Source organism: Chanodichthys erythropterus, chromosome 22, assembly GCF_024489055.1.
Source record: "Chanodichthys erythropterus isolate Z2021 chromosome 22, ASM2448905v1, whole genome shotgun sequence".
Lineage (NCBI taxonomy): Eukaryota > Metazoa > Chordata > Actinopteri > Cypriniformes > Xenocyprididae > Chanodichthys > Chanodichthys erythropterus.
In genome coordinates, this window is record NC_090242.1 from 13,469,728 (window position 1) to 13,541,816 (window position 72,089).

Below are 72,089 nucleotides of genomic sequence, written 5' to 3' on the forward strand. Positions count from 1 at the left end.
GAATGTAACCAGGCCTTGTATGTAGAAAGGCCTTAACCATCCCTGGTGCAAACTCTAAACATGATGGTGAAACCGAAAGAGCTTGAAGGTCACCTATCCTTTTCAAGGATGAGATGGCCAGTAAAAACACAGTCTTCAATGTGAGCATTTTATCTGACACATCTTCCAAAGGTTCAAAGGGCGCCTCAGCCAACCCTTGTAACACGATGGCTAAGTCCCAGGTTAGAGATTTTGGGCATACTGAAGGCCTCAGCCTCAGTGCGCCACGAAGGAAGCGAACAACTAAGGGGTCTCGACCTACCGAGACACCACCCATAGGAACATGATAGGCTGAAATCGCAGCCACATACACTTTTAATGTGGATTGAGTTAAGCCTTCTGAAAGCTTTTCTTGGAGGAATTGAAGCACATAGCTGACAGATGATTGGACCCTCAGGGGCCAGGCCCACAGTTTCCACATTTCTGGACGGGATGTAAAAACATGCCGCCCGCTTGGGACAGGAGATCCTGTCTGACTGGAAGCTCCAGAGGAGAGCCGTGAAGAAGCGATACTAGGACCGCAAACCATATTCTTGTTGGCCAGAAAGGAGCCACCAATATCAGGTCTACCCCTTCCTGACGGACTTTGTCCAGAACTCCCGGGAGCAGTCAATTGCGCCCTCATCGTGATGGAATCCCAAATTACCCCAAGATAGTTGGCAACCTGACTCGGAACCAGCACACTTTTCTTGGCGTTGAGCCTCAGCCCAAGCTTCTTCATGTGCGACAACACAACATCTCGATGTTGAGCTGCCAGACGTTCTGTTTGAGCTAAAATCAACCAATCGTCGATATAGTTCAGCACGCGGATGCCCTGGAGTCTCAGCGGAGTCAAGGCTGCATCCACGCACTTCGTGAACGTGCGGGGTGATAGTGATAGGCCGAAGGGAAGAACATTGTATTGGTATGCTTCGCCCCCGAAAGCAAACCTGAAGAACTTCCTGTGAGAAGGATGGATGGAAATGTGAAAATATGCGTCCTTTAGATCTATCGCCACAAACCATTCCTCGGATCTGATCTGTGGAATAATCTGTTTGAGTGTAAGCATCTTGAACTTCAACTTCTTTACAGATCGATTTAGTATACGAAGATCTATGATCGGACGCAACCCCCCATCCTTCTTTGGAACAATGAAGTAGCGGCTGTAAAAGCCCGACATTTTGCTGGGAGAGGGAACCCGTTCTATAGCCCCTTTTTGCAAAAGCGTCGTAACCTCCTGTTCCATTACCAGAGACTGCTCTGGAGCTACCACTGTGTGAATCACTCCACTGAACCTGGGCGGACGAGAACCGAACTGAATTCTGTAACCCTGTTCTACCATGAGCAGCACCCATTTCGAAATATTCGGAAGAAGTTTCCATTCCCCCAAAAATTCTACTAAGGGAACCAGCCTCTCGAGACTGGTCTCTGGTGTTTTTTGAGCACTTGGCTCGTTTATCTGGCACGGCGCACCGGATCGACGGGGACTGCTGCGCCCTGTCGCACACTGGGTGGCAGGGTTGGCAGAACAGCCCCCTGAGGGCACCGATGGGGAACGATAGATGTTAATCGTCGAACCCCTTCGGAGGGGACTGCCCTCAGAAACCCTGACCCATGACCGTCAGGATTTCTTTTGGGAAGCCCTACCCCCGGAAGGCTTCTGCTGTGCAGCGGGCACCGGTCCCCAAGCTTTCCGCGGGGGAGCACGGGCGGCCACACTAGCTTTCTGCTGGGACCTGTATCCTGAGGAGCCGGCTATCGGCTGAGGCTGCTCCCGCCCAGCAGCCTCAGGGGGATGAGATTTCCGGGGAAGGAATCTTTGGAACGCCGCCTTCTGTTTTTTCGCCTCCTCGAACCTGTCGACGACAGTAGCAACTGCGTCACCGAACAGGCCCTCGGAGGTAAGCGGCGCATCCATAAGGATATGTTTATCTTTATCCTTAATATCTGCAAGATTGAGCCACAGATGTCTCTCCGTGGCCACCATGGCTGCCATAGAACGGCCTACTGACTTGGCCATCTCCTTGGTGGCACGGAGAGCTAAATCTGCGGCTTTTCTCAACTCCTGAATTGTTTCAAAAGTAGCTTCCCCAGTCTCCTCAATCTCCCCCAGCAGATCAGCTTGGTATGCCTGCAGTATAGACATTGTGTGCAGACATGCCGCAGCCTGACCCGCTGCCGAATAAGCCTTGCCCACCAAACTTGATGTTTGTTTTAGTGGTTTGGTGGGCAACGTCGGGGATTTCAGGGACGATGCAGACTCGGGCGAGAGATAGCTCGCAAGCGTCTCCTCAACCCGAGGCATCGCCCCATAACCGTGTTGCTTCAGCCCCGTGATATTACTATACATTGTCATTTGTGGGCTGAAGATACGGTACTGCACGGGTCTATTCCACGACCTCGACACCTCGGTGTGGAGGTCGGGAAAGAACGGCAGTCCCCGATGCTGGGGTAGTGACCTATCTGGGAGGAAGCGTTCATCTAACTTGCTTTTTATTTTTGGAACGCTCTCCTCCGCGGGCCAGCTTATTTTCAGTTTTTCTACTGCCCGGGTCACTACCTCCATAAGCTCCTCATGGGCTGGAGATGAGGATGACGGTCCCTCATCACCACCCAGAAACGCTGGCCTTTCTCCGTCATTTTATATATATATATATGTCTATTATGTGTCTTATTTCACTTGTTTGGAAACTCTTGTCCTCAGACAAAGAGATCACTTTCTGGCGAGATGGTAGACAGACAACAGTAAATAAGACAGACAAGATACAAATAGCGCTTACTGAAGACAACAGAAGCTAGCGTTCTATGTTTCTGGGCATGCTTTATAGGTTCCGGTCCGCGACGTCGCCCGCCTCTGATGTCACGTTCTCTCATTGGTTGGATACAATAGTGCTTCACGAACACAAAAATGCAGAGGATTCCCATCACGTCACTGACGTAGCGTCGATAGTTCCCACGAAAGGGAACTAGCAACTAGACAAAGACTGCAGCATTATTAAAATAATGCAGTAAATGAATATGGTAAAAGTTTGCTGCTTATACTCGATACAGTATACAGATGTGCATTCCGTTTCTGACATAATCCACACACTTGAGTCTGTCAAGAACAGGACAAATGGAAGAGTAAAAGAATGTTCACTTTGACACGTCCAGTTTAAACTGACTATGTACAGAGATCCCAGCATCGGAAACCAGTGGATGGTTTATGTTAATGGCATCATGGATCGCATTGGAGCATAATATGTTTCTTCGGAGCATTTTATTTTGTAAACGAAGCACACTGTAAAGGAGAGATTGAAAAAGAAACTATTGTTGAAAGATGAAGCAAGGCATGGCAAGGCAAGGCAGTAATTAATTCAAAGTGCTTTACATAAAGAAGAAGAATAAAAATAAAACATAAGGAATAACAGTAAAAACAGAGAATTTTGCTATCTGGATTGCAGAGCTAGGAAGTCTTAGGGAGTTTGTTTTTGTTGTTGTTGTTGTCCGTCAGAGTGCATCTAAACCTCACACGACAGGACCGCTGTCTAGCAACCTGACAAACTGAGAAAACTGACTGACAAACAAAGTTTCAATCTCCCCTTTTGCCAAGACACCTTAAACTTCGCCACAGATCCCTAATCCCCCTTCCAGAGATATCTTATCTATGCAACGCAGTTCAAATTTCCTCTTTGGAAATTTCCCCTTTGGAAAGTGTCCTGACTGTAATCCAGAGATATCTTAACCATGCACCACAGCTCAAATTTCCTTCCTAATTCTCCCAGCTCTTTCAACCAGACATCAATATTTAAAATGCATTAAAAATCAGAAATAGAAATAAAAGATAATACGTATAATAAATAAAATGCAAACAGTTCAGACATCACATAGTGCTCAATCTGCAAATGCATATAAAAAGATGTGTTTTGAGTCTGGATTTGAATGTGGCTACTGTTGGAGCACACCTGATCTCTTCTGGATGCTGGCTCCAGCAGCGGCTGGCATAACAGCTAAAAGCAGACTCTCCTTGCTTTGAGTTAACCCTGGGTATTTCTAAGTGATCCTGATGATCTGACTGATCTGTTAGGTTTATATTCTATGAGCATATCTGCAATGGCAGCCATCTGTATTAGGTCTGAGAGCAGCTGTAGCACAAACCGTATAAATTATTTCATAATGCTTTGTCTGTAAACCCATATTTTTTGGATGTACAATAACAAGTGAGCATGATACTGTTTCTAATGCAATGACATAAGCCAATCATAATAGTGACCATTTACTGACAACCCTTAAAAGGGTTGACATGAAAATAATCTTTTTTTTTTTTCTTTTTTTTTTTGTATAAAAAAATCAAATATTATAAGTGAACCTCAAGAAAGATATGAAATAATAATAACAATAATTTAAAAAAAAAAAAATCAATGTCATGACCGGAGATAAATATCTGACCGGAGATGGCATGATCGACCAATCAGGATCTGGTAATCCAGAGATAAATACATAGTCAGCACATCTAAATGTCTAATATTTTACAAAATTTCCTGTTTAAAACTGAGCACAACATTATTAAATTACATTAAAATACTATCAGTTTAGTACTTTCATAGACTTGCATGCAAAATATATTTCAAAATATATTTTTTCTTACTTTTGTGTTTGCCTTGTATTATTATCAGTTAAATTGCTACTTCTGTTCTGTTAAACTTGTCCTCAAAACTTTTGGATATTATCGAATAGACACATTACTGCTCGTAATAAAGAACATCAGCCACACAGTTATAAAAATAGCTCCTTGTTGCTTACTGAGAGTAAAAACAAGAAATTGAATTAAATATAGGAATTATATCATCTGAAGAGTGAATGTCCAGTCTCTCTGGATGTGTGTAAATCTCTGTGCTGTTTTGTAGTCTGAATTCACAGCTGTTACAATGTACATTATTTCATCTGTTACATGTCACATAAAACACCAGATATGAAAGATGAATATTTTAAATACCTTACTTGGGATATCTTATTTACATTATTTTGAAAAAATGTGATATGTGAATTGCGTCCTCTTTGAGGTATGATGTACAAGCAAACATTTAGAGAAATACTGCCTTTAATTTAAAACAATATATTAAACAGCTGACCATTAACTTCTCATACTATCTGGATTATTGTTTTAAATTTAGCAGATGCTTTTGTCCAAACACAGTTCGAGGGACACATTTGCAAGTATGTGTGTTCTGTGTGAATCAGACTTATGAGAAAAATCAGTCAAAGGTCAATCAAACCTTTCAAATAAAAAAACAACACTAGAACTATGAATATTCAGTGTCATAAAAACGTCTCGGGTTACGGATGTAACCCTGGTTCCCTGAGTAAGGGAACGAGACACTGCGTGAAACGCATTGGGAACCTTCTGCGTGATATCGTCATTGAAGCACTCCTGTATCCAACCAATCGTGTAACGAGACGTCAGAGGCGGGTGACGTCACGGACCAGGAAACTATAAAGCATGCCCGGATGCAGAGAACGCTAGCTTCTGTGGAAAATCTGAAGCAAGCACTCGCAAGCATGCAGGGGTACGGCGAGAGACGCAGCGTCTCGTTCCCTTACTCAGGGAACCAGGGTTACATCCGTAACCCGAGACGTTCCCTTTCGTGGGAACTATCGACGCTGCGAGAAACGCATTGGGAACGCAATCCCAACTGTGCCGTACTTCAAATGCTTGTTATGTTAGCTCGACAGTACGGAGGACCCCGGAGTGGAGCCTACATCAAGGTTATAATATTTGATAAATGTGTGCTGGTTTGACCATCCAGCTGCATCACAAACGTCACTCATAGAGACGCCAGACATCAAAGCTCTTGATGCTGCCATACCCCTTGTGGAATGAGCGCGGACGTTAAAAGGAGAGGACTGTCCAACCGCTTTATATGCAAGTGAGATGGCCTCAACCACCCACTTGCTCATCCTCTGCTTGGACGCCGGTCCACCTTTATTAGGAGAACCGTAACAGACGAACAATTGCTCTGTTTTACGCCACAGGGCGGCTCTGTGGACATAAGCGTCCAAAGCCCTCACTGGGCAAAGCAGATTTAGTTTTTCCTGATCCGAGGATATAAAAGGAGGAGGATGAAAAGCTTGAAGCACAATGGGACCCGGGACATTGGTGGGGACCTTAGGCACATAGCCAGGTCTAGCATGAAGAAATGCTCTCACCATTCCAGGAGCGAACTCCAGATATGAGGGGGCCACTGAAAGGGCCTGAAGATCTCCAATTCTTTTTAGAGAAGTAATAGCAAGTAAAAATATCGTCTTTAAAGTCAGAAACTTTGCAGACACCTCCTCCAGTGGTTCAAAGGGAGCCTCAGCTAACCCACGTAGAACCACTGATAAGTCCCAGACCGGGGTCCTTGTGCGCACTGGAGGCCTCAGCCTCAGTGTACCACGGAGGAAGCGTGACACGAGGGGGTCTCGACCGACCGAGGAATCCCCCCCAACATGATAGGCTGATATAGCCGCAACATAAACCTTCAAGGTTGAATAGGATAAGCCCTCCGAGAATTTTTCTTGGAGAAAAGATAGCACAAAGCTGATAGGAGCACGGGCAGGGTCCGTTTCATGTTGTCTACACCAGGTAGAGAATAGATTCCACTTATAAGAGTAAAGCTTCCTCGTGGAGGGAGCCCTGGAGCTAAGTATGGTCTCAACAACCTCAGATGAGAGACCAGCCTCTATGAACCTGTCCCCCTCAGAGGCCAGGCCCATAGTTTCCATAGTTCTGGGCGGGGATGTATTATCGCACCGCCCGCCTGAGATAGAAGATCCCGTCTCAAGGGGAGCTCCATCGGAGCGCCGTCTATCATGGACACCAAGTCCGAGAACCATATGCCTCGGCCACGTCTGTACCATGGCATCCAGACCCAGGGGTGCTGGATGCGTGAGGGAGTACCAGAGCGGACACTGGGTTGACTCTCCCGAAGCAAACAGGTCTACTTGTGCTTGACCATAGTTTTTCCAAATGAGACCCACCACTTCTGGATGGAGTCTCCACTCCCCGGGCCTCGGCCCCTGCCTCGACAGGGCGTCTGCCCCCACATTCTGACTCCCGGGGATATAGGCTGCCTTCAACGAAAGCAGCATCCCCTGAGACCACAGGAGGATCCGACGGGCCAAGTAATTTAGTTGGCGAGACCGTAGACCCCCCTGATGGTTTATATAAGAGACCACTGACATATTGTCTGTGCGGACCAGCACATGATGGTCTCTCAGGTCTGGGAGAAAGTGTTTTAGTGCTAGAAGCACCGCCATCATCTCCAGCCGATTTATATGCCAGGAGAGTTGATGGTCCTCCCAAAGACCCTGAGCTGAGCGACCCCAGCCCGTGAGGGAAGCGTCTGTCGTAAGCATTGCGCGACGACCAGAGGCTCCCAACACGGGACCCTGGGACAGGAACCAGGGGTCTTTCCACACGGCTAGAGCACGAAGGCATCGCCGTGTGACTTTGATCATTCGAAAAGGGTTCCCCCTCGGGGAAAACCCCCTGGTCCTGAGCCACCACTGTAGGGGTCTCATATGCAGGAGGCCAAAAGGAATTATGTTGGACGCAGCTGCCATTAGACCCAACAGTTTCTGAAACTGTTTCACAGTGAGAGACTGGCCTAACTTCACCCCTTTTACGGCTGACAGAACAGAGCTCACACGGGCAGGAGTCAGACGTGCCCGCATTGTTGTGGATTCCCACATAACACCTAGATAATTGGTGGTCTGAGCCGGTATCAGCACACTCTTCTTGGCATTGAGCCTCAGCCCAAGCCTTTTCATGTGAGACAGAACAACATCTCGATGTTGAACTGCTTGTTGCTCTGAGCGAGCTAGAATCAACCAATCGTCGATGTAATTCAGTATGCGAATGCCCTGGAGTCTCAAAGGAGCCAGGGCTGCATCCACGCACTTCGTGAATGTGCGGGGTGATAATGATAGGCCAAACGGAAGAACCTTGTACTGGTAAGCTTCGCCCCCGAAAGCAAACCTGAGGAACTTCCAATGAGAAGGATGGATGGACACATGAAAGTATGCATCTTTCAAGTCTATCGTCACAAACCAGTCCTCGGACCTGATTTGGGGAATGATCTGTTTGAGTGTAAGCATCTTGAATTTCAGTTTTTGTACAGACTGATTTAACACCCGTAAATCTATGATAGGACGAAGTCCCCCATCCTTCTTTGGAACTATGAAGTAGCGGCTGTAAAAGCCTGACAGCTTGCTGGGAGGAGGAACCCTTTCTATAGCTCCTTTTTGCAAAAGTGTCATAACTTCCTGTTCCATAACCAGAGACTGCTCGGGGGTCACCACTGTGGGAAGGACCCCATTGAATCTGGGCGGGCGAGACCCGAACTGAATTCTGTACCCCTTTTCTATCATGAGCAGCACCCAATTTGATATATTCGGTAGAGTTTTCCATTCTTCCAGAAAATCTACTAAGGGAACCAGTCTCTCGAGACTGGCCTCTGGTGTTTTTTGAGCACTTGGCTCGGCGCTCTGAAACGGCGTGCCGGCAGAAGTCGGCCGAATCAAGTGCAGGCCAACCCTCCTCGGAGGATTGGTGGGGACCCGACGCACACTGGATGGTGAAGATAGCGTGGTCCCCGGAGGGCGCTGGATGGAAGCGGGTGCCAGGTGTTTCAACACCACGCTTCCTCCAGAAGGGGGCCGCCCTCCTGGGTCCTGACCCACAGATATCAGGACCGCTTTTTAGAAGCCTTCCGCGCCACAATGACAGCCCGCAGGTCGGTCTTGGGCTGAGAAGGCTTCTGTGCAGCCCGCCCCTGTCCCCAGAATCTACGTGGGGGAGCACGGGTGGCCACACTGATCTTTTGCTGCGCTCTGTGGTGCGCTGAGGAGCTCGTTGCGGGCTGAGACTGCTCCCGGGATTTTAGACCGGCGGGGGAGGAACCTCTGAAACGCCGCAGATTGTTTCTTGGTCTCCTGGAACCTCTCGACGACAGTTGTGACTGCGTCACCGAAGAGGCCCGCAGGAGACAGCGGCGCGTCCATAAGGGCAGACTTATCTCTGTCCCTTATGTCGGAGAGGTTCAGCCACAAGTGCCTCTCCGTGGCCACCAGGGCTGCCATAGAACGGCCCACTTCCTTAGCCGTCTCCTTGGTGGCACGGAGAGCCAGGTCTGTCGCCATGCGCAGTTCCTGGATGCACTCAAATGTGGCCTCCCCGCTGGTATCTATTTCCCCCAGCACTTCAGCTTGATAAGCTTGCAGCAGCGCCATGGTGTGAAGACACGCTGCTGCCTGCCCTGCTGCCGCATAAGCTTTGCCCACCAAGTTAGATGTAGTCTTAAGGGGCTTGGTGGGCAACGTCGGTGCTTTTAGGGACGACGCCGACTCGGGTGAGAGATAGCCCGCGAGCGTCTCTTCAACCCGGGGCATCGCCGCATAGCCACACTGTTTCAGCCCCACGATATTACTATAGACCGAGGTCTGGGGGCTGAACACTCTATGCTGAACCGGTCTGTTCCAAGATCTAGACACCTCAGTGTGTAGATCTGGAAAGAACGGCAAGCACCGACGTGGAGGTAATGACCGCGCGGGGAGAAAGCGCTCATCGAGTTTGCTTTTGGGTTTTACATCTCCCCGCTCTGCTTCTGGCCAGCTAATATTTAATTTGGCAACAGCTCTGGCCACTACCTCCATGAGCTCCTCATCTGCAGAGGAAGAGGATGGCGGTTCCTCATCCGCTGCTTCGACACTCATCACGTCAACATCCTCAGATGAAGACAGATGAAGTGCCGATGTCTCTCCCCAAAGGGGAAGAAACCGCTGGGCGTGCTTCCACCACGGCAGGAGAGACAGTGGGTCTGGCAGCTAAAGGGAGAGATAGGGCGAAGCCCGTCTCAACCCCCGCTGCCAGATCCATTTGTGAACCCCACGAATGGAGCCTTCGCTCTGCCTCGGCAGCAGCGGGACCCGATCCGCGGGGAACACCAACCGAGGCACCCTCCGCTTTATCAAAGAGTGCCCGGCGAGATCGCAGCACTCTGAGGGTGAGCCTCTCACAATGCACGCAGACAGCTCCCTCGAGAGCTGCCTGCGCGTGCTCAACCCCCAGGCAAATAACACACATATCGTGTGTATCCCCGTCAGGGATAAAGCGAGTACAGGGATGCACACACTTCCTGAATCGCTTGCTGCTTTCATCTGCCATTTCTTATATATTTGTGTCTTATGGGTGTGTATGTATGTATGTTTATACTGCAACTCTTGTCCTCAGACAAAGAGAGAGAGAGAGAGAATGACAAACAATAAGACGCACAACAGCGATCTTAAACACACACACTTGTTGCTGCAACTCTTGTCCTCAGACGAAGAGTGAGACCAGAGAAATATATATATATATATATGGACAGACAACAATAAATAAGACACACGGGATAACATAGAGTGCTTGCTGAAGATAACAGAAGCTAGCGTTCTCTGCATCCGGGCATGCTTTATAGTTTCCTGGTCCGTGACGTCACCCGCCTCTGACGTCTCGTTACACGATTGGTTGGATACAGGAGTGCTTCAATGACGATATCACGCAGAAGGTTCCCAATGCGTTTCACGCAGCGTCGATAGTTCCCACGAAAGGGAACAATCTTTATACATCTGAAACTGGTTAGCAGGTGGCAATCATCAATCAATCAAAGTACTTTAAACATCTGTGTTATGATAAGTTGTGAAGTGTTATGCAAATATATTTGTGTCAACCCTCAATGTGGAAAAGGGGACATTGTCATTGTTGGAGTGTTTTATTGGATAATCAAACAAACATCAGTTTACAACAACCATATAAACACCCAGACAGAAAGAAACAAAAACAAATTCAGTAATTGTTCTATATGGAAAAAGATTAATATGAAAGCTTGTGATACGTGATAAAATGTGATATAAGCTTGTGTATTTACAATAATTTGAAAGATATGAAATGTGAATTGCACTAAATTTGTGGCGGCATGATGTGCACAAGTAAAATCAGAAAGAAAGGTTTTTAAGATGTAAGACTTGATTTTCCTGCTAGACAAAAACTGAGATCAAGCGCCCTGCAATAAAGCAATAAAACTCACAGAACAGAATTCGACGGAAAATATATACGTCGCAAATATATTGACGCACTGACTTAAAAGATGTAGATTCTATCCTGTGTGGATGGACTTCAAAAAATTTTCATTTTTTGCCTTTTTGCCATTTATTATGATATTAAATATGTTGACAGGAATCAAAACTGGTGAGAGAAAGCAGATGGAATCCAGAAAATTTCACAAATTTGGACTTGAACCTAGGACTTTTTGTACGCAACTGGGACACGTCAGCACACTGTCCACAACGCCATTGGTAAGTGCAAGACCGAGCCAGTTTGATAAATATTAGATCCCCATATGATGAGATATGTTTCTGTATTGGCTTAAAAGATGCTGATTCTATTCTGTGGGTGGATGTTTTTTTTTTTTTTTTTTCTTTCTGTTTTTGCCTTTTATTGAGATAGGACAGTATGTAGACAGGAAGCAAAGTGTAAGAGGGAGAAGGTGGTGGGACCAGGAAAAGTCCATGAGCCGGGACTTGAACTTGCCCAAAGCATAAAATTGTTTATTTCACAGCTAGCGTTGGATTATCCCTTACATATCCGGGTAAAGCATTACAGCGCGTGCATAGTAATTTGACCAAACAGACCAGATGGGAATAAAAATTTAGACCCGTTTTATCACACATAACCATTTTATTACATTTTTGTATGTTTGTTTGTTTGTTTGTATGCTGTTTTTGAGGTTTGGTTGTGAAAATGTCAGCTATAAAATAATCTAAGCTAGTGTGCTCCAAAACAATGAGAAAATTTGCATTTAGAAGATGATATCACTCTGCACTTCAGCTTCTCATCAGATTTCCTGTCCAATCAAATGCTCTCTAGAATCTGAGGGTGTCCCGCCATCTACACTATAAATAGACGCTGAAGCTGTAATTGAAATCTGTCTCTTGTTCACACAGTTACTATTTTATATATGGTGAATGGCACATGTGCACTATATAGGGGATATGAAATGATTCAGACAGTGTAAAAAAGCTTTCCATTGGCGTGAACATAGCCTGCTCCGGTCCAGAGACATGATAGCACAGAGCGGATCTTATGCACGAGTCAGTGTGTCACCACAAAGCGTATCAGACCCATTTGAATTCTGCACAGAATGCTGTATTTTAAAGCGACATGGAGTAGGTTAGGAGGAGAAAGGCTTTAGACGGACTGACAAGTAGAGATAACACCGATGTGGACACTTTTCAAACTACACATTCTCAGCATGATTATGTTCACTGTTTTACTTTAGTTACAGTTTCATGTTAACTCTAAAGGAGGAATCTATTAGATCGTGCCTGTCATAAGCTGTGAAATGCTGCTTTTTCGAGCTCAACGGCTCTGATATAAACAAAACGCTATTGGCTGTTATAAAAAAGGGGGAGGAGCTGCTCGATATGTCACACCCTGTCCTCCTGTTTCAGCAGAACATACATCAACGCACTGAATAATGCTGCGTGTTTCAAGGTACTTCAGTTAGCCTTTAAAATGTGACAACAAAACGATACAAAAAAAAAGTAATTCATAACTGTCCCATCAAATATTAAAAGTTATCAAAAAGTAAAAGTTAGTAAAATATCACAAGGTTTTATGGAGAACAGATGCAAAAAAGTTTTCCATTCCGATGCAGATAAAGAACAGGCTGTACAAAACCAGCCAGCACAAAACAAATCACTGAAGGAGACCAAACTTCCTGAATATTGAGTTTTGTCAGACTGATAAATAATGCTGAAATAGTCATCGGCACATATATGATAACAATGTTCGCTGTTGTTATTAAAATGAGATAAAACGCTCTTCTCTTCATGTGGTTTTCCACTTCCCTCTCTCTTCCTCTCTCTCCTGGTCCTGACTGCTTCAGAGCTCTGAGAACAGCTACAAGACAAAACAACTGGATGGAGAGGAAAAGGAGGAACTGCATCGAGATTAACCATGTTTGTGCATCGATTGAAACAAAAAACAACATGGACCACAAACAGGAACCAAAAGTGATTATCCAGACCACGGTACAGCAGATCACTCTATATCTGAGAGGTTTGTACTTCAGAAAGGTTACAGGATGAACCACTGCCATGTAACGCTCAACACACATCAGACACTGAAACAGAGGACGACCAGTGACAGAGAGTCCCATTAAAAAGAAAAGCAGTGTAAAGACACTTGAAAACCAATTTGAAAGTACAGAGAGCAAACAGTTCAAAGAGTTTCCAATCTCGCAAATGGAGAGATTGAGGTTGAAGAACTCTGATGCAACTCCGCTTCCTGTTCCTGTAAGGATGAGCCATATAACATAGGAGTGTGTAGGAACACCAACCAGGAAATTGATGATGTACGCACAGATTTCCAGACTTTCCAGTAGCCCAATGGATTGAGTTGTGGAGTTTACAGATGCTTCGGGTGCGGTGAAGTTCACCGAGTTATTCATCTCTGTGTTTGTCTTTTAAGTTTAGCGACTCATAAAAACTTATTTTGTGATCTACGCAAAGAGAGTAGTAATCTGTAAACATTTAGTATATTCATATTATACAGTTCAGTCTGTAAATGTTCCCAATTTAAATCTGAATACAACAACATCATTAAATGACAAAGAATAAATTGTTTAACAAAGTAATATATACAGGCTACATTCATGTGCAAAATCTCATTTTCTATAATATTTAAGTGAATTTAATTTAAACTGTTATTTCTCTGAAACAAATCTCAGTCCTATTTTACCCAATAGATAAAGCATTAACACCATCCCAAATCTTTGGACATTATTGGATAAAGCGTTGACACTGTTGCGGGCGTAAATAAGAAGAATCAAAGAGAGAAGTTTGTCACCTGAAGAATGAATGTCCAGTCTCTCTGGATGTGAATAAATCTCTGTGCTGTGTTTTTAGTTCACACCTGCAACAAGAATATGTGCATGACTTCATCTGCTACACATTACATAAAACATCAGATGTGCAAATATTTAAAGTAAAAAATAAATAAATAAATAAATAAACAAAATCAAAGCTATATGTTACACAATTGTCAAGTGACCCTGAATTTGAAAACATAATTTTCATATTATACAAAATGTGAAATTGATTTATTGGAAAAACAAACTAATAGCAACCACTCATATTATTAATAGGACAATGAAGGTTTTTCACTCATGCTGTGACTTCTGCTACATTTTTACTTTTTTGAAATTTAGGCATTTTCATTTTAAGGCAACCCCTTAAACCATTCAAACCATTCAAAACCCTTGGACATTATTGGATAGACGCATTACTGCCCGTAATAAAGAACATCAGTCATGCGGTTAAAAAAAATAGCTCCATGTTGCTTTTTGAGAGTAAAAACAAGAAATTGAATCAAAAAGAGAAGTTTTGTCACCTGAAGAGTGAATGTCCAGTCTCTCTGGTTGTGTGTAAATCTCTGTGCTGTGTTTTGTAGACTGACTTCACAGCTGTTACAAGAATATATGTGCATGACTTCATCTGTTACATGTCACATAAAACACCCAATGGGAAAGATGCAGATTTTAAATTTACTTTGAAAACTAGGGAATCCTTATTTACTTTAATTTGAAAAAATGCGATGTGTGAATTACGCCCTCTTTGAGGTATGAAGTAGGCTGTGTTCCCTGGGAATCAAAGATTCACATGTTTTTGTTTTGTTTTGTTTTGTTTTGTTTTGTTTGTTTTATCTTCCCAAAAATTATTTGGACATCTGACACTGATCAACAGGTGCCACTGATTCAACACCTGATATGCAAAAAATTAGGGAGGAAATAAAAACGCCCCGGGTTACTTTACTGTAACCCTGTTCCCTGAAAAGGCGGGAACGAGAAGCTGCGCTTTATTCAGCGCTGTGGGAACGTCTTTAGTCGTGACCAGCTGTGAATATATGTGTAAAACAACGTCAATGAAATTGACCTATATTTATAGCCTTGCGAGACGTCATCGGAATGCGCCATGAGCGAGGCTATAATTAGATGTGCCACCCGTACATCAGCAGATATTTTGTCTGAAGAGCAGTCCAGGGACATCTCAGTGCGGCAATGAAGCGCAGCTTCTCGTTCCCGCCTTTTCAGGGAACAGGGTTACAGTAAAGTAACCCGGGGCGTTCCCTTTCAAAGGCTACACTCTAAGCTGCGCTTTATTCAGCGCTGTGGGAACGAGAATACCCACGCCGCCGCACTGTGTGTCCGGACCCCCTGGCTGTGAAGTGTGTCACAAAGCACAGAGAATCTCAGACACTAGCTTGTGATGTCGACTCAAGGACATGAGAGCCCGGAGTAACATGAACATCCAAACTATAAAACCTTATGAATGTGTGCGGAGAGGACCAACCTGCCGCATCACAAACATTTTGTAAGGGGGCGCCCCCCGCCAGAGCTCTAGAAGAGGCAACCCCCCTGGTGGAATGAGCCCTGATGCCCGTTGGCGAAGTGTGACCACGCGCCTCATAGGCAAGGGCAATAGCATCTCTCACCCAATGTGACATGGTCTGTTTCGTGGCAGCCGCACCCCTGTTATGGCCGCCATGACAAACAAACAGTTGCTCTGACTTACGCCACTGGCTGGTGCGGTGGACATAAGTCTGAAGAGCACGGACTGGACACAGTCTGTGAAGTCTCTCCTGCTCCGGCGTAGTGAACGGCGGAGGGCAGAAGGCTTCAAGAGTGACCGGAAGCAAGTTCGAGAAAGGAACCTTAGGCAGATAGTCAGGATGAGGATGCAAAATCGCTTTCACCATTCCTGGGGCAAAGTCTAAGCAGGATGGCACAATGGACAGAGCCTGCAAATCCCCAATTCTTTTCAGAGAAGTTATAGCCATAAGAAAAACCATTTTCAGAGTTAACAGCTTGTCAGAAACTGACTCTAACGGTTCAAAGGGGGTCTCGACCAGGGCCTCAAGGACTATAGCTAGGTCCCATGAGGGGATCCTGGTTCTAGAAGGGGGCTTAAGCCGCCTAGCTCCTCGAACGAAGCGAGAGAGCAGGACATGCTTGCCCAAAGGCACCCCGTCGATCAGAGCGTGGCAAGCCGAGAGAGCGGCCACATAAACCCTGAGAGTGGCGGGGCATGTACCTGTCGATAACTTTTCCTGCAGGAAGTCCAGAACTGTAGCAACTTGGCAGTTTACTGGATCTGCATTGTGTGCAATACACCATCTTTCAAAGACACCCCATTTGTTGGCATAACTTGCTCTAGTAGAGGGAGCTCTAGCATTCAAAATAGTCTCGATAACTTGAGGTGAAAGCCCTGTGTCCCTCAGTTGGTTCCCCTCAGGGGCCAAACATGAAGATTCCACATCTCCGGCCGGGGATGAAATATTGTCCCCTGCGCCTGAGACAGAAGGTCCCTCCTGCTCGGTATCGCCCAAGGCGAGCCGTCGAGAAGAGACATTATCTCCGAGAACCATATTCTGTTCGGCCAATGCGGTGCTATCAATAAGAGGCAAATCCCTTGTTGGCGAACTCTGGCTAGAACTCCCGGGAGCAGAGCAACTGGAGGAAAGGCATACAGGCGCATCGAAGGCCATGTATGCGCCATCGCATCCAGACCTAGGGGGGCTGGGTGACTCAGAGAGAAGTAAAGGGGACATTGCGCTGTCTGATGGGAGGCGAAGAGGTCCACCTCTGCCTCGTAGAACCTCAGCCATATCTGTTTCACTACGTCGGGGTGAAGTTTCCATTCCCCACTCGGTAGTTTCTGTCTGGACAGTAAATCTGCTCCCACATTCTGGTCCCCAGGAATATACACTGCCCTCAGTGACAGGAATTTGTCCTGGGCCCAGAGAAAGATCTGTCGCGCTATCCTGTTGAGATGGCGCGAACGCAGACCTCCCTGGCGATTTACATAAGAGACTGCTGTTGTGTTGTCCATCCGCACTAGGACATGACAGCCTCTCAGCTGCTGGAGGAAGTATTTCAGGGCCAGAAATACAGCCATCAATTCTAGGCAGTTGATGTGCCAGACGAGCTGATGGCCCTCCCATTCCCCTTGGGCTGGACGACCACTTAAGACCGCTCCCCAGCCCGTCAGGGAGGCGTCCGTCGTTAGCAACCTGCGACGACACGGCGCCCCTAGAGTGGGACCCAAGGTGAGGAACCGGGGTCTGAGCCACACAGACAGGGTACGAAGCCCGCGGCGCGTAACCCTTATTTGCCTCAGGGGTTTGGCCCTTGGATGAAACCCCCTGGCTTTGAGCCACAACTGAAACGGTCTCATATGCAGCAGGCCCATAGGAATTACCGAGGACGCTGATGCCATGAGACCTAACATTCTCTGAAATTGTAGAATAGTACAATCCTGGCCTAGCCTGACATTTTTCAGGGTGTGAAGAATGGTCTCGACTCGAGCGGGAGACAATTGTGCCCGCATCGTGGTCGAATCCCAGATGACCCCTAAATATGTTGTTCTCTGGGTTGGACAGAGAACGCTTTTCTTCTCGTTGAGTCTCAACCCCAGAGAAACTAGATGAGCTAAAACGACATCTCTGTGTTTTAATGCCATCTCTCGTGACTGCGCCAATATTAGCCAGTCGTCTATATAATTCAAAATGCGAATGCCCTGGAGTCGCAACGGAGCCAGTGCTGCATCCATGCATTTTGTGTATGTGCGGGGTGATAGGGCTAGGCCGAATGGAAGAACCCGATACTGGTAAGCTTCGCCCCCGAAAGCGAACCTCAGGAATCTCCTGTGTTGTGGCAATATTTCGATATGAAAATATGCGTCCTTGAGATCGATCGTGACGAACCAATCGCACTGTTGGATTTGCGACACGATCATCTTTACTGTTAACATTTTGAACTTGAGAGCTTTGACTGAACGGTTCAGGCCTCGAAGATCTAAAATTGGACGCAGCCCCCCGTCCTTTTTGGGAACTAGGAAGTATCGGCTGTAATAACCCGACTCTCTCTGTGAAGGGGAAACACGTTCTATGGCCCCTTTCTCCAGAAGAGTTTGCAGCTCTTGTGACAGTAACGTCGCTTGCCCCGGCTTCACGGTAGTGGAGACCACGCCGTTGAAACGCGGAGGACGACGGAAAAATTGGATTCTGTATCCGAATTCTACTGTCTTTAGAACCCACGCGGAAACCCCTGGCAGTAGTTTCCACGCTGCCAGGCTTTCTGAAATGGGCACTAATTTTGAGACTTCCTTTTGAGGGGATACTAGGTGTTCCGTGTCCTGATATGTTACAGGAGCTAACGGAACACCTAACATTTCGCTGGAAACCGCTGCCCCCCGAAGCACCAGAGGTGGCGGGGAAGGAGGGTTTTTGTGGAGATGTCGAGAAGGGGCGAGTTCTAGATATAATACGCGCCCCGTCCCGAGGGGGGCCATCCCCACAGGGCTGGGCGCAAGACCATCAGGATTTCTTCTTCTTTTGGAGAATAGTCCTGAGGTCTTGCCTGGGAGGTTGTGCAGGGCGGCGAGACGGTCCCCAGTCCTTACGAGGGGGAGCTCGGCTCGCCACACTCTGCTTCTGAACCTCTCTTTTAGAAGGACCGGGTTGGGGCTGGGTGGCTGACGGCCCCTCCCCCTGAGTGCGGCGAGGAAGGAACTTCACAAAAGCTTCTTCTGATTTTTTCACCTCCTGAAACCTGCTCACGACTGTGTTGACCGAGTCTCCGAACAGGCCAGAAGGTGATACTGGGGCATCAAGAAGGAATACTCGATCTTTATCTTTGATGCCCGTGAGGTTTAGCCACAGGTGCCTCTCCGTGCTAACCATAGCAGCCATAGAACGGCCGATGGCACGAGCCGTTTGCTTGGTGGCACGGAGAGACAGATCTGTGGCTCGACGAAGCTCAGTGAACGCTTCCTCTGTGATGGTAGTGCCGGCACTCAGATCCTTCAACAGGTCAGCTTGGTACGCCTGTAACACTGCCATAGTGTGCAGCGCAGCACCAGCCTGACCTGCAGCTTGGAAAGCTTTTCCCACAAGCGCTGAGGTGGTTCTACAGGGCTTTGTGGGGAGGGTAGGCTTTTTTAACGATGATGCTGACACAGGCGAGAGATAGCTCGCCAGCGTCTCTTCAACCTGTGGCATCATCGTATACCCCCGTGCTTCAGCACCCACGATAGTCGAATAAATCGACGTCGAGGGCACAAAAACACGGGAAGTATATGGCTTTTTCCATGACTTAGATAACTCGTCATGGAGGTCCTCAAAGAAGGGGAGAGACTGGCGTTGTGGCCCCTCCCCCTTGCCACCGGACAAAAACCTATCCTCAAGCTTAGATGGTTTGGGGGTCTCTTTTTCCTGTGGCCAGTCTAGCTGTAATCTAGCCACAGCTCGAGTTACTACCTCGAGTAATTCCTCAACGGCTTTATCATCACGTGAGGAACGCTCAGAGGCAGCAAACTCGAGAAGAGAATCATCGTCTCCCGCGTGAGCTGAAGAAGCACCGGAGTGCGCTTCAGGATCACGCGAGGAGACGCGCGGATCAGGTGACAAATCGGGCGAAAGGGCAGGACCCGTCTCCCGTTCGTCAGCGAGATCCATTTGCGAGCCCCACGATTGTAATGCGGGTGCTGATCCCTGGAAGAAAGAGAGACGAGCACGCAGCATCTTAACTGTGAACATTTCACAATGCTGGCACTCGCCGCCTTCCAACGCAAGGACAGCGTGCTCTTCCCCCAAACAAACAAAACAGTACGGATGTGTGTCCGTTTCGGCGATCGGACGCGAACACGGAGGAACACACCGTCTGCCTTGTTCACTCATACTTCTCTCAATATATTATGATATAATAAAATATATATATATAATATAAGGAATGTTCACTTTCACTTGGACTGCAGAGTGAAAGGAGGAACAGATGAGAGAAAGTTTTTCTGCGCTCTGCCTATCAAATCTAACTCCTGACAAGAGGGAAAGAGAGAAATGATAGATGCTTATGACAAAGTTCACACACAACTTCACAGAGTGGCCTCTGAAGACAAAAGACCTGCTGATGTACGGGTGGCACATCTAATTATAGCCTCGCTCATGGCGCATTCCGATGACGTCTCGCAAGGCTATAAATATAGGTCAATTTCATTGACGTTGTTTTACACATATATTCACAGCTGGTCACGACTAAAGACGTTCCCACAGCGCTGAATAAAGCGCAGCTTAGAGTGTAGCCTTTGAAAGGGAACTTGTGTTATGGTATGATGTCAAGTTTAATGCAATCATTTTCTGTGGCAACCCTAAATATATGGAAAAGATGACACTAAATTATTGTTACAGTGTTTACTTAATGTTTAAAGTATGAGGTAAATGATGATAATTCATTTTGCTGCTTTATAAGCTTATGTAAATGTGTGGTGTCGAAAGAACGCTAAAGGAAGATCTACAGATCAGATCGATTTTAAATTGTAATAAAACAAAACGAAACAAAAAGTCATTCAAAACGATCTGTCCTTTAATAATAGTTATCAAAAAGTAAACGTTAGTAAAATATCACAAGGTTTTATGGTGAGTAGAAGCACAAAAGTTTTCCATTCCGATGCAGATAAAGAACAGGTTGCACAAAACCAGCCAGCACAAAACAAATCACTGAAGGAGACCAAACTTCCTGAATAATGAGTTTTGCCAGATTGCTAAATAATGCTGAAATAGTCATCGGCACATATATGATAACCATGCTCACAGTAGTTATTAGAATGAGATAAAAAGCTCTTCTCTTCATGTGGTTTTCCTCCTCTCGCTCTCTTCCTCTCTCTCCTGGTCCTGACTGCTTCAGAGCTCTGAGAACAGCCACACAGCAGAACAACTGAATGGAGAGGAAGAGGAAGAACTGCAGCAAGAAGAACCATGCGTGTACAGTTATGGTAGATAACAAAAATATGATCAGGCAGCCCAAACAGGATCCAAGAGTGATTATCCAGGCCACAGTGCAGCAGATCACTCTATATCTGAGAGGTTTGTACTTCAGAAAGGTTACAGGATGAACCACTGCCATGTAACGCTCAACACACATCAGACACTGAAACAGAGGACGACCAGTGACAGAGAGTCCTATTAAAAGCAATTTTAGGATCAAGTGACTTGAAAACCAAATTGAAAGTACAAATAAAAAGCAGTTCAAAGAGTTTGCAATCTCACAAAAAGAGAGATTGAGGATGAAGAGCTCTGATGCAACTCCACTTCCTGTTCCTGTGATGATGAGCCATATAACATAGGAGTGTGTAGGAAGACCAAACAGGAAATTTATGCTGTACACACAGATTTCCAGACTTTCCAGTAGCCCAAAGGATTGAGTTGTGGAGTTTATAGATGATTCGGGTGCGGTGAAGTTCGCTGAGCTAATCATCTCTGGGTTTGTGTTTTAAGTTTAGCAGCTCATAAAAAATAATTTGGTGATCTACACAAAGAGAGCTGTAATTGAACCAGATCTGTAAAAAAAAACAAAAAACAAAAAAAACATTTCAGTATATCCAAAGTACAGTATACAGTTCAGTCCATAAATGCTCCCATTTTAAATCTGAATAGAGCAACATCATTAACTTATGAAGAATAGATGGTTTAGCAAAGTGATATTTGTAGGCTACATTCATCTGTAAAATCTAATTTTCTATAATATTTCTCTAGAATTAATTTAATTTAAACTTTTAGTTCTCTTCAATGAAACAAATATCAGTCCCATTTCACTCAGTAGCATTGCATTATTAGATAAACACAGTGACACTCTTGCTTATTAAGGGTATAAACAACAAGAATCAAAGAGAGGAGTGTATCACCTGAAGAGTGAATGTCCAGTCTCTCTGGTTGTGTAAAAATCTCTGTGCTGTGTTTTACAGACTGACTTCACTGCTGTTACAAGAATATATGTGCATGACTTCATCTGATACACGTCAAATAAAACATCAGATATGCAAATATTTGAAGCTGAAAAAAGGTAAATATATATTTATATATAATTTTCATGTAAAACACAATGGTGAGTCAGTGTTCCCAAACAATCTTTATATATCTGCACATGTATTCACTGAGCACCAAATATTTAAAAAATAATGAGATGGAAAATTGAGGCTTGGTAATTAATTATTAACATTATTAATAGGACAATGAAGGTTTTCATTGGTGACTGTCTAAACTGCCTTAAATAAGTTCAACAGTAAGTACATTTGTGGACACCCTAATCCCTAGATTTGAAGAGTAAAATAATAGCATTAGCTAGTTTTATGGAGAAAAGAGGCAGGAGAGTTTTCCAGTCCGGTGCAGATAAAGAAAACCAGCCAGCACATAAAAATCACAGAAGAAAACCAAACTTCCTGAATAATTAGTTTTGTCAGAATGGTATATAACGCTGTGAGAGTAAGTGGCACATATATGATAACCATGGTTGCAGTAGTTATTAGAATGAGATAAAACGCTCTTCTCTTCATGTTGTTTTCTTCATTTCTCTTTCTCCCTCTCTCTCCTGGTCCTGACTGCTTCAGAGCTCTGAGAACAGCCACAAGACAAAACAATTGGATGGAGAGAAAGAGGAAAAACTGCAGTGAGAGAAACCACAGATATACAATGTAATGTGAAACTATAAACATCTAACTCAAGCCGGATCCAAGAGTGATTTGCAGGCCACAGTGCAGCAGATCACTCTATATTTGAGAGGTTTGAACTTCAGAAAGGTTACAGGATGAACCACTGCCAGGTAACACTCAACACACATCAGACACTGAAACACAGGACGGCAAGTGATAGTTAGTCCTGTTAAACAATTTTTAAATGTTGAGAGGCCTGAATACCAAAATAACTGTAGATTGATCAAACTATTCAGACAGTTACCAATCTCAGAAACAGAGAGATTGAGGAAGAAGAACTCTAATGCAAATCCACTTGCTGTTCTTGTCATGATGAACCATGTAACAAATGGAGTTTGTAGATGTTTCAGGTGTGGTGAAGTTTGCTGTAGAGTTATTCATCTCCTCTGTGTTTTTCTTCTCCACAGCACAAAAAATATAGTCATTTAACACTTATCTATAGAAAGAGAGAAGTATATATATATTTACATTGCATTCAGTATAACTGATTTCAGCAAGCAAATCTTCCTTATGTGATTCCATTTCAAAATGTCAGTGGTTCACTGCTGATAAAGTGAGCCCATAAACCAGTGTCTTATAGGATTTAACTGATCTCAGGTTTGTTCCATTAATGACAAACGTGTGTATAATGAAGATAGAGATTAATCGTCTCCAATTAGCAAACACAAAACAAGCACTACACAGTAATAAAAGAATGTTGCCTTAAAATCCATATGCTTTATATTTAGTGGTATTTTACTATTAATGCATTACACTTTTATGAAAAAATTTGCAATTGGTTGTAATGATTGGGTTGTGTTCAATGTCTTTTATCATTTTATATGTGTTTGTGCTACACATACAAATTGCACTTTGGAATTATTATGCTGGTTTTTTCACAACAATATCTCATAGGATTAAACAATCTGAATTACTATGATTTTTTTTTTTTTTTTTTTACTTAGTAGCATAATAACACCTTCAAAAACATCTTCCTTGACTTCATAGCTGTTACAAGGATATCAATGCATTACTGTTACATGCATTATAAAATACATATTTAAAGTAAAAAAAAAAAAAAAAAAAGTATATTGAAAATGTTAATCTGAAAGCTTGTGATTGAGCAGTCAGAATGAAGTATCCAAGTGTGCCGCATAATACTTTTATATGTTTGCTTCTATACAAGAAAGGAGCAAATAGCATCACCCGAATATTATTTTAGCAGACTGAATACTCAATATTTGTATGTCTAATCTGAACAGCACAGTAATTAATGCAACTCATTAATCTCTTGATGTGCAATTTTTTAGACTGAGTATTTCAGAGAGCAATAAATAATGGGGGGTATGCAAAAGCTGACCCTGGGTGACAGATTAAATGTTTTATTGGATAAACACACTGATATCAAACTTAGCCATATTTAATTAACACAAGGCAATTAAAGATTTTTATACACATGAACTGACTGACAAACAAAGAAATGATTTGAAATATAACTTAATGTAAAGACTAGAGCAAACACCAAGAGGAAAGAGACACTTCAGCTGACAGCACAACAAATGCCTCATCCACTAATAAATATGCTTAAAAAACTAAATGTGTAGACATTTCTTGTCAGTTTATGAGGAAGAGTGGCAGGCGAGTTTTCCAGTGCGGTGCAGATAAAGAACAGGCTGAACAAAACCAGCTAGAGTAAAACAAACCAAACCAGGAGCCCAAAGTGTTAATTCATTCTCGTTTTTCAGAATTATAGATACTCCTGAGATAATAATTGGCACATATGCGATAACCATGTTCACAGTAGTTATTAGAATGACATAAAATGCCCTTCTCTTCATGTGGTTTTCCTCCCCTCTCTCTCTCCCTTTCTCTCCTGGTCCTGACTGCTTCAGAGCTCTGAGAACAGCCACAAGACAAAACAACTGGATGAAGAAGAAGAGTAGAAACTGCAGCAAGAACAACCATGTATGTGTATTAATATTATATGTCATTAATTTGATCACGCAGACCAAACAGGAGCCAAGAATCATTATCCAGGCCACAGTGCAGCAGATCACTCTATATCTGAGAGGTTTGAACTTCAGAAAGGTTACAGGATGAACCACTGCCAGGTAACGCTCAACACACATCAGACACTGAAACACAGGACGACCGGTGATGGCTATTCCTTGCAAAAGCAGTGCTAATGGCGCAAAAACTGGAATCCAATGAAACAGTATGAAAAACAAATTATCCAGACAGATACCAATCTCACATACAGATAGATTGAGGATGAAGAACTCTGATGCAACTCCACTTCCTGTTCCTGCTCCTGTGCTGATGAGCCATATAATATAGGAGTGTGTAGGAAGGCCAAACAGCAAATTGATGCTGAACACACAGATTTCCAGATTCCCCATTTTCAATGTGGAAGGGACTGTTGAGTTGGTGGAAGCTCCTGGTGTGGTGGAGTTCATTTCTTCCTCGTTTGTCTGAGCACAGCTCACAAAACATGAATAGTATTCTGTAGGAAGAGAACATTATAAAAGTATGTGGTCACTCAGACTGCAGTTCAACATAAGCAAAATAAATAAATAAAATTGACAGAAGGCACATTTGCAGTCCACCCCAGCAATTCAACAAGTAAAACAGTTTACAGGTAAAAGAACCATTTTTTTTGCTTTGAAGAACATTTTTTTTTTTTTTTAAATCTAAAGAATATTTTTCCAATATAAAGAACATTGTGCAAATAAGTTTCTTTATGAAACCGCAGATGCCAATAAAGAACCTTTATAGCCTAATGATGTTAGGTGAATTACTTATTCACTTTGATGAAACAAATAGAGATCTATTCTGTTTTGCTCAAATTATAAGCCCATAAGGCCTTTAATATGACTGATGACCACAGCAACATTGTCAAAAATCATTCAGCAGTAAAAAGAAAAATAATTAAATTTAAAATAGGAGTTTATCACCTGAAGAGTGAATGTCCAGTCTCTCTGGCGGTGTATAAATCTCTGCTGTGTTTTACACACTGACTTCACAGCTGTCATAAGAATATATGAGCATGACTTCATGGGCTACACATCACATAAAACATCAGATATGCAAATATTAAAAAGAAAAAGAAGGTTTAAAGAAGATCAAAAAGATATATACTCTTATCTGATACTTTAATTTTATCCCCCAAAAAAGTTAATTTTGATAAACATCTTGTTCATTGAACTGTTGCATTAAAGCAATATCACACAGCAAAATCAGCAAAGCTGTGTGTAGGTGTTTTATTAGGTGTGTGTGTGTATGTGTGTGTGTGTGTGTGTGTGTGTGTGTGTGTGTGTGTGTGTGTGTGTGTGTGTGTGTGAGAGAGAGAGTATATACTGTGTGTATATATATCAGGCATAACATTATGACCGCCTTCCTAATATAAGGAAGGCGTTGGTCTCGCTTTTACTGCCAAAACAGCTCTGACCCATCGAGACATGGACTCCACTAGACCCCTGAAGGTGTGCTGTGGTATCTGCACCAAGATGTTAGCAGCAGATCCTTTAAGTCCTGTAACTTGCAAGGTGGGGCCTCCATAGATCAGACTTGTTTGTTCAGCACTTCCCACAGGTGCTTGATTGGATTGAGATCTCAGGAATTCTGAGGCCGAGTGAACAGTGGACAGGGGTCAGCATGGGCACACTGACTGGTCTGCTGCTATGTATGTCGTGGCAGATTCGATGTCTCTTTGTTTCTTCAGTTCTGGTCTCGAAGAAAAACTCACAGAGTCAAAGTTCCAGGTCTCAGAAGTATTTAAAGCTGCTGTCCGCAACTTTTTTGGTGTTAAAAATGTACAAAAATTATATAATGAGAATATACAACATGAATCCATTTTCCAAACCGTGTTTTTGTCTTATCCTGAATCATTATGGTACATTTATAATGAGTGTTTATATTCGGACAATTTCAGACCAGACTGGTAGGACTCGCCGCAGAGTATCACAGTAACTGCGTGAATCGCCATAGACATACACGGAGAAAAGTAACTCCGGCTAGAATGTTCCTCCGCACGACGCGTGCAGTTCTGTTTATTAACTGCTAGAGGGCCAAAAATCGCGGACAGCAGCTTTAATTTTATTGTCAAGCAACAAAGTGAGATGCCAGCTCCGCATCTCAGGCTCTCTTAGCCGGGGCACAGTTTTTATACATATCTCTCAAAAACACACCAAAATAATATCATTGGCTGGTAATATTCGCATTGTCCCATATTCTCACTCACAGGGGCTCTCCTCCTACACCTCCTTCCCATGTACTCCCCGACCTTTTCACCATAGACATTTCTTAGTAAGGGTGGCCGACTGCCAACTACTGTACATCTTTTACCTTAATCTCTCATGGCCTTCTGCCAATTGATGGTCAACCTTTTTCCCATTGGCCAAATTAAACGTATCAAACCAGTCAATACTCCCCAGAGGCAAGAAGCCTTCACGTGACACCCTTTAATGATGGTCTTGTTCATTTCACAGCCACCTGTTGTCTGGTGGAAAATTACCAACAAAATATGCTCAGTGGCCATGTAAACTTGTTTGACCCTTACAGTTACATAGGCCAAAAGGCCTCACAACACTTCTAGCTTTTATAGTAAGCAAACAAATTCTACAATTGTTTTCTATAGAGTGGATAAAATATTCCATCACTATGTAGCCCCATAAGCAACAAACTGCGATCCACTGTGTATTCTGACACCTTTTATCAGAACCAGCATTAACTTCTTGAGCAGTTTGAGTTACAGTAGCTCGTCTGTTGGATCAGACCACACAGGCCAGCCTTCGCTCCACGCGTGCATCAATGAGCCTTGGCCGCCCATGACTATGACACAAAAAGCCAAGAGTCGAACTGCCCAACTAAATGAAACACTGACCACCAAAATGGTGACCAAATATTTTCAATAAAACCAACATCTAAACCTCTGTTAATTCTCAAAAAGAACTTCTGCTGAGATCTTGAGAGTTTTATTGTCTTCTTTTATTTTCAGTTGATTTCAGGCTGTGTGTCTTTAAGTCAGTTGTAGTTGCGTGTCATTTTTTTGAGAGTGCCAGCATGACGTTGAATCAACAACACATTGTAACACTGATTCGGTGCCATTACCATTGATTTTTTTGTTGAAATTTCAGCATTTTTTCAACATTGATTGCTAGTGCAAAAGTGATATTGATTCAATGAGGTTAACGTTGACACATTAACATTGATTTAACATTATTTCAATCATTGCTTGCTATCGGAGGTAGTACTTGGTGAAGTCACCTGTAACATATTTACCTAATAGCAATAAGTAGATTTAGTCACTGGACTGGAGTAAGTAAAATATTAAAATTGCAGATTTTATGATGAGCAGAGGCAGGAGAGTTTTCCAGTTCTGTGCAGATAAAGAACAGGCTGAACAAAACCAGCCAGAATAAAACAAGTCAAACTAGTGAACTTTTGGAGAATTGTCTGCTGTCAGAATGACAGAGATTCCTGTGATTGCAAGTGGGAAATATAAGAAAATCATGGTCACAGTAGTTAGTAGAATGAGATAAAACGATCTTCTCTTCATGTGGTTTTCCTCCTCTCTCTCTCTCTTTCTTTCTCCTGGTCCTGACTGCTTCAGAGCTCTGAGAACAGCCACAAGACAATATAACTGGATGGAGATGATCAGTGTAAGCTGCATGGTTAAGAACCATGCATGTGCACAAATTTTGTCTGAGGCTAAATTATACATGCAGACCAAACATGAGCCAAGACTAATAAACCAAATAGCAGTGCAACAGATCACTCTATATCTGAGAGGTTTGTACATCAGAAAGGTTACAGGATGAACCACTGCCAGGTAACGCTCAACACAGATCAGACACTGAAACAGAGGACGCCCTGTGAATGAAAGTCCCATTAAAAAAGCATCAGTTATCTTAAGGCTTGAGATCGACCTTGACAGTATAAAAACCAAACCATTCAGACAGATACCAAGTTCACAAACAGAGAGATTGAGGATGAAGAACTCTGATGCAACTCCATATCCTGTTCCTGTGATGATGAGCCATATAACATAGGAGTTTGCAGGAAGACTGTGTTTGTCTTCACAGTTTAGCAGCTCACAAAATGTGGTAACATAATTTTAAACTGTTACTTCTATTAAAAGAAAAAAGAGCTCAAAGTTGTTTTACTCAATAGCTTAAAGGGTTAAATTTGCCCCTTGTAATTTTAGTCAACAAAGTGACATTGTTGCAGTATTGTTGAGGTTAAAAACAAGAAAATTAAATTAAAAGAGTAGTTTGTCACCTGAATAGTGAAAGCCCAGTCTCTCTGGATGTATATATGCCTCTCTGTGCTTGTAGACTGACTTCACGAAATATGTACATGAATATATGCGCATGACATATGCTGCATGTCAGAAAAAAAAAAAAGAAAGAAAAACATGCAAATATTTAAAGTAAAAAAGGGGGATTGTACTGTACTGAAAGTCACCAATGTGGCAAATGAAATACATGACAATTTTGTGAAAGAAGTGAAAACTAAAGATGCCACTAGACTTGTAAGTAGAATGAAGTTAAAGTGTGTTTACTCCAACTGTGGACAAAATTACAATAAAATAAATGCTGTTTATACAGCAATAAACAATCTGTTTTGGTCTTTGGTTGGCTTAAAAGTGTTTACACATGATTACAATAGTTTCCTTTAATGTCTGCAACATCATGATTTTACATTAACTTTCATTTTATGGAAATTGAAGATGTTCTGAATTTGTAACTTATGCTTATGGTGTGAATTAATGTCTGTCTGTAACCAAGAAGAGCAGCATGAAGTAGTTTGTAACACTAAAACATCAGTTTAAATTTTGTACAATGCATGCATTTATTTTTGTTCAAAATATATTTAATAGCACCCCCAATCAATTCCTACAACACCACTGCTGTTTCAAAAGTTTAAGAAAATCAATTAATTAAAAAAAAGCTAACTTTAAGAATTGGCATGTTGAAAATACTGGATAAATACATAGCATATATTCCACAACAACAACAACAAAATTTACTATAAAAAAACAACTTGATAAGAGACTAAAGTGTATTTACAGAGCACTCACAATGTATCACACACTAGCATGTTACATTTAAAATACAGTTTAGCCTTTAAAAAGGCATTTTCCAGCCCGGTGGACTGATTTGAGGAATTTGTAGATGCTTCAGGTGTGGTGGAGTTCACTGTACAGTTATTCATGTCTTGTGTGTTTGTCTTCTCAAATTAACAGCTTACAAAACATATATAATATAGCTGTGATTTATGAGAGGAGACAAGAATAAATTAAGTCTGAATCCAGTCTGTAAGTCTACAAAATTAACAATTTAATCCCAAACAATCAATGCACATCATTATTATATTTGTAAAATATTGTACTACAAAGGCAGCATTTAATTGCAACCATTTATCTTGAATGTATACTATTTTTTTAAGTTTCCATTTAATCAAAAAACAAATCAGCAGTGGCAATGTGTCACAGACACGTCAGGTTCCACCTCACTCCCTTACCCACGCACTCAATCACCAGCATACTAATCACCGCCACCTGTGACTCATCAGCACCGCAATCAACACCACTATAAAGCCACCACACTCACACACACTCACTGTCCGGTCTCGTTTGCACTACGACATGCTTACCTTAAGGACTCCCAACGCCATATCTACCTGCTCCAGTCGTCTCCTCCAGTTCCCTCGTCTCCTGTTCTCCATGTGTACTTACCTGCTTGTGTGTGTGAGTGTCTCCGCCAGCTCCTTCCATCATCTGCATCTGCAAGACAAAATCAGGACAGTATTATATTCTCTTCATCTCTCATCATCCCATTATCTGTTTACCATCACCCTGTGCTCTGCTTTAACGTGAATAAACTTACCTGGATTGTTTATATCTCTGCCTCCGTGTCTCTGTTGTAACAGAAGACCGGACCATAACAACTTCACAGCATGAGCACCAACGACCCTTTTCAAGAGCTCGTGGACGCACTGCGCCGAGCACTCACACCACAGCCATCCTCACCATTACCATCCACCGCTGCAGCTTCCGCACCCTCCGTCACCGCTCCTTCTCCAGCATTCACCGCCAGTCCCATGGCCAAACGGGCGCCCTACTCAGGATCGGCGGAGGAATGCAGCGGATTCCTTCTACAATGCGAACTGGTCCTGGAGATGCAGCCGCACCTCTACACTACTGACACGGCAAAAATAGCATTCATCATTTCGCAACTGCAAGGTAAGGCCCTGCAATGGACAGACTCCCTGTGGACTCAGAAAGGCCCTGTTGTCCAATCATATTCGGCGTTCGTCTTTCACTTCCGTGAGGTCTTCGGGAAACCTCTGAAGGATTCTTCCGGTGAGAAACTCTATAATCTAAAGTAAAGGAATCTCTCTGTAAATGATTATGCCTTGCAGTTCCGAACGCTAGCCGCCACCAGCGGATGGAATGAACAAGCCCTCATCACCTCTTTCCGTCAAGGGTTGGAACCCAACGTGCGGCTGCATCTTGCTGCATACGAGGACTCAATGGGACTTGAACGCTTCATCCAACTCGCCATCCGCGTGGGTTCTCGTATGAAGTCGTGTCTCCTCGAGCACCAGGGCCAGCCGTCTGCCACCAACCTCCTCCGCCGGTCTGAACCCGTCAGCTCCCCAGAACCAGCCACCGAGCCTATGCAAATCGACCATTCACGTCTCACCTCCAATGAAGGACAAAGAAGGCTGACCCTGAACTTATGCTTATATTGTGGATCTCCGGGGCATGTCATCTCCACATGCCCAACCCGTCCTCCTCGGCCCGTGGTGAGTGCTATTTTCCCCTCCATTCAGAAAATGAAACCACTCACGAATATTGTAATCCTTACTGCTGCAAATACCTCTGTTCCAGTGGTGGCGCTCCTCGACTCAGGGTCAGGTTCTAGGGTGCCCGTGGCTTGAACAACATAATCCCACCATCTCTTGGCGCACGGGCGAAGTCCTGAAGTGGGGCGACCACTGCTTTCCAGATTGCCTCCCAGCGCTTCCTGTTCCAAAGTCTCCACTCTCCAAGTCTCTCTCCATGAACGCCACCTCTATCGAAAGCCCTGTTGAGAAATGCTCCGTGGATGTTCCCCCGGACTACGCCCCCTTCAGTGACGTTTTCTGCCTGCAATGCGCCTCCAAGCTTCCTCCACACCGGCCATGGGACTGTGCCATCGATCTGCTACCGGGTGAACCAGTGCCCAGGGGACGCATTTACCCCCTGTCAATACCGGAGGAGAAGGCCATGGAGGAATACATCAAAGAGGCCCTCAACCAAGGTTACATCTGCCCGTCTACTTCCCCTGCTGCTTCAAGCTTCTTTTTTGTGGCGAAGAAGGACGGAGGATTGAGGCCCTGCATTGATTACCGTGCCCTCAACAAGATCACTGTTAAATTCCGCTACCCGCTTCCCCTCGTCCCAGCGGCCCTGGAACATCTCCGTGGTGCCACTGTGTTCACTAAGCTGGACCTCCGCAGCGCGTACAACTTCATCCGGATACGCGAGGGGGACGAGTGGAAGACCGCCTTTGTCACGCCCACCGGACACTACGAGTATCTCATCATGCTGTATGGCCTGGTCAACGCCCCCTCCATATTCCAGGACTTCATACACGAGGTGCTCCGGGAGTTTCTCCACAAGTTCGTTCTGGTGTATATTAATGACATCCTCATCTACTCCCGGAGCTTGGCTGAACATCGCCACCACGTTGCGGAGGTCCTCCAACGCTTACGGCAATTCCACCTATTCCTCAAAGCTGAAAAGTGCTCCTTTCACCAGCCCTCTGTCCAATTCCTGGGGTACATAATAGATCACAGTGGCATCCGGATGGACGAGGGGAAGGTCTCCGCCATTCAGTCCTGGCCCACTCCATCTTCAATCAAAGAACTCCAACGCTTCCTAGGTTTCTCCAACTTCTACCGCCGTTTTATCAAGAACTACAGCACCATCGTCAGTCCCCTAACCAACTTACTCCGTAACCAGCCCAAGCCTCTGTCCTGGTCCCAACAAGCCACCAACGCCTTCGAGACCCTTAAAAGAGCCTTCACCACCGCTCCCCTCCTTGTCCACCCTAATCCAGATCTCCCATTCGTCGTGGAAGTGGACGCCTCCACCACCGGAGTGGGAGTGGTCCTAACACAGCAGCAGGGGACACCAAGTAGACTCCATCCATGCGCCTTCTTCTCCCGCAAGCTCAACCCGGCGGAGGTCAATTACGACATTGGTGACCGCGAACTCCTGGCTGTCAAGCTTGCCCTTGAGGAGTGGAGGCATTGGTTGGAGGGGGCTGCTCACCCATTCCAAGTTCTCACTGATCGTAAAAACCTTGAATATCTGAAGGCTGCCAAAAGACTCAACCCTCGCCAAGCTCGCTGGGCCATGTTCTCCTCAAGATTCAATTTCTCTATCTCCTACCGCCCTGGTTCAAAAAATACCAAAGCTGACGCCCTGTCTCGCCTCCATTCCCCTGAGGAAAAGCCTGAAGTTCCTGAGACAATCCTGCCGGAGTCCATCTTAGTGAACCCCATCCAGTGGTCCGAAGAAACCATTCCCTCCTCCAATGCCTCCACACGCACTCCGCCGGGTTGCCCCCAAGGCTTGCAATACGTCACACGGTCACGTCGCACTCCACTTCTGCACAATACCCACTCTTCACTTGGCACTGGTCACCCGGGGGTCAATGAGACCCTCTCGTTGCTCAAACAACGCTTCTGGTGGCCCAACATGGCCAACGATGTCAGAAGGTACGTGCAGGGAGTGCGCCATCTCCAAGAGCCCACGCCATCTTCCCACCGGCAAGCTCCTACCACTGCCCGTTCCTGAGAGACCCTGGTCACACCTGGGAGTGGACTTCGTCACATCTCCCTGAGTCTGACAGTAACACATGCATCCTGGTGGTGGTAGACCGCTTCTCAAAGTCCTGCCGCCTGATACCCCTGGAGGGTCTACCTACCGCTATGGCAACTGCTGAGTTAATGTTTAACCATGTTTTTCGTCATTATGGAATACCTGAAGATATAGTCTCCGACAGAGGACCCCAATTCGTCTCCCACGTCTGGAAAGCCTTCTTCTCCCTCCTGGGTGTGACCGCCAGCCTGTCATTTGGATACCATCCTCAGTCGAACGGGCAGACGGAACGCAAGATAGGCCGCTTTCTGCGTACCTTCTGTCATGGCCACCAGAACTCCTGGAACCAGTACCTGGGTGGGGCTGAGTACGCACAGAGCTCCCTCCGCCAAGCCACAACTGGACTGACACCCTTCCAGTGCGTACTCGGCTACCAACCCCCACTGTTCCCCTGGGATGGGGAACCTTCCAACGTCCCCGCAGTCGACTACTGGTTCCGGGAGAGCGAGAGGGTTTGGGACTCAGCTCATCACCAACTGCAGAGAGCCCTGCACAGACGCAAGACGACAGCCGACCTTCGGCGCTCCGAAGCTCCAGTATACCAACCGGGGAAGAAGGTCTTGCTGTCCACCAGGGACATCAGGATGCGTCTGCCCTGCAAGAAGCTGAGTCCCCGCTTCATTGGTCCATTCACCATCATCCGGCAGATCAAATCCGTCACCTACCGTCTCCAACTCCCAGCACAGTACAGTAGGATCCACCCGACATTGCATGTATAACTGCTTAAACCTCACCGCCCTTCTGTTGTTCCCTACACAGAACCTGACGTGGCAGCCGCCGAGCCCCCCCTTCCACTCATCCTGGAGGACGGCACAGCTTACGTGGTTCACAAAATCCTGGATTCCCGGCGCCGTGGTGGTCAGCTTGAATACCTCGTCGACTGGGAAGGATATGGCCCCGAAGAACGCTCATGGGTTCCCAAGAATGATATCCTTGATCCTATCCTGTTACAGACCTTCCACGCCAATCACCCAGACAGACCTGCCCCACGCCCTAGAGGAAGACCACCACGACGTCGGGGTCCGCGGCCCTCAGTAGCGGGCCGTGGGAGGGGGGGTACTGTCACAGACACGTCAGGTTCCACCTCACTCCCTTACCCACGCACTCAATCACCAGCATACTAATCACCGCCACCTGTGACTCATCAGCACCACAATCAACACCACTATAAAGCCACCACACTCACACACACTCACTGTCCGGTCTCGTTTGCACTACGACATATGTATGCTTACCTTAAGGACTCCCAACGCCATATCTACCTGCTCCAGTCGTCTCCTCCAGTTCCCTCGTCTCCTGTTCTCCGTGTGTACGTACCTGCTTGTGTGTGTGTGAGTGTCTCCGCCAGCTCCTTCCATCATCTGCATCTGCAAGACAAAATCAGGACAGTATTATATTCTCTTCATCTCTCACCATCCCATTATCTGCTTACCATCACCCTGTGCTCTGCTTTAACGTGAATAAACTTACCTGGATTGTTTATATCTCTGCCTCCGTGTCTCTGTTGTAACACAATGTTGCTTCTTATTAAAATAAGAAATTGAATAAAAAATATAGTGTATCACCTGAAGAGTGAATATCCAGTCTCCCTGGATGTGTATAAATCTATGTGCTGTGTTTTGTAGACTGACTTCACAGCTCTTACAAGAATATATGTGCATGACTTCATCTGCTACAAATCACATAAAACATCTGATATGCAAAAGGTATAATTTATAATCAAAAAGGCAGATAGTCTCAGTAAATATTTCAACTGGGAATGCAGTTTACTTCTATATAGAAAACTTTATTTGAATGCTTGTGATACTCTATTTGAATTCATTTGAATAATATGAAATGTGAATTAATTCAAGAATGATTTGCTTAAGTAAAATCAGTTCATATCAAATAACATTTAAATTAATAAATTATGTCTTAGGACACTTTCTGTCTAATATTATTTAGCGGAATTGTGGTTTAATTCCTCCAAACTTCACTGATTTGACTTTGAAAATGTACACAACATTTATCAACTGACAGCAGCAGGATTATTGTTTTACATTACATTTTATTTTTAAGCATTTGGCAGATTTTTTTTAAGCAAAGAGACTATAGGACATTCAAGGCATACATTTTTCTAGTATAGGAAAAAATATCTCTCGAACAATTTTTTGTGCAGTCCCAAATAATTTTCATTTATGTAACACTAGACAGCACAGGTGCCTCTTATTCAACACCTAAAATGCAAATTCTTAGACTGAGCATTTAAAAATCAGAGAGGGAATAAATCATTTAGACATTTGAGTTGACAGGAAGTCAAGTTTATTCATCTCTGTGGTAACCATCAATCAGTAAATCAATTTGTGAATAAAGGTGAACAGGATGCACAAAACCAGCCATCACATAACAAGTACAACTGATTAACCAAAGTGGATGAATAACCTGTATGACCATAATGGTAAAGAATCCTATGATTGTATATGGGACATATATGATAGCCATGCTTGCAGTAGTTATTAGAATTAGATAAAACGCTCTTCTCTTCATGTGGTTTTCCTCTACTCTCTCCTTCTCTCTCCTGGTCCTGACTGCTTCAGAGCTCTGAGAACAGCCACAAGACAAAATAACTGGATGGAGAAGAAGAGCAGGAACTGCAGAGAGAAGAACCACAAACAGGAATGCCTGGTTTCTTCACCTAATGTATACAAGCAGACCAAACACGAGCCAAGACAAATTACCTCTATATCTGAGAGGTTTGAACTTCGTAAAGGTTACAGGATGAACCACTGCCAAGTAACGCTCAACACAGATCAGACAGTGAAACAGAGGACGACCAGAGATGGTAAGCCCTAAAAAAAAAAGGTTTTAATGTTGAGAGACTGAAAATCCAATATGATACATGTAGAAAATAATTAAAACAGATACCAATCTCACAAACAGACAGATTGAGGTTGAAGAAAGCTGATACGACTCCACTTCCTGTTCCTGTGATGATGAGCCATATAACATAGGAGTGTGTAGGAAGACCAAACAGGAAACTGATGCTGTACACACAGATTTCCAGACTGTCCAGAAGTCCAATGGACTGAGTTGTGGAGTTTGTAGATGCTTCAGGTGTGGAAAAGTTCACTGTAGAGTCATTCATCTTCTCCGAGTTTGCGCTTTAAGTTCAACATCTCACAAATTAACCTGTATGAAAGTTAAGCAAGGTTTTACTACAGTAAAAGTGTAGTAGCCTTGTTTTTTGGCAGATTGATTACCATTTGTATAACCACAGTTTTACCACAAATTTCATGTTCAAACAACATGGTTAGTGTAGCAAAACACTAAACATTAAACACTAAACACAAAACACTTTTTTGGTTACATTTGTAGTAAAACCATGGTTAATTTTCCTAAGGAATACTTAGGGGGAATATTGTAAATTGGGGGGGGGGGATATTCTAAGAGTGAAAATAAACTGTGAACGAGTGTTTAATAATATTATTGGGTAGGGTTAGAGGAAGGTGTAGGGAGGGTTTTTATTCTCCCAATAAGGCTGCATCCATTTAATAATGTTAATAAATATAATCATTTACACTCTATGATATTATTGCATCCTGTTAATGTATAATATTGAGGTGAAAATAATATTTGCCAATATAAAGTATAGATAGCATCCAATTATGGTAACACTTTATAATAACTGCACACTATGAAGCATTAGTTAAACATTAGTAAAAAGTCCATTTATCATTTATAAAACATGAATAGACATTAATAAGCTCATCTAAAGTGAGGACTATTTATGCCTCGTAAAGCTTTTATAAAGAAGATTTAATTGATACAGAACATAGAAATATTTATTTCAACAACAAAAAAAAAATGAAACTTTATGATGGGTAACTTGATATAAAATTAAAAGGTTACATTTTTTCTTACAGTGCTGCAGTTACATTGAAATGTTAAATGTTTTATAACTACCTGATTAATCATGAATTATAGTAGGAATATGTGGTAATAAAGCATGTATTAACACTGAGTAACTATATGCCTAAAAAATAAGATGTATAAATCTATGTTTAAATAGTTTAAACATTTACTTAGACTTTCTAAATGATCTTATGAACCACTGGCAACTCCTAAATAACTGGTTTGTAAATAATCTAATACATAATTTAGAAATGATAAAATGATCATTAATAAAGTATGAAAAAATACAATTATCATTATAGATATGCTTATAAATCAAGAATAAAGCATTTCTAGATGTATTTATAAACTGCTTATTAATGTCTATTAATGCTTTATAAATTATGAATTGCCTATTTAGTAATGCTTAACTAATGCTTCATAGTGTGTAGTTATTATAAAGTGTTACCCTAATTACTATTTACTCAAATTTCAAAGAACTGATACTTTTACATGGTGTAAATAGAATCGCTATTTTCACCTAGTGTACATAGCATATCGCTAAGAAAATGCTATTATTTTCACTTAGTGTAAATAGCATCTATTGCTATTAAAATTATTATAAAAATAGCTCCTTGTTGCTTATTGAGAGTAAAAACAAGAAACTGAATCAAAAAGAGAAGTTTTGTCACCTGAAGAATGAATGTCCAGTCTTTCTGGGTGTGTATAAATCTCTGTGCTGTGTTTTGTAGACTGACTTCACAGCTGTTACAAGAACATATGTGCTTGATTTCATCTGTTACACGTCACATAAAACTTGGGATACCTTATTTAATTTAATCTAAAAAAAAAAAAAATGTGAAATGTGAATTTTGCCCTCTTTGGGGTATGATGTACTAAAATTAAGCAAACATTAAGAGAAATACTACTTTTAATTTAAAACAATACAATTCAATTTAATGAATATGGCTATGGCAACCCTGAATATGGAAAAGATGACACCAAGTTATTGTTGGAGTGTTTTATTTTAATAAACAATTAGCAGCCACTTTAAACAACCATATTTAATAAACATGCTGAGAATACATTTTTATCTGTGTATAAATAAATAGGACAATGAAGGTTTTCATGCTCTGATTACTTGTTGACATGAGCATCTGATCTGATCAGAACACAAAACTATTTGAAATCAGCAGCTCAAATGTCATTGGCTGTCTGCAAGCCTTTATTAGTTCACTGAGAAATAAAGTTGTTTTATAAAGGTACCTGATTGATAGGATAAGTACTAGGGAAAAAGGTAGGCTAATCCCTGGATTTGAGATGTTGAATCTTACAGATTCAGATTTTTAAGGCATCTGTACATCACAAGCAAAGAAACTAGATCTTAGCACTATATGTAGGCTACACAGTAAATTTCCCAGTGTTAAATTAACACTGCTCATGGTTTATATGAGTCCACACTCAGAGTGTTATAAGTAAAGGCCCATTGCACAATGAGTCCAAAATGTTCACATGCGTTTTTTCGTATTCGTAATCCTAAAAATTTGTCACGCACAGAGACCTTGCACACTAAGTCCGATGCATATTAATGAATCCATTGCGAAAAAAAATTCGCAAAACAATACAAAATAAAGTCTTCAAGCAGTGAGCACTAGATGTCCTCTTTCTTCTTAAAAAGAGAGAAAGAAAGAGGAAATATTGGGTCCATCCAATCCTGAGATTGCATAGAGAGAAATGAGAGTGCACCTCATCAAGGAGCTGCGTGATTACCCCGAGCGTTTCAAAGTTTACTTCAGGATGTCAGTGGCTCAGTTGGCACAATCTGACTTTATATTCTGTCTCTTTGTATTCCGCATGTTGTTTGTCATTCAGTGCTGCTGCTTTGTGCTGTAGATGACATGGATCAACTTGTCAGATGGCATACTGGATTTTTGCGTTTGCGTACGGTGGCTCTGAATTGTCAAAATGTCTCTCAAAATGCGTGGCATGGGTGCAAAAAATGCAGAAAATCGAACCAGATCTGAATATTTTTATGATGGACGAAAGTTTCGGAGGCAGTGTGTAAATGTGATTGACATAACGTGAGATTGAATTTATTTCTTTAACGTGCAGAAGTTTCACATGTGAATTTCGGACTCAGTGTGCAAAGGCCTTCTCACTGAAGCAGTGTTGAAGTTGATTAGGTAATTAAGTGATTAATTAAGTGATGATTGAGCATTAGTGATGAACACCCGATGATAACAAGCAGAATCTGAAGAAAAGAGAAACACAAGAACTAAAACTGACTTCAGCCACAGCATTAGATGAAATCAACTGGAGATAAAAGATATTTAATCTCTCAAGATTTGTTTAAATAACTCCACAAACAGCATTACCAGCTTCACTTATTACTAACTAGTTTGACTTTATTTCTCACACATCCACAGAATTTACTGTTAGCACTGTTAGCAATGACGTTTATGCACAGTTTTGACTCATCTGTTTTCTCCTTATTAATTATTGTCATGCATTAAAATTGTTTATTGCACAGCTAGCTATGGATTATCCCTTACATATCTGGGTAAAGCAGCACAGATGGGAATAAAAATGAAGACCCGTTCATCACACAAAGCCATTTTATTATGTCAAGAAAACTTTCAGTACAGACTATAAAGCATTTAACTTTACGGTTTAGTAGAGTAACTACGGCAGCAGGCTGACATGTTTACATACTTAACCATGTTTCAAGACTGAGATAAATGATGATAATTATTTTTGCCGCTTTAGAAGCTTATGTAAATGTGTGGTGCAGAGAGAACACCAAAGGAAGATCTACACTGTTACCTAGCCACACATAGGCTACCTTGACACAATCGTTAGCGCTGCACTTTCTGACACACCAGACTGATTTTAAAGTCCCCATGAAATCAAAATTTAGGTTTTTGGACTTTTAGTATGAAAATGTCAGTTTTAAGATTATCAAAGCTAGTATGCTCCAAAACAATGACAAAATTCGCATTCAGAAGATATTAGCGTTCAAAACTTACAGTCTCTGACTTCCGCCAGTATGATGATGTCACTCTGCACTTCAGCTTCTCATCAGATTTCCTGTCCAATCAAATGCTCTCTAGAATGTGTCAGGCCCTCTACACTATAAATACACACTGAAGCTGAATCTGAAATCTGTCACTTGTTCACACAGTTACTATTTTCTATTGTGAATGGCACATAGTGCACTATATAGGGAACAATCACCTGCCTGTAACTTTAGTAATCCCGAACACCTTGATTAGCTTCAGGTGTGTTTAATTAGGGTTGGAGCTAAACTCTGCAGGACAATAGCCCTCCAGGATCAGCATTCCCCATCCCTGATATGGGGATAGGGAATGATTCAGACAGTGAAAAATTTGCTTTTCAATGGGGTGAACATAGCCTGCTCTGGTCCAGAGACATGATAGCACAGACCGAATCTTATGCATGAGTCAGCGCAGACCACAAAACATATCAGACCCATTTGTGTTCTGCACAGAATGTTGTATTTTAAAGCGACATGGAGGAGAAAGGGTTAGACAAACTCGGCATTAGAAACAGCACTGACGAGTAGAAGAGATAACAATGCAGTGCACCAACAGAAATTACAAACTTTTCAAACTACACATTCTCAGCATGATTATGTTCACTGTTTTGCTTTAGTAACATTTTCATGTTAAATTAAAAGGAGGAATCTATTAGATTGTGGCTGTCATAAGCTGTGAAATGCTGCTTTGTCGAGCTCAATGGCTCTGGACGAACTGTGATATAAACAAAATGCTATTGGCCATTTTAAAAAAGGGGGAGGGGCTGCTCAATGTCATGCCCTGTCTTCCTGTTTCAGTGGAAATTAAAGGGTTAGTTTACACAAAAATGAAAATTCTGTTGTTTTTTACTTACCCTCATGCCGTTCCACACCTGTAAGACCTTCATTAATCTTCAGAACACAAATTAAGATATTTAGTTGAAATCCGATAGCTCCGTGAGGCCTCCATAGGGAGCAATGGACACTTCCTCTCTCAAGATCCATAAAGGTACTAAAACATATTTAAATCAGTTCATGTGAGTACATTGGTTCAATATTAATATTATAAAGTGACGAGAATATTTTTGGAGCGCCAAAAAAAAAAAAAAAATATATATATATATTGTGTGATGGAATTTCAAAACACTGCTTCAGGAAGCACTGGAGCACAAATGAATGAGTGTGTTGAATCTGCTGTTCGGAGCACCAAAGTCACGTGATTTCAGCCGTTGGCAGTTTGACACGCGATCTGAATCATGATTCATTTATTTATTTATTTTATTATTCATTTATGCTCCGATGCTTCATGAAGCAGTGTTTTGAAATCTTCATGAAGCAGTGTTTTGAAATCATGAGGGTGAGTAATAAATGACAGAATTTAGATTTTTGGGTGAACTAACCCTTTAAGTCAACGCACTGACCTGTTTCAAGGTACTTCAGTGGGCATTTAAAATGTAACAAAACAAAATGAAACAAAGTAATTCAAAACTGTCCCATCAAATATTAAACAGTATCAAAAAGTAAAAGTTAATAAAATATCATAAGGTTTTATGGAGAACAGAAGCAAAAGCGTTTTATATTCCGATGCAGATAAAGAACAGGCTGTACGAAACCAGCCAGCACAAAACAAATCACAGAAGGAAACCAAACTTCCTGAGTATTGAGATTTGCCAGATAGCTAAATAATGCTGAAATAGTAATCGGCACATATATAATAAGCATGTTCACTGTTGTTATTAAAATGAGATAAAACGCTCTTCTCTTCGTGTGGTTTTCTTCCCCTCTCTCTCCTGGTCCTGACTGCTTAAGAGCTCTGAGAACAGCCACAAGACAAAACAACTGGATGGGGAGGAAGAGGAGGAACTGCATCGAGATTAACCATATATGTGCATTGATTGAAACAAAAAACAACATGGAGCACAAACAGGAACTGTGGCAAGGGGGGCGTGGTTTAGCGGAATCTGCAACGGGAGAGAGAGGGAGGAGACGCGTGGTGTCTGAGTGGATTAGACGCAAATGATAAACACCTGTTTCTTGTTTCAGTAATTGGCATGGAGAGAGTATTTAAAGCCAGGAGAAACAGGAGCCTGCGAGAGAGAGAAGGACTTCTGGCTGTTTCCCCACTCCTGGATAACTGCTGTGTTGGAGTGAACGTTGGAACTACTTTGATTATTTTTGTGCCTGTCTGCACACTGTTGTGTTATTATTGTTTTGTTGAAAATAAAACAGCCAGTAGTCACCTGCTGACCCTGTCCTCTTCCCTCCTTATTTACGAACTTTGTTACACTGGTGCCGAAACCCGGAAGGGAAGATGGATGCCGCCGCCATGCCAGAGTCCTCCGCTGCGCCATTTGCGGAAATAATTACATCCCTCACGGTCATGCAACATGATCAACACCAGGCCCTGCTGGACTTAAGACAAGATCAGGAGAGGCGGTTCTAGGCCGTCCTCCAAGCCCAGCAGGAAGACCGCAAGAGGTTCCGGAGCTGGATGGACCGGGAGGCTCGCCCGGGAGCCTCGGACCAACGTGCTGTGCCCGCCCACCTCCCACTCAACAAAATGGGGCCTGAGGACGACCCGGAGACATTCATCGATTTATTTGAAACATCAGCGGAGATCTGTGGCTGGCCTCGGGAACAGTGGCCGATGCGCCTGGTCCCGTTGCTCTCTGGGGAGTCCCAGGTAGCGGCACAGCAGTTTCCGGTGCGGAGCCTCCTGGACTTCGACGACCTCAAGAGGGCCATCATCCAGCAGGTCGGCCGGAGTCCGGAACAGCATCTCCAGCGCTACCGCTCCCTGGAGCTAGGCGAGTCCGGCCGACCCTTCGTGATGGCCCAACAGCTCCGGGACTCCTGCCGCAAATGGTTGCTGGCCGGCGGAAGTGACGTGGAGGAGATCATCGATCGAGTGGTGCTGGAGCAGTTTACCACTGGGCTTCCGAGGAGAACGGCCGAGTGGGTCCAGTGCCACCGCCCCACGTCGCTGGAGTCGGCTATCCAACTCGCTGAGGATCAAATGGTGGCGTGCCCCGGGGTCGGCGAACCCTTGTCATCCCTCTCCCTCTCTTCCCTCTCCTTCTCTCTCTCGCCCTGTCCCTTTACCCAGGTCTCGTCCACCCAGCCCTCTTCGAGTCCCGCCCCGCCCCCATGGCCATATTCCTTATGCAGCCCCCAGAGTCGACTGGCACCAGCCAGGTTGGACGCTGCTCCTGTGTCTCCGCTCTCTCCACGCCAACCATCTAATCCACTCTCTGCCACTGGAGCGGCGGGGAGGTCTGGGCCGGCCTGTTGGCGTTGCGGGGACCCGGGCCATTTCGTGGACAGGTGTCCTGTAATGGAGGTTGGAACAATGGTCCGGGTCCCGGATGCCCCGCAAGCTGCCCCCGGTCAAGCTGGGTGGTACCAAATACCTGTGAGTATCAAGGGGGGTACCTATCAGGCATTGGTGGATTCAGGATGTAACCAAACCTCGATCCATCAAAATCTGATACAACCCGGGGCATTGGATAATAGCCGCGTGGTTAAGGTGCGGTGTGTGCACAGGGATGTAGTAGAGTATCCTATTGTGCCAGTCATTATTCAAATCAGGGGTCAAAAGCATAGTGTTGAGGTTGCAGTTAACCCGCACGTCCAGCATCCGTTAATTTTAGGAATGAATTGGCCAGCGTTTACAGAATTATTAGGGGCTTTATGTACGGATGCTTCTTGGGGGAAAAATGCACCGGAGGGGAGCGTGTGTGTGCAGGCGGGAGAGACTGAATCGGGACCTCTGAGTACTGCCTCAGGGGAACAGAGCGAAATCGAGAGACTTATTCTCTCGGAGCGCGATGACTTTCCCCTGGAGCAGTCTCAGGACGAGATGCTGAAACGCGCATCAATACCATCGACGGTCAGCCTCTCCATCCTGGACAACCGCTTACCTATCCATATTTTGCAATTATAAAAAATAGGTTGTATCGAGTACAACCCATACAACCCAGTTGTTAGTTCCTAGGAGCCGCAGGGAAAGGCTTTTTCAAGCGGCTCATTCTAATCCGATGGTTGGTCATTTAGGACAGGAAACGACACTAAATCGCCTCATGACCCGATTTTTTTGGCCGGGCATTCACGAGAATGTGCGCAGGTGGTGCGCAGCTTGTCATGAATGTCAGTTGGTAAACCCACCGGCCACCCCAAAAGCGCCGTTGCACCCCCTCCCATTAATGCAGGTCCCCTTCGAGAGAATTGGCATGGACCTCATCGGGCCATTAGAGCGATCAGCAAGAGGACATCGTTTTGCATTGGTCATTGTGGATTATGCAACACGATATCCAGAAGCAGTGGCTCTCCACAACATTTCCGCTAAGAGTGTTGCTGACGCACTGTTTTCTTTAATCTCCTGAGTGGGGATTCCTAAGGAAATCCTTACTGATCAGGGCATGGCGTTTATGTCACGGACGTTACGCGAACTTTATGAATTATTGGGCATTAAATCGGTTCGGACCAGCGTCTTTCACCCACAAATGGACGGGCTGGTCGAACGTTTTAATCGCACGCTTAAAACAATGATTCATAAATTCGTTCAGGAAGACGCCAAAAATTGGGACAAGTGGTTGGAACCCCTGTTGTTCGCTGTGCGAGAGGTCCCGCAAGCCTTCACGGGGGTTTTCCCCCTTCAAGCTTCTCTATGGTCGTCAGCCCAGAGGGGTGTTAGACGTCATAAGAGAGGCTTCGGAGGATGGACCTTCTCAATCTAAAAACGAAATTCAGTATGTGCTGGACCTGAGAACAAAACTCCACGCTTTGGGGCGGCTATCTATTGAGAATTTGTAACAGGCCCAGGACAAACAGAGCCGGCTATATAACAGGGGGACCAATTTGCGTAAATTTGCACCAGGAGATAAAGTGCTTGTATTACTCCCAACGTCAAGTTCAAAATGACTTGCAAAGTGGCAAGGACCGTTTGAAGTCACACGGCAAGTTGGTGAGCTCGATTATGAGGTAATACGCTCAGATAGGAGAGGAGCACGTCAAATTTATCACCTCAATCTCCTGAAAAAGTGGAATGAGGGAGAATCAGTGATGCTGGCTACGGTGATTAGCGGAGAGGATGATCTCGGGCCGGAGGCGAATATAAAAAATCAATCTCTCGTACTGGCCCCAGGGGGAGATCACCTCTCGCCCTCCCAGCTCATTGATTTAACCAAATTACAGGCAGAGTTTGCTGACGTGTTTTCTCCCTTACCTGGTCGTACAAACCTCATTCAGCACCATATCGAGACAGAGCCGGGCGTGGTGGTTCGCAGCCGGCCGTATCGCTTGCCTGAACACAAGAAAAAAGTAGTTCAGGAGGAATTAGGTGCGATGCTTGAAATGGGAGTAAATGCCCAAGGTGAATGCTGTGTCGAAATTCAACGCATATGGATGGACGCGTGGATCACTCGTTGGTATCTAGCTTTACAGCCTTTTAAATTCGGTCCACAGGCCGGGTGTTCAGATGGCTGTGGCCGGACGGCTCCCCGGCCTGAGTCGGGTGGTGGGGGTATGTGGCAAGGGGGGCGTGGTTTAGCGGAATCTGCAACGGGAGAGGGAAGAAACGCGCAGTGTCTGAGTGGATTAGACGCAAATGATAAACACCTGTTTCTTGTTTCAGTAATTGGCGTTGTAGGGAAAACACCCTAGGAAGTAAAATTAGCTCAAATGAAATATTTAGGGAATTATAAAGAGTTGTTTAGATTACGACCGAGCAACTGATTCGTCCAGCGTTCATTTGCTCGAGCCGTAATAAGCTCTTGTAACGGATATAAATATCCAACAATCGTGAAAACACTGATTAGAGCACGGTAACTTGATCACAGTTTAAGACATTAAATCATAAAGCACATAATACAAGACACTTTCCTTTTAAAATCTACAAGAGATTTTATTTATTCTAACACAAACTAATCTAACACAAAGGCACGCACATACACACACACACACACATTCATACGCGTTGCAGTAAGAAGGAAATGAGAGAGAAAGAGTTTTGAAAGAGAGAGAGAGAGACAGAGAGAGAGAGAGTGATCTGATTAACCGAATTCCTATCAATGCATAAGGACCAGAACGAACCATGAATCATTCATTTATGCACCAGTTCAGTTTTGGTCTGGAGGTACTTGCTTGCGTTGACTTAAAGGTGAGTTTCCCTCGTCGTGCAGAGAGGGGTTTCCCAAGTCGATGATTGGTCCAGATCAGGTCCGTGTGGAACAATGAAGGAAGTCTCTTTGTCGCTGGAGTTGAAGCGGCAAAAGTCGTTGGTTGAACTTTGCGGCGAAACGTAGGACACAAGACTTTCAGCGGTAAAGGAAAATTAAGTAAAGAAAAGAAAAGTGAGTGAAGGTTGGATGGCTTGAATGAGCGGCTGGTCTGTTCTTCTTGTTACTCCATTGTTCTTGGTACTCTGGTCATGGTTTCTCTTACCAGAACTAACCAACTCCAGTTCGTTTACTAACCAACTTCTCTCCATTCACTATCTTGCAATATGATCATTTAAACTTAGTTGTTTGTCACACCTCTGAGGAGTCTTGGCCAATCAGACATTGTCCTGTTTCAAGAGGGCCTTCCTCTGCCCCCAATAAAACATAAGTGTCACATCCCGGTCTGTCTCTGCTTTAGCAGATTGCCATTTTAACATAATTGCTGTTAAATGGGATACAATACATTTTAAACAGATTTCATTCAAGTCAGGATATAGGAAAGGGGGAAAGAATCAAATTAAGTCCAAATAAGGCATACTTTCAGTCATTCAGTCAAGAGTTAACACATTTACATGAATTGTGAGTGTTTCTAAAGCCTAACTGTTTACAGGTAGTACTTGTGGACACATAATGCAAAATGCATGTAGTTAAAAGATGTTTGATAAGTCCGTTAAAATTGTTGGAACAATTTTGAAGCAGATTTATTTGTTCAACAGTCTCTTTGGCTCTCCTGTGAAGTAAGGAAACAAAAGGGTCTGGATTGTCTCTCTGTCTTCTTGGGTGACCCTTTGGTATGTCGCTTCTGCTATCAGGAAGCATGTGTCGTAAAAGTAATCAGCCTGGCTTTATCTGCAGACGGTTCGGAGCCGGAACCTCAATTCTGAGTTAGAATTATGTTTTGAAAGAATCATCTAAATGATTCATTTGTCTGGTTCGTCCACAGTTCTTACAGCGTGGAGAGAGTATTTAACGCCAGGAGAAACAGGAGCCTGCGAGAGAGAGAAGGACTACTGGCTGTTTCCCCACTACTGGATATCTGCTGTGTTGGAGTGAACGTTGGAACTACTTTGATTATTTTTGTGCCTGTCTGCACACTGTTGTGTTATTATTGTTTTGTTGAAAATAAAACAGCCAGTAGTCACCCGCTGACCCTGTCCTCTTCCCTCCTTATTTACGAACTTTGTTACAGGAACCAAAAGTGATTATCCAGACCACGGTACAGCAAATCAATCTATATCTGAGAGGTTTGTACTTCAGAAAGGTTACAGGATGAACCACTGCCAGGTAACGCTCAACACACATCAGACACTGAAACAGAGGACGACCAGTGACAGAGAGTCCTGTTAAAAACATTAACAGTGTAAAGACACTTGAAAACCAGTTTGAAAGTACAGAGAGCAAACAGTTCAAAGAGTTTCCAATCTCGCAAATGGAGAGATTGAGGATAAAGAACTCTGATGCAACTCTGCTTCCTGTTCCTGTGATGATGAGCCATATAACATGGGAGTGTGTAGGAACACCAACCAGGAAATTGATGATGTACACACAAATTTACAGATTTAGTCCAAAGGATTGAGTTGTGGAGTTTATAGATGCTTTGGGTGCGGTGAAGTTCACTGAGTTAATCATCTCTGGGTTTGTGTTTAGCACCTCATAAAAAATAATTTTGTGATCTACACAAAAGAGAGCTGTAATTGAACCAGATATGTAAAAAAATAAATAAAAAAATAATAATTAAATGATGAAAAATAGATGGCTTAGCAATGTAATTTTTGCAGGCTACATTCATCTGCAAAATCTAATTTTCTATAATATTTCTCTAGAATTAATTTAAACTGTTAGTTCTCTTCACTGAAACAAATATCAGACCCATTTTACTCAGTAGCTAAAACGTTAACTCCTTCCTAAATCTTTATACATGATCAGATAAGCAAGAGTGCCACTGTGTTTATTAAGGGTATAAACAAGAAGAATCAAAGAGAGGAGTTTATCACCTGAAGAGTGAATGTCCAGTCTCTCTGGTTGTGTATATATCTCTGTGCTGTGTTTTGTAGACTGACTTCACAGTTGTTACAAGAATATATGTGCATGACTTCATCTGATACACGTCACATAAAATATTAGATTTGCAAATATTTAAAGTAGAAAAAACAAAATACAAAATATATATTTACATATACTTTTCATATAAAATACAATGGTGTGTGAATGATCAGTTTTCCCAAACAACCTTTATACATCTGACCTGCACATGTGCACTTGTACATGTAACGAATCATCACACTGGCTGGGATCCATTTGCATGCTTTTATTAAATAAACTCGTAGTCGTACAGGCAGGGTCAGACAGGTATATAAGGAATAGGCAGAGACGTAGTCAAGTAACAGGCAGGGCTGGCAGAAAACACTCACAGAACCGAGATAACAGGCAGAGATCAGAGGCTGGCAGCAAAGGGTCGATAATGGGTAGCAACAGGATCAGCAACAGGCAGTCAGACAGGTGGATAATGCTTAGTAATGTTCACCACGGCAAAACAAGACTTTGCGATAAGCTGAAGTGTATGGCAGTCTTTTATAGTCCTGGCAATGAGCATCAGCTGTAGGGGGATTAGTCCAAGGCACAGGCTTATGGGAAAGGGCTAAGGAGTTTGGGATTAAACAAGAGGCTTTGTAGAAGTGATCGATGACTGTCAGGATGGTGGTGTATCCGTCTGAGATGGATAGATCCGTGATGAAATCTATGGTGATGTGGGACCATGGCAGGAACCTCGCCCTCGGCGTTGGCTTGTTCCAGTTCTGATATGATGTCCCACTGAATGGGTGCAACAATGAGAGAGGTAGGTAAGACAGCTTCAGGGCTTGCAGGATTAGTCTCACCTTCAAACTGACGGGACAGGGAATCAGCTTTGCCATTCTTTGACCCAGGAAGATAGGTTACGGTGAAATGGAATCTTGAGAAGAACAGGGACCACCGAAGGTTGAGTCTTTTTGCGGTATGGAGGTATTCAAGATTCTTGTGATCAGTCAGAACAGTGAACGGGTGTTGAGCTCCCTCCAGCCAATAGAGCCACTCCTCAAACGCCGCCTTCATAGCCAGCAGCTCCCTGTCTCCAATGTCATAGTTTCGTTCAGCAGTCGAGAGTTTCCTGGAATGATAAGCACATGGATACAGTTTAGACGGGTTACCGTGACATTGTGATAGGACTGCTCCAGCACCCGTACTAGAAGCGTCGACCTTGACCGTAATTGGAAGAGAGGGGTCAGGATGGTGCAGGATGGGAGCAGTAGTGAAGCGTTCTTTTAGTTGTTGGAAGGCGTTTATGGCTGCAGGAGACCACTTAAGACAGGACTGACCCTTCTTGACCATGGTGGTGAGCGGGCAAGCTATGGTGCTGAAGTTGCGAATGAACCGCCTGTAGAAATTAGCGAAGCCAAGGAAACGCTGTAACTCTTTGATGGTGTTGGGTTGCGGCCAGTTGAGGATGGTTGACACTTTCTTTTCGTCCATGGCCACACCGTCTCAGCTGATGATGTAACCAAGGAGAGATAAACAGTTTTGTGAAATTCACACTTTTCGGCTTTGGCATAGAGTTGGAATTGAACCAGTTGTTTCAAGACTTGTCTGACCTGCTGTACATGATCCTCCATGGTCTCAGAATATATTAGGATGTCCTCGATATAGATGATGACGAATCGGTTGAGCATGTCTCTGAATACATTGTTGATGAAGGCTTGGAACACTGACGGACTGTTGACAAGGTCGAAGGGCATAACGAGATATTCATAGTGCCCAGTAGCTGTAGAGAATGCGGTTTTCCACTCATCTCCCTCTTTGATGCGGATTAGATTGTAAGCGCTACGTAGATTGAGCTTGGAGAAGTATCGGGCAGTGCGTAGCTGTTCCAAAGCCACAGGAACCAGAGAAAGCGGGTAACGGAACTTGACAGTTATTTCGTTCAGACCTCAGTAATCTATACAGGGACGGAGACCCCCATCCTTCATGCCCACAAAGAAGAAGCCCGTGGAAGCTGGTGAGGTTGAAGGACGGATGAAACCCTTTGCTAATCCTCCTCTATGCATTTCTTCATTGCCTCTAACTCTGGTTGTGAAAGAGGAAAGATGCAACCCTTGGGAGGTGTGGTAACTGGAATCAGATCAATCGCACAGTCGTAAGGGCGATGAGGTGTCAATTGTGAAGCACGTACCTTACTGAAGGCTCGAGAGAGGTCACAATATTCCTCAGGAAGTGACAGCTCAGGAATGGATTCAACGGGTTCACTGGGTTCATCTGTCTGGATGGTTCTTATACACAGAGGAAGTGAGTTTGACAGACACTTGGATAAACAGTTTGCATTCCAGTGAATAATTTGACCCTCTCTCCAGCATTCGTGTGGGTTGTGGTTGCGGAGCCATAGTAACCCCAGGATGATAAATGATGTGGATGTGGGCAGCACATGGAATTGAATGTTTTCGGTTTGAAATAAGCCTGTTTGCATAGTGATGGTTTGAGTGATGGTGTCAACGCGTCCCGTACCCAGGGGCCGGCCGTCTATCGCTTCCACTGTGATAGAAGAAGAGAATTTAATTAATTAAATCTGGTGTTGATCTGCAAAGTTGTGGGACATGAAGTTCCCCTCAGCCCCGGAATCCAGAAGGGCGCTGGTTTCAAGACATTTGTCGTTGAATAGTAAGGTTATGGGTACAGAGACACATGTATCTGCAGTGTAATAAGGGTTAACAGAACTCACTGAGCGAGGGTTCTCAGGACGGGTACGTACGGGGCAGTTATTCCTCACATGCCCGGGGTTACCACAGTACAGACACAAGTGATGCGTCAGACGACGGCTTCTCTCTTCTTCAGATAGGTGATAAGCGTTCACTTGCATGGGTTCAGAAGTTTCAGGATCGACAGGTGACTTAGTACGTACATTAAGTCTCTGCGCTGCTTTACGAGAGCGAATGAGGTTGTCAACTTGAATGGCGAGCTCGATAAATTGATCCAGACTCTTATCATCATCACGGCAGGCCAGTTCTGTCTGTAACTCATGAGTTAGACCTCTTCTGAAGCATGTCTTTAAAGTGTCACTCACCCAGTTAGTTTGAGCTGCGAGGGTGCGAAAGGCGAGAGCATACTCAGCCGCAGTTTGACGTCCCTGGGTCAATTCCATCAAGCAGTCATCGGCTCCTTTTCTGTCACTAGGGTGATCGAACACCTCTTTAAATCTCTGAAGGAAATAGTCATAACTGGGAAAAGCAGATCCGTCATCATTCCATACTGCCATTATCCAATCCAAAGCCCTCCCCGTAAACAATGAACAAACCAGGCCGATCTTACCGGCGTCTGTGAGATACATGGCGGGTTGTTGGTTTATGAAGAGTGAACATTGAAGAATAAAGCCCTTGCATTTAGTAGGGTCACCATCAAACTTCTCTGGCAGCGAGAGGCGGGGATTCATCGGTGGTGGCGTGCCTGCCACGTGGGTAATGGTGGCCGCGGCAGGTGGAGCAGACGCCGCGGGCACAGAGAGTTGAATACCTTGAAGTGTTTTTACCAGTTCTTCAGAGAGATTGGTTAGTCAATTGAGCTGGTGTTGGTGGGTAGCGAGCTGGCTGGCTTGGGCAGATATGGAAGCACACAGGTGAGTTAAAGCAGCTGGATCTTGGGCTGGCGAAGTCTTCTGTAACGAATCATCACACTGGCTGGGATCCAATTGCACGCTTTTATTAAATAAACTCGTAGTCGTACAGGCAGGGTCAGACAGGAGCAGACAGGTATATAAGGAATATATAGGCAGAGACGTAGTCAAGTAACAGGCAGTAAGTCAGGGCTGGCAGAAAACACTCACAGAACTGAGATAACAGGCAGAGAAAGGGTCGATAACGGGTAGCAACAGGATCAGCAACAGGCAGTCAGACAGGTAGATAATGCTCAGTAATGTTCACCACAGCAAAACCAGACTTCGCAATAAACTGAAGTGTATGGCAATCTTTTATAGTCCTGGTAATGAGCATCAGCTGTAGGGTGATTAGTCCAAGGCACGGGCTTATGCAGTGTGACAGGGAGCAGAGTGTCAGTATTCGGGAGAGGGCTCCCTCCGATGGTCCGAGGAGGAAGCTACGGAGTTCGTCTCCGTGACAGCACTCTCTGTGCAACAAATATTTAAAAATAATGAGATGGAAAATTGAGGCATGGTAGTTGATTAAGTGATTTATTGGAAAAACAAACTAGCAAAATAGCAAAAACAAAATAGCAAATACTCATTATTCATAGGACAATGAAGGTTTTAATGCACTGTGACTGTCTAAACTGCCTTTAACGAGTTTGTTTGCCCATATAATCTTTAGGGTATTAGGTTAGCTAATTTGGCTTGCTGTCCACTGAGGAGGGGCTCGATGAAGCATCTTCAACTCGAGCTCTGATACACCCCCCAAAAAGTGCAGAATAAATTTGGGACAGCAAGTTGGATTTAGCATGGTTGAAAATGCTTAAGGATTTAATGTATATGGGATACCCAGATGCTTAATGCTTGTTACCCCCCCAAAAGGAGCAAAAGATTAAAGCGACATGAAGAATAGAGTTGAGGTGTCGAGTGGCACTAGTGTTTCCTATGCCGGAACACAAGGAGGTTGTGATTAATTGGCCTGGAGTCATGAATGAATACTGCTGCGGCAGTGATATTTAATGAGGCTCCTGAGGGAGCTGGGCTGGAACGCGTCGCCCTACTATGTCCACCATGTGGAGCTATGAGCAGGCTTCTGCTGCGGCAATGTTATTTAAGGAACTCTGTCGGGAGCTTGCGTTTATTGCTGCTGTGTGAGTTTGACTAGGATGCATCTCGCCGCTGCACTGCTGCGGCAGTGACTTCTAAAATTACTCCTGTGGGAGTGTTTTTTGGGACTGGAGGTTTGAGTACGTGGTTGGAGAACGTCCCGCCGCAACGTCTGCAACATGGGGGCCCATGAATTCAGAAGTACATGGGCCCCCAGCTGCCAACAGAGGGGAAGGAGGTCCTCGTCCCTAAAGGGAAAACGGGCCACTGATATCCAGAGCGAACCTGCCTGCCGCAGAAAAAGGGAGCCTACGGTATATAGATAAAATGCAGAGCTACCGTCCTTCCAAGGTGGTTTGGATCACATAAGGACATGAGGGCCCGCTGCAATCCTTATGGGACATACGATCCTTGGTACCTCCAGTCCGCTTGTTCAGATAGGAGGGCCCACACTGCGATCCGAACGGGAGAGCCTCCATGGTTAAGAACATGAAGAATCACACTGCGATTCAGAAAGGGAGAGCCACCACGGCGCCTGAACGGAAGCTCACACTGCGATTCGACCGGGAGAGCTCCCGCTGCGTTTCGAAGGAGAGAGCCCCCGATAAAATAAACGGGAAGCTCACTCTGCAAGTCGAACGGGAGAGCCCACACTGCAAGTCGAACGGGAGAGCCTGCACAGTATCTGGACGGGGGAGCCCACACAGCAATTCGAATGGGAAAGCCCACTCCAGGAGTGGTAGCTAACACACATCCGAAAAGGGAGAGCTCTCACTGCATCCAGATGAATATGAGCCCTGCGGGGCTTGGTAAGCAGGGAGATGCAAAAATAGTAGGGAGAAGCGGTCCAGACTCAGAAAGATGCTAGTGTTTGTGATGTAGAACTGATCGAACATATGTTGTTTTAAAGGCGGGGCATCGACCAATCATTTTAATTTGGTGTTCGGATAGGCCCCTCTGGGCTGCTGTGATGGCTGCACCTTTGCAGAAAGATAAGAAAAATGGATGGTTATAAGGTTGTCTGGTGTTTGGCTGAGGGGGATTGGTTTTGTAAACCTTTGATGAGGAGGGATATCTGGGGACTTGAAGAGTCGGGGCACTGTTGGTCATGGATGAACTTGGAGAGCAATGTATGCCACTGAGGTATATTTTGGAAGTTTTTTGAAGGAACTCCAAGCTGTCCAGTAGGTTTGGAGTGTTCTGAGAGAAACGGCTTGCAGTATGGTATTTGTGGATGTGGTATGAAGAGGTCTTGAGGGAATGGACCAGACGAATGAGAGTTCTGAATCAGGAGGAATTGAAGTTGATTGGAGTCTGCTTCCAGAGCCAATGTTCTAAATTTGAAAAAGAAGATAAAACATCTGTGATTTTATTTTGGTGAACTGGGATATGTTCATCTATGATGATGAACTGGTAACAGGCGGATATTCTAAGGGGCAATTAACATTTCGGAACCCCATAGATTGGCTGTTACTACTATGGGATACAGGTTTATGAAAATGATTGCTTGGTCTATGTTGTGGTGGTGGAGAATTCATCTAATTTGGTTACTCCAATTGGGCTTATGCGGAATAAGGTGGAGAATCAAAATGGGCCCATCATGAATCTGGAATCTAGTTCTTTTTGATGAGGCCTTCCACTATATCGGGTCCAGCTGTTGCAGATTATAAGTTATTGCAGATCAAGCTGGAGTCAGGTATACTTTCCAGACTGCGGCTGAAATGTTCTATCAGGCCTTAAAAAGAACTGGTTGGAAATTGTCTGGATGGTGTCCATTTCACTAACTAACTGGGTAATAATGATTGAAGAAGAGAGAGGCTGCTCACTTAGCTGCAAAGCTTGAGGTAGATATAAAAATGACTGCTCCAAAGGAAGATCATCAAATGTCTGCACCTGATGGAATTAGGGAACAGTTATGGGTTGAGAATGTTGGTTGTTCCATGGTGACTGCGTTGGGAGGAGCTGGAAGAGGGACTGCTGTTGCCAGAGAATGGGCTGGCAAGCGGCTCAGACCTGAAGAAGTCTTTGGTGTTGGAAAAAGATGGATGCTGGGAGGAGGGCTTCATTACTGACTGGTGTCCAAGATGGCTGAAGTGAGAGAAAGGGGTTGGTGGGCAAAAAGAGTGTTGAGATAATTTGCGGAGACAACCTCACGCTAGGATCTGTGCCAAGAAGAATGTTAGAAGAAATTGGGGAACAGAAGGGAGGGGAGGAATGAGGTAAGTTGTAAACGGATAGAGGGTGAGGGACGACTAGCGGAGGCAGCCTCACGCTAGCATCCGCTTCCTGGGTGAGCGAGAAGTAACCATCTGCGAGGGCATCCTGGCGCATGGGTTTATCATGAAGAAGATTGAAAAAGAACTGAAAAAGCAGAAGGAATTAGTGATGTTACATATGAAACTGAAGCTTCAAATCTCATATCGAATACACAGCTCAATTATAATGAATGCATATGTTTTCAGAGGAGCGGTGGTAAATGAAAGACGTCTCAACTATCTTTCCAGTCACATGAATGCCGTACGTTTCAGAATGTTGAATCCAGACCACTACTCTACAGGTTTACGGAATTTAAAGTCCATTTACTAATATATATATATATATATATATATATATATATATATATATATAACATTACATTACATTACATGATCGTACATTCTGCCATAAAGACGGTATAAAACCCTATCATAATTAGAGCATGATTTACTTGCATCAAACTCTGTTAGTGTTATTATTGTTATATTTAATTTTATTACAACACATTAGTATCGAAATTATATTATCAGAAATCTACACGTTTAACATTGCCAGGCTTTTATTTGCTTAATGGAATGACTGATCTGTACATCTATATTCTTTGGCTGCACTGGCTGGTTTATGGCTGCTGTAAATGTATTTATTTATTTTTAAAAGCTTCAAGATTCAAGAGGCTTCATTTCATAATCCATAGAAGGAAGTAAAGTGCGGGAGACAGGAGTAAGTTTGGATCTTGCCTGAGGAGTGGAGCTGCATATGGGAAGAGCTGGAAAAGCGGGACTGTTTTTGCGGCCGCTGTTGTTGATCGGGCGGAAATACGGCGGATGAGGAAGTGCGTGCGGCGGCAACGGACTGTGGATTAGCGTGCTGTAAATGTTTATGTTCAGGACATCAGGTCGGAAGAGAAACTTCTGAGTCTTGCTTTTATGATGCTGAAGTGTTTGTTGGCATGCTGGAACTGTTGTTAGAACTAAAGAAGATCGTAGAGTTTAGCTTTTGATTATCTGCGGGAGAAATTAATTCCAGAGCTGGAGAGGACTTGACGTAGGCTGTTGGCGGACCATTTGAAATGGGTAGAATCAGTGTATTAGCGGCGGTAGAATGAAGAGATGAAGTGCGAAATGTGACTGTTCGTGTCTCGGGGAAAGTTCGTCGTCTGAAGGGGGATGGTGGAATTTCCGTGGTGTTGGACCGTGTGTCTCATACGTTCTGCTGAAACAGCTGAGACTGAAGAGAGGTAAGCAGCTGCTTATATACTCTGGCTGTTGATTGGAAGATTAGATGGGCTCGCTCCTCCCTAAATTACGTTTAGGAACTTCACTAAGTTCAAATATCACAGAACTTCTGCTAAGCATTTTTTAGAAGTCAAAGTGTACAGATTGTTGTGAAGTTGAGTTTGAATGGTATCAGGTTGATATACAGTAAGTACATTTGAGGACACCCTAAGTAAATTAATAGCATTAGCTGGTTTTATGAAGAAAAGAGTCAGGAGAGTTTTCCAGTCCGGTGCAGATAAAGAACAGGCTGAACAAAACCAGCCAGCACATAACTGTCACAGACACGTCAGGTTCCACCTCACTCCCTTACCCACGCACTCAATCACCAGCTTACTAATCACCGCCACCTGAAGATCATCAACACCATCATCACCACCAGCACTTAAGCTCCACACTCACACACACTCACTGTCCAGACTCGTTTGCACTACAGCCATTTGTATGCTTACCTCAAGGACTCCATACGCTATACTTACCTGTCTCCGTCGTCTCCGTCGTCTCCGTCGTCTCCGTCGTCTCCGTCGTCTCCAACGTTCCTCGTGTACCTACCTGCCTGTGTGTGTGAGTGTCCCAGTCATCCGTCTCCAGCATCTCTTCCCATCACCATCTGCAACACAACAAAAGGACAGTATTACTTCTCATTCTTCTCCAAGACCATCATACTCACCATTCACTTACCTGTTGCTCTGCTGATCACCTCAATAAAACATCTATACTGCTTTTATCTCTGCCTCCGGTGTCTCTGTTGTAACAGAAGACCGGACCATAACAGCAACACATCAGCATGAGCCTCACCGATCCATTCCAGGAGCTAGTGGACGCTTTGCGCCGAGCATTCACCCCACAAACACCGTCACTGTCACCGTCACCATCCACCGCTGCTGCTTCCGAATCGACCGTCTCCGCTCCTTCTTCTGTGTTTACCGCCAGTCCCATGGCCAAACCAGTGCCCTACTCAGGATCGGCGGAGGATTGCAGTGTATTCCTCCTTCAATGTGAGTTGGTCCTGGAGATGCAGCCGCATCTCTACCCCACCGACGCGGCTAAAATCGCGTTCATAATCTCCCAACTGCAAGGTAAGGCCATTCAATGGGCGGATTCCCTCTGGACTCAAAAAGGCTCAGTTGTAAAATCTTACTCTGCATTCGTCTCTCACTTCCGGGAGGTCTTCGGAAAGCCATTGGCTGATTCTTCAACTGGTGAGAAACTGTATAATCTGAAACCGTTAACGATTATGCCTTGCAGTTCAGAACGCTAGCCGCCACCAGCAGATGGAATGAACAAGCCCTCATCACCACCTTTCGTCAGGGATTGGAGCCTAATGTGCGGTTGCATCTCGCTGCATACGAGGACTCCCTAGGACTCGAACGCTTCATCGAACTCGCCATCCGCGTGGGTTCTCGTATGCAGTCGTGTCTCCTCGAGCACCAGGGCCAGCCACTCTCCAACACCCTCCTCCGTCGGTCCGAACCCGTCAGCTCTCCAGAACCAGCAAGTGAACCCATGCAAATAGACTATTCCTGTCTGATATCTGCTGACAGACAGAGAAGGCTGACCCTGAATCTGTGCTTATACTGTGGATCTCCGGGGCATGTAATCTCCACATGCCCAACTCGTCCTCCTCGGCCCGTGGTGTGCCATCATTCCCTGCATTCAAAAGATGAAACCACTCACTTCTATTGTAAACCTTACTGCTGCTATTACCTCTGTTCCAGTGGTGGCGCTCCTCGATTCAGGGTCAGCAGGAAATTTCATCTCCGGCGCCCTCTGCCGACACCTCAAGCTCAAGACCTCGCCTTCTCTGATTAACTACCAGGTCCACTCTATCACGGGCAAACCCCTGAGCCGTAAGCTGATCCGTCGATGTGTGGGACCTTTTCAACTACACGTGGGAATCCTTCACACGGAGAACATCCTTCTGCTGGTTCTGGAGGAGTCCACCGCTGACGTGGTTCTAGGGCGCCCATGGTTAGAGCTACACAGCCCCACCATCTCATGGCGCACAGGCGAAGTCCTGAAGTGGGGCGACCACTGTTTCTCCAACTGCTTTCCAGTACTTCCAGTTCCAAGATCTCCTCTCTCCAAGAATATCTCCATCTATGCCACTTCCATCGAAAGTCCTGTTGAAAAGCGTTCTGTGGATATTCCCTCCGACTACGCCCACTTCAGTGACGTTTTCTACCCGCAACGCGCCTCCAAGCTACCTCCTCACCGGCCATGGGACTGTGCCATCGATCTGTTACCGGGTGAACCAGTGCCTAAGGGACGCATCTACCCCTTATCCGTACCGGAGGAGAAGGCCATGGAGGAATACATCAAAGAGGCCCTTAACCAAGAATACATCCGCCCGTCTACTTCCCCTGCTGCTTCAAGCTTTTTCTTCATGGCTTACGGCAATTTCATCTGTTTCTCAAAGCTGAGAAGTGCTCTTTCCATCAGCCCTCAGTCAACTTCCTGGGATATGTGATTGATCACAGTGGCATCCGGATGGACGAGGGGAAAGTCTCAGCTATCCAAAACTGGCCAACTCCAACCACCATAAAATAACTCCAGGGCTTCCTCAGATTCTCCAATTTCTATCGCCGCTACATCAAAAACGACAGTACCATTGTCAGCCCACTCACCAATCTGTTACAGAAGCAGCCCAAGTCTCTGTCCTGGTCCCAGCCTGCCACCAACGCCTTTGAGACCCTCAAGAAAGCCTTCACCACCGCTCCCCTCCTCGTCCACCCCAATCCAGACCTGCCATTTGTCGTAGAGGTGGACGCCTCCACCACCGGAGTGGGAGCAGTCCTATCGCAGCAGCAGGGGACACCAAGTAGACTCCACCCATGTGCCTTCTTCTTCCGCAAACTCAACCCGGCGGAGGTCAACTATGACATCGGTGACCGTGAGCTCCTGGATTCAGGCTGCCATGAACCAGAAGTCGTCTCAGGCCATGAGACACTTCCTGCCAAAATGCTCCAGCTCCGCATCTGCTTCAAGCCGACCCAGGCCTGCGCCGGCTCAGCAAAGCAAGCCTGCCCCCTCTGCCTCCCAGGCAGCACCGCCAAAGGAGCAACGCCAGCGCTCTCGCTCTGCCAGACGCTCCCTCCCGAGACGCCAGGGACCCCGGCCCAAGATTGCGCTGGACCCTGTGACGCCTAAGTCATCCTGATTTAAGAGGAAGGAAGAGGACGGGGGAATGTCTCGCTGTGGCCGGACCACCCCCAAAGCTCCTTTGCGCAGTTTCCCCTCCGCCTCGTTCACATCCGGGCATGGGAATAATGCTCAGTGTTACAGATGGGCCCACAAATGTTGCGTCCACACAAACTGCCGTTTTCACAGTGAACACATTTTTACCTTTTCTAATAAAGGGCAAATTTTCTCTTCCACTCCCCTCGGCGTACAGCCCCCCCTCAGGCGGGCTGTCAGCCGATGTCATTCAACCTCTTGCTCATCCCCGGGCTGTCAAAATGGGTTCTAGGGATCACAAGTCAGGGCTACTCGCTCCAGTTCGCCCGAAGACCCCCACGCTTCGGCAGGGTGCTTCAAACTTTGGTGAATTTGGACAATGCCCACGTTCTCCGAACCGAAGTCTTGGCGCTGCTCAGGAAAGGGGCTATAGAAATAGTCTCTCCTCCAGAGAGCGAGTCGGGCTTTTACAGCCGTTACTTTCTGGTCCTCAAGAAAGATGGCGGTCTCAGACCCATCTTAGATCCCAAGATTCCTGAACCGCTCCCTCATGAGACAGAAGTTCAAGATGCTGACGCTGAAACAGATCCTTGCACAGATATGTCACGAGGACTGGTTCTGCTCACTGGACCTGAAAGATGCCTACTTTCACATCCAGATAGCCCCCCACCACAGGCGGTTCTTGAGATTCGCCTTCGAGGGTGTGGCTTACCAATACACGGTCCTACCCTTCGGGCTGTCCCCGGCTCCTCGCACCTTTACTAAGTGCATGAATGTGGCTCTTTCCCCACTCAGACAGATGGGAATCCGTGTTCTAAATTATCTCGACGATTGGCTCATTCTGGCCCACTCGCGAGCAGAGCTAGAACTTCACAGATCTGTGCTCCTCAGCCATCTAGAATGCCTGGTTCTCAGGGTCAACCTATCCAAGAGCTCGCTACTTCCCAGCCTACGCATTTCGTTCCTGGGAGCGTTTTTTTTTTCCGCATGACGGCCAATATGGGAATTCTTCTGGAAGGCAGAGGTCGACCTCTTCGCCTCAGAAGACAATTCTCATTGCCCAACTTATTTCTCGAGGAAGGACGACGCGCTGGCCCACCATTGGCCCAGCACCCTTCTTTACGCATTCCCCCCGATCGCTCTGATTCCTCAGGTTATCAGACGAATCAAGGAAGACAAGCACAGAGTCCTCCTGGTGGCCCCACTCTGGAGGAGCCAGGTTTGGTCCTCAGAGCTGTTCAGGCTCTCCATGAGAGCCCCGTGGCCCATTCCTCTGAGACGGGACCTTCTCTCTCAGGCAAACAGGACAATTTTGCACCCACAGCCAGAACTTTGGGCTCTGCACTTATGGTCCCTCAACGGGAACTGGCCAACCTCCCCGGGGACGTGTTGAACACCATCTCTCAGGCGAGAGCTCAGTCTACGAGACGTCTCAGTGAGTGAGTGAGTGAGTGAGTGAGTGAGTGTGTGAGTGTGTGAGTGAGTGTGTGAGTGAGTGTGTGAGTGAGTGAGTAAGTGTGAGTGAGTAAGTGTGAGTGAGTAAGTGTGAGTGAGTGAGTGAGTGAGTGAGTGAGTGAGTGAGTGTGTGAGTGTGTGAGTGAGTGAGAGAGATATGAGACTATTTTACTGTGTGTATATCTATAAGGAAACTTCATTAAAGACATTATTGTCCTCCTCAGGGGGTGTAAATTGATCGAAATGTGTGAAATTTAAATTCCAGGTATGTAAACCAGAAGGACATGCTGTACGTAGCTTCAGCTATTGATCCACGTTTTAAAGCTCTGCCATTCCTGAATGAGGAGGAGCGAGACAGGACCTTCTCCAGACTCCAGACTGAAGCAGTGTGTGGGATGGAGGAAGATGCATATAATGTAAGTAATCATTTTAAAAAGAAACTCAGTGGAAAAAGTCCACTCTCTGTTTCACTCACACACACCTCCATAAAATACAAATTCTCTCTCTCTCTTCTTACACAGCAAGATGCTGCTGATGAAGTTGATGGAGTGGAGGAAGAGGTGGAACCCCAACCTCCGGCACCCAAACAATTCAAGCAATCCAGTGCTTTGGAGTCTCTCCTTGGGGAAGCCTACAGACCACAACAGGAAGTAGGACCACAGAAAACTAAAGCGGCAGAGGCAGAAGAAGGTACAGGGCAAGGAGACCTGTGGGACTGCAGGACAATCCTCTCATCTGGTGGCGGGAGAATGAAAAGGAGTATCCTCTTTTGGCTCGCATGGCAAAGCGATATCTCTGTGTCACATCTGAGAGGGTTTTTTCGACTGCAGGTGATATCATTACTGCCAAAAGAAGTTGCCTTACCCCTGGGCATGTCAATGAGCTACTGTTCCTGCAGAAGAATCTTTCCATTCCTGAGTGATGGCAGTTCACATTCTGGGTTAAGACAAGTTTAATTTCCAGTTTATTTTTATTTTCACTTTAATAGGCAAGGCCTTTTCCTGTTTTTTATTTATTTTTATCTACTATTTTAGTTTAAAATGACCAGTTTACACAAATACACTTTAAAGGCAGTTTAATGTCTTATACCTGGAGTACTTGAAGGTTTTACACAAAACTGTGACACAGTTGTGTTTTCTAAAGGTTTTGTAAGTTCAAATTGTATTTACATTCTGTGTAATGTTGTCTGTTCACTGTGAAGCCAGTAACCAAATGTGTTCTAAATGTTGATCATTAAAATAAAAAATAAACGTGCATTTGCATCTTAATGTCAATTCTTAATGTCATTTTTAATAATACATCAGGTTCGCGTCTAAATAATTGGTCTACTGCTGCTGATATACCTCTGCGTCCTCTGTCGTCTACACCAGTGCAAGTTTGTGAAAGCAGTTGTATCAACACTCTGGAAGGGGGATTGTTCTTTACAACCATCAATACTCCATTAATTTGCAGTTGAATGTCTATAATAATAGTATCAAAATGTTGCATAACTACAGTCCTGTAATTCAGGTAACAGCTGTCACAGACACGTCAGGTTCCACCTCACTCCCTTACCCACGCACTCAATCACCAGCTTACTAATCACTGCCACCTGAAGATCATCAACATCACCACCAGCACTGAAGCTCCACACACACACACACACTCACTGTCCGGTCTTGTTTGCACTACAGCCATTTGTATGCTTACCTCAAGGACTCCATACGCTATACTTACCTGCCTCCATCGCCTCCATGGTCTCCAACGTTCCTCGTGTACCTACCTGCCTGTGTGTGTGAGTGTCCCAGTCATCCATCTCCAGCATCTCTTCCCATCACCATCTGCAACACAACAAAAGGACAGTATTACTTCTCATTCTTCTCCAGGACCATCATACTCACCATTCACTTACCTGTTGCTATGCTGATCACATCAATAAAACATCTATACTGCATTTATCTCTGCCTCCGGTGTCTCCGTTGTAACAATAACAAATCACAGAAGGAGACCAAACTTCCTGAATAATCAGACTTGTCAGAATGGTAAACAGCGCTGTGAGAATAAGTGGCACATATATGATAACCATGATCACAGCATTTATTAGAATGAGATAAAATGCTCTTCTCTTCATGTGGTTTTCCTCCTCTCTCTCTCTCTCCTTCTCTCTCCTGGTCCTGACTGCTTCAGAGCTCTGAGAACAGCCACAAGACAAAACAACTGGATGGAGAGAAATAGTAAAAACTGCAGCGAGAGAAACAACAGATATACAATGTAATGTGAAACTATAAACATGCAACTCAAGCAGGATCCAAGAATAATTATCCAGGCCGCAGTGCAGCAGATCACTCTATATCTGAGAGTTTGTACTTGAGATCAACTGAGAGGTTTCAGTTGATTTCAATTAAATGGTTTTGGCAGAAGTCACTTGTAGTTCTGTAGTGACTTTGGCGCTCCGAAACGCTGATTCAACATGCTGATTCATTACGCTTCTAAGCTTCCTGAAGCAGTGTTTTGAAATCGGCCATCACTATATAAGTAGTTATTTTTATTTTTATTTTTTTTGGTGCACCAAAAATATTCTTGTCGCTTTATAATATTAATATTGAACCACTGTACTCACATGAACTGATTTAAATATGTTTTCAGTACATTAATGGAAATTTATACATTAATTCTTGAGAGAGGAAATGTCATTGCTGGCTATGTAGGCCTCACGGAGCCATGGGATTTCAACTAAAATATCTTACAGTTTTTTACAATCGCTAGGACACATTTCTCAATACTTAAGCCACTTTTTCAGAACTCTTCACACTGTTCTCCTAACCAACTTTCATCTTGGCACAGCAGTTAATTTCACATTCAAAATGCACTAAATCTACCAAAACACTTCATACATGTCTCAAATCAACTAATTCTTCCAGAACACTAGCAAAGGTTTTCACCCAGCAAACACGCTTTGTCACTTAAAAAACATAGACCTAAAAACACTAACATCAGTTAGCAATATACAATGTTTTCGTTTTAAAAATTTCTTAACAAAACAAGAATGACACTCTCTACTGCTTATAATTCACTGCAGTTTATGTTACATGGTCCATGTTTACATTGCAGAACAAAATTATTCCTAAGTTTCCCCTTTTGAGTTGATGGTAATGAAATTGAAAAACGAATGCTTGTGAAGGTGTTCAGTTTCATCTAATTGTTTTGATAGTATTTGATTTTTTTTAGATTCAGAATATATTTCGACGCTACGTCGAATGACGTGATGGGAACCCTCTGCATTTTGTGTTCGTGAAGCACCTCTGTATCCAACCAATGAGGAAACGTGACATCAGAGGCGGGTGACGTCACTGACCAGGAAACTATAAAGCATACCCAGAACAAAGAACGCTAGCTTCTGTTGTCTTCAACAAGCGCTCTCTGTATCTTGTGTGTCTTATTTGGTGTTGTTTGTCTTATCACATATAATAATCACGATCTCTTCGTCTGAGGAGAAGAGTATCTCACACCAATCCATATATTTATATATAAAAAAGACACGTATTATGGCGAGAAACAGCAGTGAAGTGGGAGTGAGTATGCCCAGGCAGCTCTCGAGGGAGCCGTCTGTGTGCACTGTAAAAACTCACTCTCAGGACACTGTGCTCCAGTGTTCCCCGCGGATCGGGTCCCGCTTCTGCTGAGGCAGGGCGGAGGCTCCGTTCGTGGGGTTCACAAATGGATCTGACAGAGGGGTTAGAGACGGGCGCCGCCCTTTCTCTGCCTTCACCTGCCAGGTTCAGTGCCGTCTCCCAGGTGGAAGCACGCTCTGCGGTTTCTTCCCCCGGGTTGAGGCACCGATACTCACATGTCCAGCTCTGAGGAGGTGGATATTGTGATATCGATCTGAGGATCGCCACCTCACAGTCACACATATATCGTGTTTCAAAATCACAGTGGGAATACACACGATTTATGTGTCGTTTGCTTGGAGTGGAGCATGCACGTCAGCTCAAAAAAAAAAAAAAAAAAAAAAAAATGACAGTGACAGTGTTCATTCATAAAAATGTCCCGAAGAAAAGTATGCACTAGCGGGAGTTTTGTAGCTCCACTCCTGTTGGCTTTATTCTCGAGGGAATAAAAGTCTAAGCTCGGATCTCGCGCTTGCCGAGGCAGCGCGTGGATTGAGTTTTCATCAAAGAATATATGGCTCGGACCTCGCGCTTGCCAAGGCAGCACGTGTATTGGGTTTTCATCAAAGAATATATGGCTCGGATCTTGCGTTTGCCGAGGCTGCGCATGTATCACGTGTCCGTAATTATGCATGTGTGTGTATGTATATGTGTATATATATTTATATATTAAGGGATCTGAGCAGACGGGAGTTTCCCTTTCTCTCTTTCCCTAAAATACCTTGCGAATTATTACGAGCTATAATTCTTTTTTTTTGTATTCTAAATATATTCAGTCTGTTCAAATATATATATATTTATATAAGAACTGGCTGCATTTAATTTGAGGATTAAATGAAATATTGAATACATTAAATTCTGAGGAATTTAAAAGAAAGTGTCGCCACCCTTGGTCCCCCCCAGAAAGCTTGGGGACAGGGACAGGCGACACAGCCGAAGTCTTTGTGGGGTAACACAGATCTGCGGACTGTAATTACCACCAAGAAGGCTTCGAAGAAGTCCTGATGCCAGTGGCGCGGGACATTGGAGGGCAGTCCCCTCCAGAGAGGGTTGGGTATTAAAATACTTGATACCCATCCCTCCCAGGGGGCCGTTCTGCTAACCCTGCCACCCAGTGTGCTTCAGGGCGCAGCGGTCTCCACCGATCCTCCGAGGAGGGCCAGTCATCACTTGATTCGGCTGTTCCTTGCCGGTTCGCCGCTTCAGGGTGCCGAGTCAAGTGTTCAAAAAACACCAAAGGCCAGTCTTGAGAGACTGGTTCCCTTTGTAAATAAGGCAGAATGGAAACTTCTCCCAAATATTTCAAAATGGGTGCTGCTCACAATAGAAAAGGGTTACAAATTCGGGTCTCGCCCGCCCCAGTTTAATGGGGTCCTTCCCACAGTGGTGGCCCCGAGCAGTCTCTGGTAATGGAACAGGAGGTTATGACGCTCTTGCAAAAAGGAGCTATAGAAGGGGTTCTCCTCCCAGCAAGCTGTCAGGGTTATACAACCTATACTTCATTGTTCCAAAGAAGGGACAGATCAGGTCCGAGGACTGGTTTGTTGTGATAGACCTGAAAGATGCTTACTTTCATGTGTCCATCCATCCTTCTCATAGGAAGTTCCTCAGGTTTGCTTTCGGGGACAAAGCTTACCAATACAGGGTTCTTCCTTTCAGCCTATCATGAGTGGTCGCTCGGCTCATGGTCTACTGGAGGACCATCAGCTCTCCTGGCACATAAATCGGCTGGAGATGATGGCAGTGTCTCTAGAACTGAAACACTTCCTCCCAGACCTGAGGGGCCACCATGTGTTGGTCCGTACGGACAACACGACGATGGTCTCTTATGACCAGTCACTCACTGTAAAACAGTTTCAGAGACTGTTGGGTCTTATGGCAGCTGTGTCCAACGTGATAACTTTTGGCCTTCTGCACATGAGACTCTTACAGTGGTGGATCAGGACCAAGGGGTTTTCTCCGAGGGGAAATCCTTTTTGCAAGATCAAAAGTCACGCGGCGATGCCTTCGTGCTCTGGTCATGTGGAAAAAGCCTTGGTTCCTGTCCCAGAACCCATGTTTGGGACTTCTCGTCGTTGCGTAATGCTTACGACGGATGCTTCCCTCATGGGCTGGGGGGCGATCATGAGTGGTTGCTCAGCTCAGGGTCTCTGGGAGGACCATCAGTTCCTGGCACTTAAATTGGCTGGAAATTATGGCGGTATTTCTTTCAGTAAAATACTTCTTCCCAGACCTGAGGGCATTAAAATGTGGGAGCAGACGCCCTGTCGAGGCAGGGGCTGAGGCCCGGGGAATGGACTCTCCATACTGAGGTGTGGAGCTCACTTTGGAAAACTTTGGTCGAGCTGAAAACGACCTATTTGCTTCAGGGGAATCAACCCAGTGTCCACTGTGGTTCTCCCTATCTCATTCAGCACCACTGGGTCTGGATGCCATGGTATAGACGTGGCCGAGGCTGCGTCTGTATGCATTCCCCGTTCGCTCTGCTCCCGGGAGTTCTGGAGAAAGTACGCCAGGAAGGGGTCAGTCTAATATTGATAGCCCTGTACTGGCCAACCAAAATATGGTTCTCAGACCTAGTGTCACTTCTAGATGGCTCCCTGATGGAGCTTCCTCTCAGGCAGGACCTCCTGTCTCAAGCGGGCGGCATGATAATTCATCCACGCCCAGAACTATGGAGACTGTGGGCCTGGCCTCTGAGGGGGCCAGGCTCATAGATGCTGCTCTCCCAACTGAGGTTGTGGAGACCATACTCCTCTCCAGAGCTCCCTCCACGAGGAAGTGTATGCGGCCATTTTGGCCATACTCCTCTGGGGGATTCCTCGGCAGGTCGAGACCCCCTTTTTTATACGCTTCCTCCATGGTACTCTGAGGCTGAGGCCTTCAGTACGTACAAGGACTCCGGCCTGGGACTTGGCCGTGGTATTAGAAGGGTTAGCCGGGGCTCCCTTCAAACCACTAGAGGAAGTTTCAGAGAAATTCCTCACCCTTAAAGACCATATTTCTACTGGCTATTTCATCTCTTAAAAGAATAGGAGATCTTCAAGCAATTTCAGCTGCTTCTTTGTGTTTGGAATTTGCACCTTGAATGGTCAAAGCGTTCCTGCACACTAGACCAGGCTATATGCCTAAGGTCCCCACCAAAGTCCCAGGTTTCATCGTACTTTAGGCCTTCCATCTTCCTCCATTTACAACTTCGGATCAGGAGAAACTCAATCTGCTCTGCCCAGTGAGGGCTTTAGATGCATATGTCCACACAGCTGCCCTGTGGGGAAAAACAGATCAATTGTTTGTGTGTTTTATGGGTCTCATTAGAAAGGAGGTCCAGCATCTAAGCAGAGAATGAGCAAGTGGGTGGTCGAGGCTATCTCACTTGCTTAATAAGGGGGCCAGACATCCATCTCCATTAGCTGTCCGTGTTCACTCGACTAGGGGTATGGCGGCCTCAAAGGCCTTAATGTCAGGAGTATCCATTAATGACATATGTGGTTCTGCTGGATGATCATCCCAGCACACATTTATTGGTTTTACAACCTGGATGTAGGCTCCTCTCCGGGGTCCTCAGTTCTGTCTACAAGATAACAGACAGGTACTTGGTGATACGGCGTAGTTGGGATAGCGTTCCCATCACGTCATTCGACGTAGCGTCGATAGTTCCCACGAAAGGGACGTCTCGGGTTACAGATGTAACCCCTGTTCCCTGAGTGAGGGAACGAGATGCTATGTCACATTGCCATACCCCCGGCATACCTGTGAGCGTCTTGCTTCAGACATATTCCAGAAGCTAGCGTTCTTTGTTCTGGGTATGCTTTATAGTTTCCTGGTCAGTGACGTCACCCGCCTCTGACGTCACGTTTCCTCATTGGTTGGATACAGAGGTGGTTCACGAACACAAAATGCAGAGGGTTCCCATCACGTCATTCGACGTAGCGTCTCGTTCCCTTACTCAGGGAACAGGGGTTACATCTGTAACCCGAGACGTTTTGAAAACAGTATGTAAGCATGTGCAAATTGGCCTGTACGTACAAAGAGTTTGGGCAGTTGTTGTGTCTGAGTGAGAAAAGAATTAATGAAATCTGAGAGATGTAGTCATTGAATGCATTTTGTGCCAAAGCAATGATAATTGACCCTCAGTTTAGCCCACATAGACTTTGTTGTGCTCACTGTGTGAAGAGTTTTGCAAAAGTGACCTAAGTATTGAGAAATGTGTCCTGTCTGAATCCCCTTTCAGGATGACAGTACTGAGGACCCTGGAGTGGAGCCCAAGTCAAGGTTGTAGAACCTAACGAAGGTATGATGAGATGACCACCCCGCAGCATCACAAATATCATTGAGGGGAACCCCCGAAATCAGAGCCTTTGAGGCAGCCATACCCCTGGTAGAGTGTGCCCGGACGGACAAAGGCGGGGGCTGTCCGGACGACTTATAAGCAAGAGAGATGGCCTCGACCACCCACTTGCTCATTCTCTGTTAAGACGCGGGACCTCCTTTGTTAGGGGACCCGTAACATATAAACAGCTGTTCTGTTTTTCGCCACAGGGCAGCTCTGTGGACATAGGTGTCTAAAGCCCTCACTGGGCAGAGCAAATTTAGTTTTTCCTGATCCTCATTTGTGAAAGGTGGAGGACAAAAGTCCTGCAGTACAATAGGCCCTGGGACATGAGTAGGGACCTTGGGTATATACCCAGGTCTAGGATGCAAGAAAGCTTTGACCATTCCAGGCGCAAAGTCTAAGCATGAAGGAGCAACTGAAAGTGCCTGAAGGTCTCCAATTCTCTTAAGAGATGTAATAGCCAGCAAAAATACGGTTTTTAGCGTGAGGAACTTCTCATGTACTTCCTCCAAAGGTTCAAAGGGAGCCGCAGACAGCCCTTCGAGTACGATAGCCAAGTCCCAGGATGGAGTTTTTGTACGTACAACCGGCCTCAGCCTCTGGGTGCCACGGAGAAAACGTATGACTAGTGGGTTTCTTCCCACAGAAACGCCCTCTAAAGGAGCGTGATAAGCGGAGATTGCTGCTATATAAACCTTCAATGTAGAAGGAGTTAGACCATCCGAGAATTTTTCTTGGAGAAATTGCAGTACGTGACTGATAGAGGAGTGGAACGGGTCCACTTGAGACTGGCTACACCAAGTAGCGAACAGCTTCCACTTGTATGCATATAGTTTTCTCGTGGACAGAGCTCTGGATTGGAGTATGGTCTCCACAACCTCAGTTGGGAGACCCGATTCTATGAGCTCGGCCCCCTCAGAGGCCAAGCCCACAGTTTCCATAACTCCGGGCGGGGATGAATTATTGTGCCGCCCGCTTGAGACAGAAGGTCCTGCCTGATTGGAATCTCCATGGGGGAGCCGTCTAGAAGGGACACTAAGTCCGTGAACCATACTCGGGTTGGCCAGAACGGGGCTACCAATATTAGACGGACCCCGTCCCGTCGAACCCTCTCCAGAACTCCGGGGAGCAGAGCGATCGGGGGAAATGCGTACAGACGCAGCCTCGGCCACGTCTGTACCATGGCATCCAACCCCAGGGGGGATGGATGAGTTAGTGAGTACCACAGCGGGCAGTGAGACGTCTCTTTCGAGGCGAATAAGTCGACCAAATTCTTTCCATATCAACTCCACCGCCTCGGGGTGGAGTCTCCATTCCCCGGGCCTCGGCCCCTGCCTCGACAGGATGTCTGCCCCCACATTTTGATGCCCCAGGATGTAAGCTGCTCTCAGGGAGAGGAGCTTCCCCTGGGACCACAGGAGGATCCGAAGGACTAATTTGTACAACTGACGAGACCTCAGACCCCCCTGATGCTTGATATATGAGACCACCGACATGTTGTCTGAATGGACCAACACGTGGTGGCCCCTCTGGTCTGGGAGGAAGTATTTGAGTGCTCGAAATACTGCCATCATTTCCAGCCGATTTATGTGCCAAGAACGATGATGGTCCTCCCAAAGACCCTGAGCCGAGCGACCACTCATGGTCGCCCCCCAGCCTGTGAGAGATGCGTCCGTCGTTAGCATTACTCGACGACAAGGAGCTCCCAACACAGGACCTTGGGACAGGAACCAGGGCTTCTTCCACATGGATAAAGCACGAAGGCATCGCCGCGTGACTTTGATCATGCGGAGAGGATTTCCCCTCGGAGAAAACCCCCTGGTCCTGAGCCACCACTGTAAGGGTCTCATGTGCAGCAGGCCAAAAGGTATCACATTGGACGCCGCTGCCATCAGACCCAACAGTCTCTGAAACAGTTTTACAGTGAGTGACTGGCCTAATTTCACCCCTTTCACGGTTGAGAGAATGGAATTCACTCCTCAGACGTGCCTGCATCGTAGTAGAATACCAAACTACCCCTAGATAGTTGGTAGTCTGAGCTGGTAGAAGCACACTCTTCTTGGCATTGAGTCTCAACCCTAACCTTCTCATGTGTGACAGAACTACATCTCGATGTAGAATTGCCTGTTGCTCTGATTGAGCTAAAATCAACCAATCATCGATATAATTCAGTATGCGGATGCCCTGGAGTCTCAGAGGAGCCAGGGCTGCATCCACGCACTTCGTGAAGGTGCGGGGTGAAAGGGATAGGCCAAAGGGAAGGACCTTTTTATTGGTAAGCTTCGCCCCTGAAAGCAAACCTGAGGTACTTCCAATGTGAAGGATGGATTGACACATGAAAGTAAGCGTCTTTCAGATCTATTGTCACAAACCAGTCCTCGGACCTGATCTGAGTGGTGATCTGTTTGAGTGTTAGCATCTTGAACTTGAGTTTTTGTACTGAACGATTTAGCATACGTAAATCTATTATGGGACGTAACCCTCCATCCTTCTTCGGAACGATGAAGTAACGTCTGTA

At 44.9% G+C, this 72,089-nt stretch overlaps 4 protein-coding genes and 1 pseudogene across 4 annotated transcripts; all 5 read right to left on the bottom strand.

The window, feature by feature from the left end:
* Positions 1 to 12,692: 12,692 nt before the first annotated feature.
* LOC137012229 (chemokine XC receptor 1-like) lies at positions 12,693 to 13,529 on the bottom strand. The gene has a single exon (XM_067375364.1). It carries the CDS (start codon positions 13,527 to 13,529, stop codon positions 12,693 to 12,695), a length of 837 nt encoding a protein of 278 aa, XP_067231465.1.
* Positions 13,530 to 20,546: 7,017 nt separating this feature from the next.
* LOC137012230 (hydroxycarboxylic acid receptor 2-like) lies at positions 20,547 to 21,389 on the bottom strand. Its single transcript, XM_067375365.1, has one exon. The coding sequence runs from the start codon at positions 21,387 to 21,389 to the stop codon at positions 20,547 to 20,549; it is 843 nt and encodes a 280-aa protein (XP_067231466.1).
* Positions 21,390 to 24,218: 2,829 nt separating this feature from the next.
* Positions 24,219 to 25,055, bottom strand: LOC137012231 (hydroxycarboxylic acid receptor 2-like). Its single transcript, XM_067375366.1, has one exon. It carries the CDS (start codon positions 25,053 to 25,055, stop codon positions 24,219 to 24,221), a length of 837 nt encoding a protein of 278 aa, XP_067231467.1.
* Positions 25,056 to 28,030: 2,975 nt separating this feature from the next.
* On the bottom strand, positions 28,031 to 30,704 carry LOC137012233 (C-C chemokine receptor type 8-like). The gene is made up of 3 exons (XM_067375367.1): positions 30,615 to 30,704; positions 30,338 to 30,385; positions 28,031 to 28,690 (listed from the first exon to the last, which is right to left on the bottom strand). The coding sequence occupies exons 1-3, from the start codon at positions 30,702 to 30,704 to the stop codon at positions 28,031 to 28,033; spliced, it is 798 nt and encodes a 265-aa protein (XP_067231468.1).
* An 11,283-nt stretch (positions 30,705 to 41,987) lies between these two features.
* Positions 41,988 to 48,286, bottom strand: LOC137012234 (chemokine XC receptor 1-like; annotated as a pseudogene).
* Positions 48,287 to 72,089: the final 23,803 nt, after the last annotated feature.

Bases quoted from the DNA above. Each gene is read 5' to 3' on its own strand.
- LOC137012229 (XM_067375364.1), bottom strand. From the start codon at position 13,529: ATGAATAACTCGGTGAACTTCACCGCACCCGAAGCATCTGTAAACTCC.
- LOC137012230 (XM_067375365.1), bottom strand. From the start codon at position 21,389: ATGATTAGCTCAGCGAACTTCACCGCACCCGAATCATCTATAAACTCC.
- LOC137012231 (XM_067375366.1), bottom strand. From the start codon at position 25,055: ATGAACTCCACCACACCAGGAGCTTCCACCAACTCAACAGTCCCTTCC.
- LOC137012233 (XM_067375367.1), bottom strand. From the start codon at position 30,704: ATGGGACTGGCGGTGAATGCTGGAGAAGGAGCGGTGACGGAGGGTGCG. The intron at 30,386-30,614 runs GTGAGTGCTCGG...TTTGTCTTGCAG, and splicing joins ATGGTGAGGATGGCTGTGGT to ATGCAGATGATGGAAGGAGC. The intron at 28,691-30,337 runs GTAAGTACACAT...ACATTTTGTGAG, and splicing joins ACACTCACACACACAAGCAG to CTGCTAAACTGTGAAGACAA.